Consider the following 72,089-nt stretch of genomic DNA (forward strand, 5'->3'; position numbering starts at 1 on the left):
AACATTGGTGTATACACAATTGACATATTTAGTTCACTTGTACCCTTGTAAAGTGGTATGCCATATACCCAAGGCCTGTAACCTAAATGCTACTAGGTGGCCAGCAGTACTGATTGCTCCACCCACACAAGTAGCCTTTCAAACGTGTCTCAAGCCTGCCATTGCAGGGCATGTGTGTGCATTTTTCTCTGTTTCGACTTGGTATTTAAAACCACTTGCCAAGCCATAAACTCACCTTTTATTACACATAAGTCATGCCTAAGGTAGGTCATAGGTAGTCCTAAGGGTAGGGTGCTGTGTAATTAAAAGGTAGGACATGAACTTTTCAGTTTTACATGTCCTGGTAGTGACAAACAGCTAAATTAGTTTCTCACTACTGTGAGGCCTACTCCTCTCATAAGGTAACATTGGGAATTCCTTAATACACTCTTAAGCTATAATTCCTGATTAGAGTGGAGTAGCTGCATCATGTTTCATATCTTTAGAATGATAATGATAAATCATCTTTACTGGTAAAGTTGGATTTACCATCACTCTTCTAGAAATTCCACTTTTAGAATGCAGACATTTTTCTGCTCTTACAGTTCTGTGTGCCTTTCAGTATGTCCTCAAAACACGGCATGGGTGGGTGGAAGCGACACTTTGTGCCTTTCCTCAAGACAGCCACAAAAACATGAAGCGTAGGTGTGACCGAAGACTCATCTACATTCTGTTTGCACTTCCTGAACAGGATGAGTGGAGGGAGCGGACTCTTACACTTCAATAGGCAGTGTCCTGTTTCTCACACAAACGGCTGATTACACCCTACTATTAGTCTGGAGCCAGGGCTGGGAAGAAAGGGGGCTCTGTGCACTTCAAGTGTTATTGGCACTATCTCACACTTACGCACTTCTTGTTATGCCAGATTGCAGTCTTCATGTCACTTTAACAACCATGGGTTTTTATTTTTCTTCTAGAGCACCATTTCATGGGTATGGACTACTGTATTACTTTAGTCATATTTACAGTTCTCATTTCTTTTTTTTGACAATGCTTCTTTGATTTGTTTTATAGTTAATTTCTTTATCATCAGGCTCCGTTGTGTAGCACATGTAAATGACCCTAGTGCAAACTTCTTTGTTGCATATTCAAGGTATTTACAAAGACAACACGTGTATATGTGTAACTTTTTCACACGTGCTTTCAGTGCACGGCCCACACAGTGAACGCTCATTACAGATTCAATGTGCAAGAGGTCTAACACCGGAATGTGTGGTTGCAGTGTTACCATGTGCACGTGCCATTGTTCATGGAGGGGTGTATTTAAAGCCGCTCTCAACTGAGACCTGTGCTTAGCCTCCATAATATGACGGAGTCACTTACCTGTCTCTGCTCATCGGCTTTCTGACTTCGCATTGATCTTCGTTTCTCCACAAGCTCGCACATCTCCTTGAATCCAGCTGTCACATCTTCTGGGAGTTTCTGAATCCAGGGTTTTCTGGTCGCCTCTGATTGCTGTACCAACGACCCTGTAAAGGAAGCGCAGGACAATTAACACGCACCCGCCTAAATCTGATTGGCAAACGCTCATGCAGCAGTGGCATTATAAGGAAAAAACAAAACAGTTTCTGGTGCTAAAGAACACTTTGAGTTATACGTTTTACTGAGTAATGTAGGAACAGAACAACCGCTACTCCTTCCCAAACTAACTTATAGTATTATAAAAAAGAGTAGTATTTCTTGTTATAGCTGCATATGTACAATTGACTACTGAAAGTAGCAGCATATCGGAAATTACTTTGTAAACTGCTATAGGAGACATGGGTATATTGCGCAGTGACATTATACCCGTGCATGATATTTTTTGTTTATATTTTGATTTAATCTTTAAAAATGTATAACTCCGGTTCTACCTATTGGATGTTTGTCATTTTGGTCTTGTTATACTCTGAAAAGTATTCTCTATTTTTCTAAACCTGTGTGGAGGGTTTTGTGGTAATCTCATTGTGTTGCTGTGGGTGTGTGTTGCACTAATACTTTACACATTGCCTCTTTAGATAAGCCTGACTGTTCTGTGCCAAGCTACCAGTGAGTCAGCACAGGTTATATTTTAGTGTATATCAAGCTTACCCTGACTAGAGTGGTGCTTCCTGCTTGTACACAGCCCTGTCAAGTACCATCCATTAGGCGTTAGACAAACGTATTTCAGGGGGTGGTCTGCATCATTGCACTAAATTTACGAAGGCACCCATTTATAATGCCTCCTGAAGCTGTCAATACGGAACGCTTCTAATGCCACTGAGTAAAGTAGTGCCCGCTACAGCCGCAAAGTCAGGTGACTGGCCGACTCTGACCTAGCTGGTTGCTGGCTCAGCTGCGCTCACTGGCTCCATTCACAGCGCCTGCATATTCATGTGAATGATGGTGTCAAGGACTGCAACAATGTCCCATGATTTACCCATTGAGAATGCTGAGACAGGCCCAATAGGCGGGCCCGTCCACCCATGGCGCAAACAGATGGGCAGTTATAACATTATGAAGTTAAGCTGGAGCCCGCCGCTGCTTACACCATTATCTACAGTGCTGGAAGTATTTTGGTGCCACTGCCTCCAACCTCTCATTAGATTTCAGTCGACTCAGTCCAGATTGCGCCCAGTGGAGACAGTTTGGTGCCTTGCAGCCTCTCACGAGAGTCTGGACGGACTGCGGCTGCCGGGAGAGAGTTTGGTGTCACGCCAGCTTCATGACGCTGGCCAATACTGTGGCTTGCTCTCTCTGCCAAACTACTCACATCATATTTATCCTTATATATTTAATTATTTCACTGACCAGAAGCAGGCTGTGCAGTGGTGCATGCCAAGGCAAGGGCTGGAAAATGCTGCAGATGCATCTGACCGCTGAGTTGACAGACAGTGAGTGGAGTTGGTAAATTTGATTTGAATTATTTATTAGCTAGTGCTAACATTCTTGAAAATATTATTACAGCCTGACTGCGCCTCACCTCACTGCTCTCCTCAGGCTGCCTGGTGCCGCAATGGCTTAGGCAGTGCTCTTCGAGTCAGCTGAGTACATTTCAGACTGCAGAAATCTACACTGAGACCTCTCAGCCTGTTTGGTCGACCGATCCCATGTGGATCCCACACAGAAAGCCTGCAGATTATGTGTCAATTGATCATGCATTTGATATATTGCCATGGGGGAGCGGGTAGGCCCGGTCGGCCCAGGCTGGCAAAGGTAGAATCTCAATAATTGTTTCTGCTACCCAGCAACAGGTGTCTGACCTAGGCTGAGGCTGGCAGAGTGTTCAATTTCTTGCCTGTGCCCCAACCCGGGCCCCCAAGAAATTGTTGGTGCCCTTGCAGCTTCAACACTTATCCGACCTTGACATGTGCTCTGGGGCCAAAAGGTCTGCAGCTGAGAGGTCCTCTCACTGTTGTCCATCTGACATGACTGAGACATACTTCAATGTCTCATCGCTACAGCAGCTGAGTGTCTGCAGCCGGCTGAGCCAGTGAGAGTGTGACACAGTGACCATTCCAGACTTAGGTACAGTTGGGTCCCACAGTGCCCTCCCATCTCTGGTGCTCTGCAGCTGTTTTAAGATCTTCTTAGAGTTTCTCGTTGCTTAAGTGGGTGTAGCGTCTGATATTTATCAATCAGGTTTTGTAAAGCACAACCTGCGAGAGTCTCAAGGCACAGAGGGGGGTGGCTCCACTGAGTGCTGGGTTCATCCGAAGAGCCAGGTCTTTAGGTCCTTCCTGAATAGGGTCAGTGTGGGGCTTGCCAGAGGTGGAGGGGGAGGTTGTTGTAGTCCTTGGCTGCGAGGGAGGAGAAGGACCCTCCTCCTGTCCTGGACGTATAGATGCATGAGACAGAGGCCAGAGTGAGGGTAGATACTCTGAGGTGTCTTTTGGGTGCATAAAAGGAGAAGCAGTTGTTCAGGTATGTAGGTCCGATGTTGTGAGGGGCCTTGTAGTGTGGGTGAGGAGCTTGAAGGTTATTCTTCTTTCAACTGGGAGCCAGTTGTGGTCAAAGAGGTGTTGGGTGATGTGACTGCGTCAGGGTATGTCAAAGATTAGTCTGGCTGCCGCATTCTGGATGGTCTAGGGTTTGCGAAGGAGTTTCTTGTTGACTCCGACATAGAGGATGTTGCCATAGTCCAGTCGGTTGCTGATGAGAGCATGTGTGACAGTTTTTCTGTATTCGGAGGAAATCCATCGGAACGTCTTTCGTAGCATGCAGAGGGTTTTGAAGAAGGTTGAGGAGAAGGCGTTGATGTGGTGGTTCATTGTGAGCGATGAGTCTAGTGTGATGACAAGGTTTCAGGAGTGGTACATCAGGGTGGGGGTTCTGCAAGGGCAGGAGGCCACCAGGATTCGTCCCATGCGGAGAGGGTGGAGCAGAAAATGAGGACTTCTGTTTTACCTGAGTTGAGTTTCAGGCAGCTGTACTTCATCCAGGTGGTGAAGGCTTTCATCCCTCCTTGGAAATTGTGTTTTGTGGTGATGGGTTTGTTGGTGAGGTAGATGATGAGCTGGGTGTTGTCGGCATAAGAGAAGATGTTGAGCCTGTGGTTCCTGATGATTCCGCGGCCACCATTAAGTAATGTTCGGGGGAGGGCAAGTCAGATGAGAGGTGGGATGTATACCCTGGGGGGGCGGGCCACAGGTGCAGCAGTGGCAGAGTAGAAAAAGCACTGCAAAAATTAGGAGGAATGCGAGGAGAAAAGAGAAAGTAAAAAAGAGCAAGAAAAGAAGAAAGAGGGCACAGAGGAATAGAGGCAAGGGGGCACAGATAAACTAAGTTTGAGAGGTAGCGGCAGAACAGCAGAAGAGCAGAGGGCTCTTCCACTAGACCACCAGAGATGAGGCACCGGCAGGAGCTTGCAGGTAGGAGGAGGGCCTCGAACACCCTGCAAGAGAGGGCTAAGGGGGCAATCCTCAGTGGTAGAGCTGTGCGGGGAGAGCAGTCACACTGACCAGGTCAGTGGTCTGGCTCTTCTTGCCAAGCAGCGGCCACCATTAAGTAGGGATTGGGGAAGAGCGGATCAGCTGGGAGGCAGGAAGGACACACTGGGGGGTGGTGCCGTGGGGCCCAACCGCGCTGGGGGAGAAATAAACGCTGGAAAATGAGGAGGAGCTCAGGAAGAAAAGAGAAAATAAAAAAGACAGAGCTAGAAGAGAAGAAAGAGGGCACAGACAAAAAGAGGCAATAGGGCACAGAAAAACTAAACAAGAGAGGTAGAGGCAGAACTGCAGAAGAGCGGAGTGCTTGTCCACTGGACCACCAGGGATGAGGTACAGGCAGGTGCCTGCGGTTGGAGGAGGCCTCGAACATCCTGCAAGAGAGAGTTCAGGGCTCAGGAGGCAACCTTCAGTGGTGGAGCTGCGCGGTGGGAGAGCAGTCACACTGACCAGGTGTTTCCCTCATCTTCATTGCTTGATTTTGCTTGGGAGAAAATGTCACTCATACTTACACTGAAATTATGAAAATGTTACACATAAGCAGTTTGAAACCCTGGCAGCTATGTGCACCGAGTGCATACACTGACAGCTAGAAACTCCATGTCTAACACTATGTAAAGACACTTTTGGGATAAAAAGCATCATAGGAGCAAAGAAAGCAAGACTGGGTTATCACATTTAGAAGCAAAACCAAATTTAAGTGGCAAGTACCATTGAGTTGAACATAAGCACACATCACATATAGGAGCAGATATAGATTAAGATGCAAAATCACACATTGGTCCAAATTCACTTTTAAAGGAAACATCAACAGGAGTGTAGCGACACTTTGATGTCCATAAACACATTTAGGTGCCAAAATAACACTTAGGTGCACAACCACAAGCAGGTGGAGCTTAGTTGTGGTACCACATGTAGGTACAAAAGGGAAAAAAGCTTGAGATACTAGAAAAATGCCGATGACAAGCCCCTTTTGAGCCTATAGAAGTTTGAAATAAGCACAACCCTCCAAGAATGCAAACTTGAATCAAACACATGTGTTACTAAAAAAAAAAATCCAACCTTTCCTGAAAATAAGCCCAAAATAAGCCAGGGTCTTGCCAAAAAAAGCCTAGAAACCTAGAATATGCAAAACATCAATTAAAAAAATGAAAACCAACATTTTGTGACATGTTGCTTTGCAAATTTCTCACATTCCCTTGCACGGAAAGAGTTGCTAATGAAATTCTTAACAAATAGTACCATTGCCTGATTGCTACACAAAAGAGTACCATGGCTAGCTGAGTCTTATCTATGTTTGCTCATCAGAGGAGGGACTCAAGAGCCACAATGTAAAAAGAAAACAGGTGATAAAGATTGCCCTTGTGAACTTGTGAAGAGCACAGGAAAAGGAAAACATTCATGGTCACTGAAACACAAATATGCAACTCATTTTCTATAAGGAAGAAATTCTTACTTGAATTATGAGCTGGAAAAATAGGTAAATGCATTCTTTTGCACACAAAAATGATTGTGGTGCAAAGCACAACCTATCAAATATTATAGTGCATTTACCTACCTATTAGATTACATTTTAAGTCAGAAGTCTAATATTGGGATTATTAAATCATGGACAGTTATTTTAAGATGATGAGTTAAGATGAGGTGACAAATTGAATTCAAGGTGTGAAGGTGTAGTTTACAGATTTGGCCATATTTTTGCTAAGAGGGATTATTTTGAGAGTTGATTTGAAAATGAAGCCTTATATTTTGTGTTGAGACAGAATATCGAGTTGGAAATGTCGACTTACACAAATATCGAGTTGGAAATATTGTGATTCAGAAATATCAACAGCAAGAATATTGTGGTCAACAATATCAAATTTAAGGTAAAAAATATAGGGGCATATTACCAAGCAATAGCGATAATTATCGCTATTGCTTGGTTAGAGACAAAAATTTACCGCTGAGCTGCGGCGATTTTTATCGCAGATAAACCTTGGTATTACCAAGGTTTATCGCAAATGCGATAAAAATCGGCCGCAATGCATGAATATCGCTGAAAAGTCAGCGATATTCATGCATTACCGAGCTAATGCTTTTAGCCATGTTATCCACCTCCCATTGGATAATATGGCTAAGAACTGTTCAGGGCAGGTGTTAGCTTTTGGAGATATTCGCGCTTAGCGCGAATATCTCCAAAAGTTGGTAATAGGAGATAGCGATGTTAGCGACTGTTTCCAGTCGATAACATCTTGGCACGCCCACTTTGCATGTCATTAGTGATAAATATCACTGACATGCAAAGTGGGGGCCAAGATGGTCGCTATCTCCTACTAGCACCAGTTAGCGACAGCTAGGTAATAGGGAGATAATTTTATCTCCGCTTTCTTGGCTTTTAAAGCCAAAAAAGCGGAGATAAACCCCCTTGATAATATGCCCCATAATTTTTAAAAACATAGAAGTCATTAATATTGTTTGAAAAAATTATAGATGTAGAAAAAATATCGATTTTTTAATTAGTGTTATATATTTTAATGCATTTTAAATGTATGTGATATATGTTTTTTGTATAAGTATTGTTTATGATTTTTAATATATGTGTTACATTTTTAGTAGTTTTTTTAAAAACATTTTTATTGGCATTTATTTATTAGCGCATACAACACTTTTTCAATGCAGGTGTTATTGTCTTACAAGCAAGATTGCATAATCGTGCTCTACATTGACATTAGGGCGTATAGTCCTAGGGTGTAAAGGCCCCCCACGCGATCTCTTGGCAGGCAACCAATCCAAAAGGTCTGTGTCCAATTATCACTAATAAGCCGGCAGGGTGGTCGCTGCGCCTTGTTGAGGTTGTGGGGTGTGTTTATTCCTCCCTTGCACGTTGTTGCAGGGGTTATGGGATGTCAGCCATGTGTTAACCTTGAATAAACTGGGGATATACAAAACTGGGGGTGCACTGTGTTGCATATATTGGTGTCACGTTGGAATTCACCTGAGAGCTGTACTATTGTGGGGTATCCTGCTGGGATTGCGCAGGTGCTGGGGGAAGAGGGGATGGGATCCCTGATCACCATCCGTATAAAGGCATGGGGATGGGTCAGTCGTGGCCGGACGTTGTGATCTGTCAGGCCTCTGGGCCCCTGGCTGGGTAGTCTCGCAGGCAATGGGGGCCCCCGGGGAAGCTGTCAACCATGGTCCCACCACTGTTGTTGTTTCTTGCGCAAAGGAATGGAGTAGCATGGCCCAGGGCATGGAAATTGGATGTTTGCGGATTCCCTCGGTTTCCTCCACCCGGAGCAGGCCTTCTTCCGCCGTACCCCACTTTTTGACTGCACCCACCCATGCCGCCAGGGGAGGGCCCTCCGGGGCTTTCCAGTGCATAGTGATGCATCGCTTGGCCAGGAGGAGTACCAGGGAGGCGACTCGTCACTCTACTTTCATGTGTTTGTGTCGCCTATGGATACCCAGGGCACTGGCCGCCGAAGTATAAAGATCCCGTAGCCCTGTGACCTCTCGAAGGGCGGTGTGAATTGTGTGCCAGTAATTATGAAGCGATGGACAATCCCATAACATGTGTAAGAAGGAGGCATTGGGCTCCCGGCATCTAGGGCAGGCAAAGGAGCTGTCCGGGAAGTACTTCTGAAGTTTTTCAGGAGTGAGGTAAGCCCTATGCAGAATGTGTAGTTGTATGTTTTTGAAGCGGTAGTTGTGGGATACTTTTTTAGTATACTCGAGTGCTCTAGTCCATTCCCTGTCATGTAGTGGCCTGCGAAAGTCGGTTTCCCATTGTTCTCTGAAAGGGGCCAGTGTGGGCTGCTTGAGGGTACGTATGGCTTTATAGATCTAGGTGACTATGTGTCACCCAGGACCCATCTGCAGGATCGCATGGATTACCGGATGTGTGGGGGGTTCCGTGTCAATCGTGTGCCATTGTTTGCGGCAGTCTTCTAGGAGCTGTCTGTGCAATAGAAACTGTCCCCTGGGAAGTTTGAAGTCGTTTACAAGTGCCTCAAATGTCTGTAATTGCCCATTAAAATACAGCGTCCCTACATCCATCAAGGCATAATCTGTCCATATGTGTAGCGTATTCTCTGTGTAGTATTCCCGTCTTTAGGGAACCCCACTAGCAGCAGAAGCGGGGAGTACGGAAGTGCAACCCAATGCATCCTATGAATGCGCTCGACAGGCGCACGCAGTCATCACTTGGAGTGGCTTTGCCGGCGATGGCGCAGCCCCTGGTAATAGCATGCGATGGATAGTAGGGGTCTGAATGTGCCCGGACGTAGTGATCAGCTACCTCTACTCCCGGCCCGCCATCCAACGGGACACCCATTGCAACTGGGCAGCCAAGAAGTACGCCTCAAAGAATGGGGCCGCTAGCCCTCCCTGGTCAAGGGGCAGTTGCAATTTTGCAAGGGCAATTCGGCGGCGACCGGAGCTCCAGATGAAGATCCTCAGCAGGGCATCAAATTCACGAAAAAAGGAACGTGGGGGAACCACCGGGAGATTGAAAAAAAAGTAGAGCAGTCGCGGAACAAGGATAATTTTTGCAACCGCTAGTTTCCCTGTGACTTCCAGCGGGAAATCTTTCCAAAAGTGGACGGAGGACCGAATGCCAGCCATCAGTTTGCGGTAGTTGCCCTCGTATATGTCCCGCGGTGTATGATAGAGCCGGAATCCGGGGTATCTGACCGCTTGGGGGCTCCATAAGATGTCCACATTACCCGGTCGTAACTGACATTGGGGCAGGGCCTGCACTAAGGGATAGACAGTGGATTTGGACCAGTTGACTTTGAGTCCCACCACTTCCTCGAAGCTTTGTAAAATGCGTAGTATAGGGGTTAGGTCTGCTGTGATATCCCGGACATAAATGAGCACATCATCAGCGTATAGTGACACTGCATGGATGGAGTTGGCGATCGGGATACCCCACTCCTCGCCCGCAGCACGGAGATGGATTGCTAAAGGCTCCATTGCCATGGCGAAGAGTAGGGGGGAGAGCCGGCAACCCTGCCTGGTGCCCCGGCGGACTGGAAAGGGGGCATATATAAGGGGGCCCAGTCTTGCTCTAGAGCTGGGCGCAGAGTAAACGAGCTTGGTGTAGGCTAGTAGATGGGGTTCTATGCCCATGCGCTGCAGAACCTGAAATAAATAAGCCCACGAAAGGGTGTCGAAAGCTTTCTCGAGGATCAACACCAGACACGCTGCCCGGGGGAATCGGTCACGTATCTGGTCCTGCACGTGAAACAGCCACCTGATGTTGTATGATGTATTTCTGCCCGGAACGAATCCATTCTGATCTGGGTAGATCAGCTGTGGAAGGATCAAGGCATACCTGTCCGCCAGGATCTTCCCATACATTTTTTAGTCCGTGGGCAGTAGGGCAATAGGCTGATAGGAGCCCAGCCGATGGGGGTCCCTATCTGGCTTAAGAAGCGACACTATGACTGATTCGCACATGGATTGGAGTAAAGCACCCCCGTCTAGGGCCGCCTGGAATTGCAACTCCAGCTGTGGGACCAATTGGGACGCGAATGCGTGGTAAAATTCTAGCGGAAGGCTGTCCAATCCAGGGGCCTTGCGGGTAGCTAACGCCTTCATAGCGTGTCTGATTTCCGTCGCCTTGATGGATCCGTCGAGGTCCCGGCGGGCGTCACAGTCTATATGGGGCAACTGGAATCGGTCTAGAAATTAGAAGAGAGTTTCCTCAGGTGCTTGGGTGGCACTGGCATATAATAGTGTGTAGTGCTCTTATAAGGCTTCCAGGATCAGGTCCTGTGAGTATAAAAGAGTTTCTTGGGCATCACGGATAACCGTGATAGGCGGAAGGGTCGATTCTTGCTTAACGAGCCATGCTAATAAAGTGCCCACCCTGTCTCCCTCTTTGTGGGCACGGGCCACATGCGGCGCGAAATTATATCGGCGCATGCTTGCCAGCGCCTCCTCATAGGCGGTTTTGGCGCTAGCAATCCGAGCCGGCGTGGGGTTATCTGGGTTGGCCACCTTGGTAAGATCTGCCAGCGCTTGTTCTGCCCTGTTTTACATTTTTAGTAGTTATGAATTTTATTTTAATTCAATTTTGCATTTTTTAGTTCTGTAGCGTGTGTGGGTTTATAGGGGAATAGGGTGGAAAGTAATTTAATTATTATAAATTAATGATTATTTTTAATTCATTTAATTTAGATTTTAAAATGTTAATTGTGGGAAGTAATGTATATGTAATTAATTATTAATGGGTTGTTAATTAATATTAATTAATTAAGTGATTGTTAATTATGGTAATTGTGTACATTTTTGTAGGTGTCGGTTGTGAGGTTTATAGGGGTAATGGTTGGGAAGTAATTTTTTTGATTAATGAATAATTAGTTCTTAATTTATAATAATTAATTGATTGACAATTAATTATGGAAATTGTGTTATTAAAATTAGGTGTGGGTTGTAGGGTTTATAGGGTTAAAGGGGGGAAGTAATTATGTTTAAATAATTATTAATTAGTTGTCAATTTATATTAACTAATTAGGTGATCATTAATGATGATAACTGTGTGGTTTGTTTAGGTGTGGGTTGTGGGATTTAGGGGCTAAAGGGTGGGAAGTAATTTATGTTCATTTAATTAACAATTAGTTGTTAATTGATATTAATTAATTCATTACAAATTAAATATGGAATTTGTGTAATTAATTTTAGTTGTGCATTGGGGGTTTATATGGGTAAAGGGTGGGAAGTCATTTTTGTTTATTTAATTAAAAATTAATTAATTTATATTTAATTAGGGTATTTGTTTATATTTCTTTGTATGTGGGTTTTTATTGTTATAGGGGTACTGTTAGAACTGGGGGTCTCTAATTGGCAGAGGTAGGTACCACTGTCCAAATAGGGACCCTTGCTTCTAGTCAGGGTAAGGAGGAAACACTCTTCAGATAACCCTGCTCACCCCCTGGGTAGCTTGGCATGAGCAGTCAGGCTTATCAAAGGCACTGTGCAAAGTATGTGTACCAACACTCACAGTAACACAGTGAAAACACCACAAATGGATTCACAACAGTTTAGAAAAATAGAAGTATTTAATCTAAACTAAACAAGACCCAAATGACAAAAATCCAACATACACAGTTCAAGATATGGTTTTTAAAGAGTTCTTAGTGGTTGCGTCAAAATAATCCACAGCTGTGTTAGACTAGTTCACAGTTGAGTCACGTTTAGCCAACAGTACCTTTAGATGCAACAAAGTTCCAAAACAGAAGCTGGTGCAGTGGAAAACAAGCAATACGTCACTCCTGAGACCCTGGGGAGGCGATGCGACAACCACGCTGGAGGCAGTGGGCGTATTGCGATGAATCCAGTTGTATGGGGAGGGAGGGCTTACCTTGTATGGATTCCGGTGCGTAGGTTCCGTAGGGAGCGTCTCGCAAAGGCACGATGCGACGATCTTCGGGATGGCGACGATCTCGGGTGCGGCGGCGATGCACGGCACAGCGTCGATCTTCTCCTCTCTCGGCCCCTCGATGCGATGGTTCTGCGACGATATTCGCAGCGACGTGATGCGGTCCACAAGCAAATGGTGCGGCGATCTCACCCAGCGATGACAGGCTCTGCGACGATATTCGCAGCGATGGTACTTTTTCCGCACCGGAGCAATGCGTTCCGCAAGCGAAGGATGCATCGGTTCTTGCAGCGGCAACAGGCGCTGCGACGATCTCGATCTTCGCGGCGGCGGGAATTTCCTCGTACTGACGGGGATGCGCTCCGCAAGGGAGGGATGCGTGAAAATTTGCAGATAGTCTTCATTTCTTATTCTCCAGCTTTCCAAACAGCAGGCCACAATTTCCAGATGCCCCTGAGTCAGATTCATTACAAAAAGGGGGTGGTGATGGACAGAGTATCTGAGTTAATCAGAACACTCCTACCCAGTCAACAGATCAGGGCTTGATCCATCACCGTTTTTTAGCTCACTGCACCATCCCAGTTGAGAACCTGGCTATATGCAAATTAGTCTGTCCCTGGCCCAGTGCATCATGGGAACAGGGCAGACCAAACTACCAATCCAATTCTTCACTGGAAAGGAAACAAGCTTCCGGGGACCAGTTTCTGGCATTACAGCCGTCTTCAGCCCGGCTTGCTTGAATCCTGATGGTGCAATGAGCAAGGGACTCATGTCTGAGCATACCCTTCCACACTCATGGTGGCCAAAATAATTACAAAAAGGGGGTGGTGATGGACAGAGTATCTGAGTTAATCAGAACACTCCTACCCAGTCAACAGATCAGGGCTTGATCCATCACCGTTTTTTAGCTCACTGCACCATCCCAGTTCAGAACCTGGCTATATGCAAATTAGTCTGTCCCTGGCCCAGTGCATCATGGGAACAGGGCAGACCAAACTACCAAGCCAATTCTTCACTGGAAAGGAAACAAGCTTCCGGGGACCGGTTTCTGGCATTACAGCCGTCTTCAGCCCGGCTTGCTTGAATCCTGATGGTGCAATGAGCAAGGGACTCATGTCTGAGCATACCCTTCCACACTCATGGTGGCCAAAATAATTACAAAAAGGGGGTGGTGATGGACAGAGTATCTGAGTTAATCAGAACACTTCTACCCAGTCAACAGATCAGGGCTTGATCCATCACCGTTTTTTAGCTCACTGCACCATCCCAGTTCAGAACCTGGCTACATGCAAATTAGTCTGTCCCTGGCCAGTGCATCATGGGAACAGGGCTGACCAAACTACCAAGCCAATTCTTCACTGGAAAGGAAACAAGCTTCCGGGGACCGGTTTCTGGCATTACTGCCGTCTTCGGCCCGGCTTGCTTGAATCCTGATGGTGCCAAGAGCAAGGGACTCATGTCTGAGCATACCCTTCCACACTCATGGTGGCCAAAATAATTACAAAAAGGGGGTGGTGATGGACAGAGTATCTGAGTTAATCAGAACACTCCTACCCAGTCAACAGATCAGGGCTTGATCCATCACCGTTTTTTAGCGCACTGCACCATCCCAGTTCAGAACCTGGCTATATGCAAATTATTCTGTCCCTGGCCCAGTGCATCATGGGAACAGGGCAGACCAAACTACCAAGCCAATTCTTCACTGGAAAGGAAACAAGCTTCCAGGGACCGGTTTCTGGCATTACAGCCGTCTTCGGCCCGGCTTGCTTGAATCCTGATGGTGCAATGAGCAAGGGACTCATGTCTGAGCATACCCTTCCACACTCATGGTGGCCAAAATAATTACAAAAAGGGGGTGGTGATGGACAGAGTATCTGAGCTAATCAGAACACTCCTACCCAGTCAACAGATCAGGGCTTGATCCATCACCCTTCCACACTCATGGTGGGCAAAATAATTACAAAAAGGGGGTGGTGATGGAGTGTTCTGCTTAATTCAGATACTCTGTCCATCACCACCCCCTTTTGAATCGTTTTGGCCACTACAAGTGTGGAAGGGTATGCTCAGATGTGAGTCCCTTGCTCACTGCACCATCAGGATTCAAGCAAGCCGGGCCGAAGATGGCTGTAATGCCAGAAACCGGTCCCCGGAAGCTTGTTTCCTTTCCAGTAAAGAATTGGCTTGGCAGTTTGGTCTGCCCTGTTCCCATGATGCACTGGGCCAGGGTCAGACTAATTTGCATGTAGCCAGGTTCTGAACTGGGATGGTGCAGTGAGCTAAAAAACGGTGATGGATCAAGCCCTGATCTTTTGACTGGGTAGGAGTGTTCTGCTTAATTCAGATACTCTGTCCATCACCACCCCCTTTTGAATCGTTTTGGCCACTACAAGTGTGGAAGGGTATGCTCAGATGTGAGTCCCTTGCTCACTGCACCATCAGGATTCAAGCAAGCCGGGCCGAAGACGGCTGTAATGCCAGAAACCGGTCCCCGGAAGCTTGTTTCCTTTCCAGTAAAGAATTGGCTTGGTAGTTTGGTCTGCCCTGTTCCCATGATGCACTGGGCTAGGGTCAGACTAATTTGCATGTAGCCAGCTTCTGAACTGGGATGGTGCAGTGAGCTAAAAAACGGTGATGGATCAAGCCCTGATCTTTTGACTGGGTAGGAGTGTTCTGCTTAATTCAGATACTCTGTCCATCACCACCCCCTTTTGAATCGTTTTGGCCACTACAAGTGTGGAAGGGTATGCTCAGATATGAGTCCCTTGCTCACTGCACCATCAGGATTCAAGCAAGCCGGGCCGAAGACGGCTGTAATGCCAGAAACCGGTCCCCGGAAGCTTGTTTCCTTTCCAGTAAAGAATTGGCTTGGTAGTTTGGTCTGCCCTGTTCCCATGATGCACTGGGCCAGGGTCAGACTAATTTGCATGTAGCCAGGTTCTGAACTGGGATGGTGCAGTGAGCTAATAAAAGGTGATGGATCAAGCCCTGATCTTTTGACTGGGTAGGAGTGTTCTGCTTAATTCAGATACTCTGTCCATCAACCCCCCCTTTTGAATTGTTTTGGCCACTACAAGTGTGGAAGGGTATGCTCAGATGTGAGTCCCTTGCTCACTGCACCATCAGGATTCAAGCAAGCCGGGCCGAAGACGGCTGTAATGCCAGAAACCGGTCCCCGGAAACTTGTTTCCTTTCCAGTAAAGAATTGGCTTGGCAGTTTGGTCTGCCCTGTTCCCATGATGCACTGGGCCAGGGTCAGACCAATTTGCATGTAGCCAGGTTCTGAACTGGGATGGTGCAGTGAGCTAAAAAACGGTGATGGATCAAGCCCTGATCTTTTGACTGGGTAGGAGTGTTCTGCTTAATTCAGATACTCTGTCCATCACCACCCCCTTTTGAATCGTTTTGGCCACTACAAGTGTGGAAGGGTATGCTCAGATGTGAGTCCCTTGCTCACTGCACCATCAGGATTCAAGCAAGCCGGGTCGAAGACGGCTGTAATGCCAGAAACCGGTCCCCGGAAGCTTGTTTCCTTTCCATTAAAGAATTGGCTTGGTAGTTTGGTCTGCCCTGTTCCCATGATGCACTGGGCCAGGGTCAGACTAATTTGCATGTAGCCAGGTTCTGAACTAGGATGGTGCAGTGAGCTAAAAAAACGGTGATGGATCAAGCCCTGATCTTTTGACTGGGTAGGAGTGTTCTGCTTAATTCAGATACTCTGTCCATCACCACCCCCTTTTGAATCGTTTTGGCCACTACAAGTGTGGAAGGGTATGCTCAGATGTGAGTCCCTTGCTCACTGCACCATCAGGATTCAAGCAAGCCGGGCCGAAGACGGCTGTAATGCCAGAAACCGGTCCCCGGAAGCTTGTTTCCTTTCCAGTAAAGAATTGGCTTGGTAGTTTGGTCTGCCCTGTTTCCATGATGCACTGGGCCAGGGTCAGACTAATTTGCATGTAGCCAGGTTCTGAACTGGGATGGTGCAGTGAGCTAAAAAACGGTGATGGATCAAGCCCTGATCTTTTGACTGGGTAGGAGTGTTCTGCTTAATTCAGATACTCTGTCCATCACCACCCCCTTTTGAATCGTTTTGGCCACTACAAGTGTGGGAGGGTATGCTCAGATGTGAGTCCTTTGCTCACTGCACCATCAGGATTCAAGCAAGCCGGGCCGAAGACGGCTGTAATGCCAGAAACCGGACCCCGGAAGCTTGTTTCCTTTCCAGTAAAGAATTGGCTTGGTAGTTTGGTCTGCCCTGTTCCCATGATGCACTGGGCCAGGGTCAGACTAATTTGCATGTAGCCAGGTTCTGAACTGGTATGGTGCAGTGAGCTAAAAAACGGTGATGGATCAAGCCCTGATCTTTTGACTGGGTAGGAGTGTTCTGCTTAATTCAGATACTCTGTCCATCACCACCCCCTTTTGAATCGTTTTGGCCACTACAAGTGTGGAAGGGTATGCTCAGATGTGAGTCCCTTGCTCACTGCACCATCAGGATTCAAGCAAGCCGGGCCGAAGATGGCTGTAATGCCAGAAACCGGTCCCCGGAAGCTTGTTTCCTTTCCAGTAAAGAATTGGCTTGGCAGTTTGGTCTGCCCTGTTCCCATGATGCACTGGGCCAGGGTCAGACTAATTTGCATGTAGCCAGGTTCTGAACTGGGATGGTGCAGTGAGCTAAAAAACGGTGATGGATCAAGCCCTGATCTTTTGACTGGGTAGGAGTGTTCTGCTTAATTCAGATACTCTGTCCATCACCACCCCCTTTTGAATCGTTTTGGCCACTACAAGTGTGGAAGGGTATGCTCAGATGTGAGTCCCTTGCTCACTGCACCATCAGGATTCAAGCAAGCCGGGCCGAAGACGGCTGTAATGCCAGAAACCGGTCCCCGGAAGCTTGTTTCCTTTCCATTAAAGAATTGGCTTGGTAGTTTGGTCTGCCCTGTTCCCATGATGCACTGGGCCAGGGTCAGACTAATTTGCATGTAGCCAGGTTCTGAACTGGGATGGTGCAGTGAGCTAAAAAAGGTGATGGATCAAGCCCTGATCTTTTGACTGGGTAGGAGTGTTCTGCTTAATTCAGATACTCTGTCCATCACCACCCCCTTTTGAATCGTTTTGGCCACTACAAGTGTGGAAGGGTATGCTCAGATGTAAGTCCCTTGCTCACTGCACCATCAGGATTCAAGCAAGCCGGGCCGAAGACGGCTGTAATGCCAGAAACCGGTCCCCGGAAGCTTGTTTCCTTTCCAGTAAAGAATTGGCTTGGTAGTTTGGTCTGCCCTGTTCCCATGATGCCCTGGGCCAGGGTCAGACTAATTTGCATGTAGCCAGGTTCTGAACTGGGATGGTGCAGCGAGCTAAAAAACGGTGATGGATCAAGCCCTGATCTTTTGACTGGGTAGGAGTGTTCTGCTTAATTCAGATACTCTGTCCATCACCACCCCCTTTTGAATCGTTTTGGCCACTACAAGTGTGGAAGGGTATGCTCAGATGTGAGTCCCTTGCTCACTGCACCATCAGGATTCAAGCAAGCCGGGCCGAAGACGGCTGTAATGCCAGAAACCGGTCCCCCGAAAGCTTGTTTCCTTTCCAGTAAAGAATTGGCTTGGTAGTTTGGTCTGCCCTGTTCCCATGATGACTGGGCCAGGGTCAGACTAATTTGCATGTAGCCAGGTTCTGAACTGGGATGGTGCAGTGAGCTAAAAAACGGTGATGGATCAAGCCCTGATCTTTTGACTGGGTAGGAGTATTCTGCTTAATTCAGATACTCTGTCCATCACCACCCCCTTTTGAATCGTTTTGGCCACTACAAGTGTGGAAGGGTATGCTCAGATGTGAGTCCCTTGCTCACTGCACCATCAGGATTCAAGCAAGCCGGGCCGAAGACGGCTGTAATGCCAGAAACCGGTCCCCGGAAGCTTGTTTCCTTTCCAGTAAAAAATTGGCTTGGTAGTTTGGTCTGCCCTGTTCCCATGATGCACTGGGCCAGGGTCAGACTAATTTGTAAGTAGCCAGGTTCTGAACTGGGATGGTGCAGTGAGCTAAAAAACGGTGATGGATCAAGCCCTGATCTTTTGACTGGGTAGGAGTGTTCTGCTTAATTCAGATACTCTGTCCATCCCCACCCCCTTTTGAATCGTTGTGGCCACTACAAGTGTGGAAGGGTATGCTCAGATGTGAGTCCATTGCTCACTGCACCATCAGGATTCAAGCAAGCCGGGCCGAAGACGGCTGTAATGCCAGAAACCGGTCCCCGGAAGCTTGTTTCCTTTCCAGTAAAGAATTGGCTTGGTAGTTTGGTCTGCCCTGTTCCCATGATGCACTGGGCCAGGGTCAGACTAATTTGCATGTAGCCAGGTTCTGAACTGGGATGGTGCAGTGAGCTAAAAAACGGTGATGGATCAAGCCCTGATCTTTTGACTGGGTAGGAGTGTTCTGCTTAATTCAGATACTCTGTCCATCACCACCCCCTTTTGAATCGTTTTGGCCACTACAAGTGTGGAAGGGTATGCTCAGATGTGAGTCCCTTGCTCACTGCACCATCAGGATTCAAGCAAGCCGGGCCGAAGACGGCTGTAATGCCAGAAACCGGTCCCCGGAAGCTTGTTTCCTTTCCAGTAAAGAATTGGCTTGGTAGTTTGGTCTGCCCTGTTTCCATGATGCACTGGGCCAGGGTCAGACTAATTTGCATGTAGCCAGGTTCTGAACTGGGATGGTGCAGTGAGCTAAAAAACGGTGATGGATCAAGCCCTGATCTTTTGACTGGGTAGGAGTGTTCTGCTTAATTCAGATACTTTGTCCATCACCACCCCCTTTTGAATCGTTTTGGCCACTACAAGTGTGGAAGGGTATGCTCAAATGTGAGTCCCTTGCTCACTGCACCATCAGGATTCAAGCAAGCCGGGCCGAAGACGGCTGTAATGCCAGAAACCGGTCCCCGGAAGCTTGTTTCCTTTCCAGTAAAGAATTGGCTTGGTAGTTTGGTCTGCCCTGTTCCCATGATGCACTGGGCCAGGGCCAGACTAATTTGCATGTAGCCAGGTTCTGAACTGGGATGGTGCAGTGAGCTAAAAAACGGTGATGGATCAAGCCCTGATCTTTTGACTGGGTAGGAGTGTTCTGCTTAATTCAGATACTCTGTCCATCACCACCCCCTTTTGAATCGTTTTGGCCACTACAAGTGTGGAAGGGTATGCTCAGATGTGAGTCCCTTGCTCACTGCACCATCAGGATTCAAGCAAGCCGGGCCGAAGATGGCTGTAATGCCAGAAACCGGTCCCCGGAAGCTTGTTTCCTTTCCAGTAAAGAATTGGCTTGGTAGTTTGGTCTGCCCTGTTCCCATGATGCACTGGGCCAGGGTCAGACTAATTTGCATGTAGCCAGGTTCTGAACTGGGATGGTGCAGTGAGCTAAAAAACGGTGATGGATCAAGCCCTGATCTTTTGACTGGGTAGGAGTGTTCTGCTTAATTCAGATACTCTGTCCATCACCACCCCCTTTTGAATCGTTTTGGCCACTACAAGTGTGGAAGGGTATGCTCAGATGTGAGTCCCTTGCTCACTGCACCATCAGAATTCAAGCAAGCCGGGCCGAAGACGGCTGTAATGCCAGAAACCGGTCCCCGGAAGCTTGTTTCCTTTCCAGTAAAGAATTGGCTTGGTAGTTTGGTCTGCCCTGTTCCCATGATGCACTGGGCCAGGGTCAGACTAATTTGCATGTAGCCAGGTTCTGAACTGGGATGGTGCAGTGAGCTATAAAACGGTGATGGATCAAGCCCTGATCTTTTGGCTGGGTAGGAGTGTTCTGCTTAATTCAGATACTCTGTCCATCACCACCCCCTTTTGAATCGTTTTGGCCACTACAAGTGTGGAAGGGTATGCTCAGATGTGAGTCCCTTGCTCACTGCACCATCAGGATTCAAGCAACCCGGGCCGAAGACGGCTGTAATGCCAGAAACCGGTCCCCGGAAGCTTGTTTCCTTTCCAGTAAAGAATTGGCTTGGTAGTTTGGTCTGCCCTGTTCCCATGATGCACTGGGCCAGGGTCAGACTAATTTGCATGTAGCCAGGTTCTGAACTGGGATGGTGTAGTGAGCTAAAAAACAGTGATGGATCAAGCCCTGATCTTTTGACTGGGTAGGAGTGTTCTGCTTAATTCAGATACTCTGTCCATCACCACCCCCTTTTGAATCGTTTTGGCCACTACAAGTGTGGAAGGGTATGCTCAGATGTGAGTCCCTTGCTCACTGCACCATCAGAATTCAAGCAAGCCGGGCCGAAGACGGCTGTAATGCCAGAAACCGGTCCCCGGAAGCTTGTTTCCTTTCCAGTAAAGAATTTGCTTGGTAGTTTGGTCTGCCCTGTTCCCATGATGCACTGGGCCAGGGTCAGACTAATTTGCATGTAGCCAGGTTCTGAACTGGGATGGTGCAGTGAGCTAAAAAACGGTGATGGATCAAGCCCTGATCTTTTGGCTGGGTAGGAGTGTTCTGCTTAATTCAGATACTCTGTCCATCACCACCCCCTTTTGAATCGTTTTGGCCACTACAAGTGTGGAAGGGTATGCTCAGATGTGAGTCCCTTGCTCACTGCACCATCAGGATTCAAGCAAGCCGGGCCGAAGACGGCTGTAATGCCAGAAACCGGTCCCCGGAAGCTTGTTTCCTTTCCAGTAAAGAATTGGCTTGGTAGTTTGGTCTGCCCTGTTCCCATGATGCACTCGGCCAGGGTCAGACTAATTTGCATGTAGCCAGGTTCTGAACTGGGATGGTGTAGTGAGCTAAAAAACAGTGATGGATCAAGCCCTGATCTTTTGACTGGGTAGGAGTGTTCTACTTAATTCAGATACTCTGTCCATCACCACCCCCTTTTGAATCGTTTTGGCCACTACAAGTGTGGAAGGGTATGCTCAGATGTGAGTCCCTTGCTCACTGCACCATCAGGATTCAAGCAAGCCGGGCCGAAGATGGCTGTAATGCCAGAAACCGGTCCCCGGAAGCTTGTTTCCTTTCCAGTAAAGAATTGGCTTGGTAGTTTGGTCTGCCCTGTTCCCATGATGCACTGGGCCAGGGTCAGACTAATTTGCATGCAGCCAGGTTCTGAACTGGGATGGTGCAGTGAGCTAAAAAAACGGTGATGGATCAAGCCCTGATCTTTTGACTGGGTAGGAGTGTTCTGCTTAATTCAGATACTCTGTCCATCACCACCCCCTTTTGAATCGCCTCAGTCAGATTCAGCACTCAGGAAGGGCAGAACTCTCTCAGCAGAGTTCAGGGAAAGCTCGGGGTGAAGTCCTTTTGTTACTGGGATTTCTTAACAGGATGCCAGCTCACAACAGGCCCTTGGAGATCTCTTCAAGCAAGGGGACAAAGCAACAACAAAGTCCTTCCCCTCTCCTTGGCAGCAAAGCAACTGCAGGTCAGTCCAGCAAAGCAACAGCAGGACAGTCTTCCTTCTTCAGTCTTCCAGCTTTCTCCTTGGCAGAGGTTCCTTCTTGATTCCAGGGTGATCTAATTTTCTGTAGTCAGGGGTCCTGTACTTATACCCCTAAAAGTCTTTGTTCGCTTTGTGAAGGAGGGCTCTGAGCCCGGTCTGAACCAGTTCTGGGTGTTCCTTGAGCACTTTGTTTTCCTGGTCTCTCCTTTCCTTTCAGAGAGAGGGGCAGGGTCGCCAGCAGCCCGGCAGGAGGTGGAGCCAACATTGTGGAAGGCAGGCACAGCCCTATTCAGGCCCAGGTGCTATCCCCTCCCACCATTCTAGATGCAGATGGAGCTATTCAGCCCATGAATGGCCCAATCAGCCTCTGGGAGCCACCCAGCCCCTGTCACTCACAAATCAGACAGCCAATTCCCAAACAGGGCATGGCACACAGAAAGGTCAGACAAGAGAACATCAACTTTCTAAAAGTGCTGTTCTCAAACACAGGATTTAAAAACAACCTTTCCTAAAAGATGTGTTATTAAATTCTGAGTTCAGGGATACGAGACTTTTATATCCTACCTTGCTCCTATGGGAAGATATGCTGGTAGCCGCTGTAGCCAGCATTCCCCATGATAGCCTATGGGCAAGGTAGCCTTACAATAGTGAAAAACGAAAAATGGCTGTCATTCACTACCAGAGCACTAGTACATTCTCTACCTTCCACATACACTGCACCCTGTCCAAGGGGGTACCTTGGGCCTTCCATAGGGGTGACCAATGTGCACAGAATGGGAAGGGTTAGGCCTGGTCAGTGGGGACACTGACCAGGAGGACATGGCAGTTTACAGATTGCGCACAGGCAGGTGGCAGGCCCCAGACACCATTTTAGGGCTACTCATGTGGGTGGCACAATCAGTGCTGAAGGTGCACTAGTAGCATTTGTTATCACCAGCCCTGGCACACTCAGTGCACTTTACTAGGGACTTCTTGGTGACACAAATATGCCAATCATGGATAACCAATTACCAAATTAATTTACACAGGGAGCACTTGCACTTTGACACTGATCAGCAGTGGCAAAGTGCCCAAAGCATCTATACCAGCAAAAACGAAATCCAGCACAGCGTCAAAAATACAGGAGGCAGAGGCAAAAAGACAGGGGAAACCACGCCAAAGAGGCCAGGTCTAACAGATACAGTGTGGGAAGTAAATTAATTTTACTTACTTTATAATTAGTTGTTAAATACTAGTAGCTTCTTAATTGAAAATAAGTTTTAATTGTGTAATTTATTTTTTCAATTTTTTTAATTTTAACTGTGGGTTGTGGGGATAATAGGGGTAAAGTGTGGGAAGTTGAATAATTTTTCTGAGTCTTTTTGTATTAATAACATTTCTTTAATTAGTAATTAATTATGTTGAGGAAGTATTTTTTTTTTTATTTAGATGTGTGTTGTGAATTGTGTGGTGTTATAGGGTAGGAAATCCAAAAAGTAAGTATATGTAATAATTAATGTTTTTGTTTCTAAATATTTTTTAATTAAAAATATGAATTTGTTTGAAAATTGTTTTTTATTTTATTTAATATAAATTATGCAGGTATTTGTTATATGTATTTATCATTATAATTTTTTTAACAATTATTTATGCTAATATATATTTGAATTTTTAACATATGTATATATTCTTAAATTTATTTTGTTTATTAGTTTTTCTTTATTGTTAAAATTTTGTTTGTTTTTAATTTTGAAATTACTGGAGTGAGAATATTAATTGTTACTCCTCCGAAATCCAACACTTTCCCTAATGTTGCATTCACTGAGGTGGGAATAGTAATTTTTAGCCCTCCGCTATCCAACACTTTCCCTACTGTTGCACTCACTGGAGTGGAAAATTTAAGTTTGACGATTTGTAAATAGTTTAATGTTTTAATTTATAATTGAATGTCTTTTTTTAATCGATTTTATGTTATTGGTACATATATACATATGTATTGTCCGACAAAGGCCGAAGCTTCTCAAGATGCACTCGATATTGCATCTGCCATCTGTCATCAAGGTTCCGTCTGCCCCAGCCATCCAAGTTCGTCGTATTGCCTGACGTTTTTCTGTGGCCAACGTACCACTTCATCACAGGCATTTCTCCTATACGCATTGGAGCACTCTTTATACTGCAAGCTGATTAGTTGCACAATATATATATACTAGCAGCCCGTCCCGACCTTGTCCGGGAGCAATCAGGCTTCCCCGACCCCCGCCTGCCCTGACATTGGCCAGCAGCCCGGGCCCCCGTCCGCCCCGTCCCCCGGCTGCCCCGACCCCCGCCTGCCCTGACATTGTCCTCCGGAGGCTTACCTCACACAATTATGCCAGAGGCCCAGTGTTGCAGTGGTGGCCAGCAGCAGCGCCTGAGGCACTGGGGAGCTTTCTGGGTAAGTGGGGCTCTGGCGCTCTGTTTGCAGGGAGGCGAGGATGAGCAGAGGTTGCAGGGATAAGAGTAGGAGTTCACAGAGTATGGAGCGGCTGGTGGGATTCCGGAGCTTGAGCACAATTATGCCAGAGGGTCCCCCGCGTGTCCCGACCCCCGCCTGCCCCGACATTGTCCCCCGGAGCCTTTTTGTTGTAACTCCCCGTCCCCCGCGTGCCCCGACCCCCGCCTGCCCCGACATTGTCCCCCGGAGCCCTACCTCAGCCGCCACTCCTCAGTTCCGTGCTCCTCGCCGCTCCGCCGGTCTGCTGCTGTTCACCGCCTGTGTGCCGCTCTTCAGTGCTCCTCCCCCACGCCATGTTCGCCGCTCCTCCTCGCGTTCCTGGACGCCGCTCCTCCTCGCGCTCCTGTACAACGTCAGCGCGCAGGTCGCGGCCGGTGCTACTTAGAGGGGACTACTTTTTTTAAAATGTAACGTATTTTTAAAATTTATAAAATTTATATAGCCTATGTCCATCTGCACACCCTGAGGATTCCAACGATGTATCGGGTGTATGGATTGGCGCTGTGGTTCCCGAGTTTACCCGCCTCAAAGTTCTTCCTTTATAATAGTAGTATATATATATATATATATATATATATATATATATATCTATATATATATATATATATAGATATATATATATATATATATATATATATATATATATATATATATAGATATATATGAGGTATGTAAAGTTCCAAACGGGTCCGTAGGCGCAGCAGTACATCCACACGAACAGACAGGAACCAGCAAGACCCAAAGTGGTGCAATATTATTTTATTAGGTTTTTAAGCCCAGCACCAGTCCGCCATGACGCGTTTCGGCTAGAGATAGCCTTGATCACATGACAACGTCACGAGGGCTGACCACCCATTTAAAGTGCAATAGTGTCATCACATGTCATAGAAGCAGAAAAATACATGTTCCAACCAGAAACTAATGAACCATATTGTACGTCAATCACTATATACACACAAGAAATGGCAATAATTTATCAATATTCACTAAAACCTTTAAAATAGCATACAAAAGTTAAAAGCTATAAATATTATCATTTAAACATTGCCATTAAAAGAGCATTTCATCAGAATATAACACCCCCATCTGTAAATTGGGGTATTGATGATGCAATTGATATGTGATTTTAAGGGAATTACCAAAATGGGATATGCATTAATGTTAGACCTGGCATCATTGGCATGAGTCTCTCCTCCATTTTTTTCTGTTTGCCTCCTCTGTTTACGATGTTTTTGCTGGTAAATGCTTTGGGCACTGTGCCACTGCTGATCAGTGCCACAGTGCAAGTGCTCCCTTTGTGAAATTGCTGTATTGATTGAATTCCATGTTTGGCTTATTTGGTTTACTGTCAGTCCCTAGTAGAGTGCACCAGGAGTGCCAGGGCGTGTAAATACAAATGCTGCTAGTGGGCCTGCAGCACGTGTTGTGCCACCCACAAGAGCGGCCTAGTAAAAGTATGTCTGAAGGTCTACCATTGCTAGACCACGTGCAGTCTGGTACTGTCACGCAGACTGCGCAAGTACACCTACTTGCCAGTCCCTAAACCTTCCCTTAACTTCATGTTAGTCACCCCTATGGTAGGCCCACAGGCAGGGTGCATTGTAAGCATAAGGTAGGACAAGCCTGACAAGGTTGGCATGTCCTAATAGTGAATTACAGCCATATTCGTTTTTCACTATTGTAAGGTTACCTGCTCTCCATCAGTTAGAATGGGCTGCCAGGATTATTAATGCTATAATCCTAGCGGGCTCGGGGAGCCTGGTGCAATGTCAAGTTTGGTATCCCTGAACTCAGGGTTTAATAACGCATCCGTTTGTGTGGATGGTTTTGGGACTCTGTGTTTGAAAATAGCACTTTTAGAAAGTAGCTATTTTCTTGTCTAACTGTCTACCGGTCTCTGCTGGTTCTGGTGTGCGTGTGACAGGAGCTGGGTGGCTCCAGAGGTCTGAATGAGTCAGTGTGGGATGAGTGGGGCATTTGCATTGAGAGTAGGGGAAGAGTAGCTCCTGATAGCCTGCCCTGCCTGATACAATGCTGGCTCCACCCCCCTGCCAGGCGACTGATGACTCTGTGCCTGCCTGGGACTTTCCTGGCCCACCTGCTGCCGGGCAACTGATGGCCCTGCCCCTGCCAGTGACAATGCTGGCTCCGCTCCCGCTGGGCGGCTGAAGACTCTGCCCTGCACAGTGAATAGGCCAGGTGCTTCGGCCTGGCAACACCCACAGCCAACCCAGGATGGGGGAAATTCCCCTGCATGGACAAAGGGATCAAAGCCAAAAAGGGGTATAAGAGAAGGACCCCTGAACCAAGAATTTAGATCACTTCTGACAAGGAAACCTGAACCAAGGACAAGAAGCCTGCTGATCTAAGGACTGCCTACCCCTTCTGCCAGAGTGCTGTTTGTTGGGGGAATCCTGCATTGCTTCTTTATTTTTGCCAAGGAACCAGGAGAGAGGAACTGTGTGTGTACTCTCAATCTTTGCTAAGAAAATCTCCAAGGGCTGGAAGAGTGCCAGTCTCCTGTTGAAGTCACAGGGCTAAAGGACTTCATCTGCTTAAAGTGCTGTTTGCTGGAACTTGTGAATCCAGCACCTCTGAAAGAATCCAGCAATCTCGACGCCGACGGACGCCGCCAAATCCAGCTCGACATCGTGAGTAACGGCTCCAGTGTCCCGCTTCCTCGACGCCGGCCGCCGGGCCCGATCGACGCCAGCAACAACGCCAGTGAGTAGTGAGTTCGGCTCCAGCTCCAAGTGACCTTGTGTCTGCACCGCTGCTGATCGCATCGACTTCGAGCCCTCTCGACGCCGTGAGCGCTGCTCACTCTTGCAACATCGACATCGACGACGCCGTATCCTGCTTCACCTCGTGAGCGCTGCTCCTGCCTGACTTCGGTCGACGCCGCTGCAGATCGCCCCGACTCCGAGGCCCGATCGACAGCGAAGACGCGACGCCGGACATCTCGACGCCGCTGATCATCGAGTGCTTCACTTTTCCAAGGTACTGTGTTGTGGGGGTCTGTGCGACTCCGGGCTCGACGTAGCGCTCCTCGCGGTCGACGCCGAACCTTTGGATTAACTTTGCCTCGACGTCGTGTGACTCCCGTGTGGGTTACATTGTTGCCAAGAACTGTGTTTTAAAGAAGAAGAGTTGCTTTTGATACTAAAGACTTTGTGCTAAGAAGAAACTACGCTTGAACTATGATTTTTCCTTCCAAGAGTATTTATTAAGATTGTGGTATATTTTTGTCGTTATTTGGTCTTGTGCTAAGCCTTATATAAAAATCCTTATTTTTATAATACTACTGTGTCGTGTCCATTTGTAGTGTATTCACTTTATTACTTCACTTTATTACTGTATGTGGTCATAAATGCTTAACGCACTGCCTCTGAGATAAGCCTGTCTGCTTTGCCAAGCTACCAAGGGGGTGAGCAGGGGTTATCTAAGTGTGTGATCCCCTTGCCCTGACTAGAAAAGGTGTGTCCCTATTTGTCAGAAGTGTATACCTCTGCCAACTAGAGACAGCCGCTTCTAACAATTAATATTTGGGGTAAACAGTACAATTGATTTATGTGCAAATATGCGTAACAAGTGCAAAACATGTTAGATGACATAAAAAGTGCTACCGTGAAAAGTGCAAAATTGTTAAATCAATAAAGTGAAAATTATGAAATGTTACATTTAAGATCAGGAGGGGTCCAGGTTACATGTTAGAATTTCATCTTACTGGCCATAACAGAAACAATCACAGTATGATGTTTAAAGTGCAATGTGCAATTCTAAAGAACAATCGTTACTATAGATAGGTGTGGCAGTCCTCCCCTGTGTTCAGGCCCTGTGGTGTCTTAGTATCTAATAAAATGATATAGCGTGTCTCTAATTTACGCAACAGGGACTCTCTATCACCTCCCCTCCTCTGGGGAGGAACACAGTCTATCACATAGTATGAAAGCAGGGAGGCATCTTTCCCATGACATTTTTCAAAGTGCCTGGCAACTGGATATGAAGGATCAACGTTACTAATCGCTCGCAAGTGCTGTAGAATACGCTTGTGGACCTGTGGTCTCGTGCTGCCCACATATCTGAGCCCACAAGGGCACTCTAAAACATAAACTGCAAATTCAGTTTTGCAGTTCAGTTTTTGGAAACGGAGAAAGTGGCGTGTTCACTTCAGATTTGCTGATGCCATTCTTGCAAGCTTTACATGTAAAACATTTCAGGAAACCCTTGCTTTCATTTAACCAGGATCCTGTTACCACCTCAGGGCTGCTAGATACCAGGCTGTCTTGCATTGACCTAGCTTTACGGTAAGTTATGCTAGGGCATTTAGGAATGTTAAGGCCAAGAACAGGATCATCGGATAGTAGTGACCAATTATCCTTAATTATCTTGTGGATACTGTTATGTTGGTTACTGTAACCAATGATCAACCTGGTCTCCTCTCGAGACCCATTAACGGGTGGTTTCACCTGTTTCACTCCTGAGCCCAGGAGTGTTGTTCTATCCAATCTATTCGCTTTCAGAATTGCACTGTCTATAACTTCAGATTTGTAACCCCTTTGAAGGAATCGGGCTTTACACTGGAATTGTGCCAGCCGGCATTCTTCCTCACTGCTGCATATTCTCCTGATACGAAGCATCTCACCATAGGGGATGCTACGTATCAGGTGTGCTGGATGATGGCTTCCAGCATGCAACAGTGTATTGCCCGCTGTGGGCTTGCGGTACAACTTGGTGTGGAGACTGCCTTCCCGGACATATATTTCCACGTCAAGGAACACAATGGATTCAGCACTGATATTACTTGTAAATTTGATGTTAAGATTGTTGACATTCAATGTGTTAATAAAGTCTCTCACTTCCATCTCAGTGCCATCCCATATGAAAAACAAATCATCAATAAACCTTGACCAGAATTTTACTTTGGTGTTCATAGTGGCACAATGTTCTAGCATGAGGACCTGCTCCTCCCAGTACCCCATGTGTAAACAGGCGTAACTGGGAGAAAAGCAGGCCCCCATTGCCACTCCCCTGGTCTGAAGGAATAGTTGTTTGGCAAACATGAAGACGTTGTTCTCTAAGCAGATTGAAATCATATCTAACAACATTTTCGAGTGTTCCTGGAAGCAATTCAGTCTTTTTCCAAGAAAATGTTGCACTGCTTTAAGACCATCTTGATGGCATATACTGGTGTACAATGAAGTGACATCCATGGACACCAGAATATAGTTGGAATTCCATCTGAAATCAATAAGTCTTCTAAGTAAATCACTGGTGTCTAGGATAAATGATGGCAGTCCTTTCACAAACTCTTGCAGGAAGAAATCAATATATTTACTCATATTCTCCAACAAGCTGTTACAAGCAGAGATAATGGGCCTGCCTGGTGGCTGTTCATAGCTCTTGTGCACTTTAGGGATGAAGTAAATAACGGGAGTAACTGGGTAATCTTTTTTCAAAAACTTAAATTCATCCATAGTGAGCAGGCCTTTGCTCCTCCAGGCTGAAAGTTTAGAATATATTTCGTTTCTAGCCAAGAGGGCATCTTGTAAGGTGATACGTTTGTAACAGTCCCTATCATTGAGCTGTTTTAGGGCTTCTTCTAAGTACATTTTACGTGGCCATAAGACCACGTTGCCACCTTTGTCCGATTGTCTTATCACCAAGTGTTTGTTTGCACTGAGTTTTTTGATTAATTTGTGATATTCACTGTCCCTGTAGTTGTAACGTTTGATTTTGTTGGCATTTTTAATCTGTAGTTCCTTCAATTGCACAGTTACTCTATCATGAAATAAGTCCACATTGTCCTTAATCATGAGTGGGCAAAATTTTGATTTGGGTTTGAAGGGGGTCGGGCATGAGGCAGTGACAGGTTCTCGTCCGAGTACTACTTGATTGTCAGATTGTGAGGGGAATTCCACCTCCTGGAGCTCGAAAAGTTCTTGTGTTAAGGGTGCTCCCAGATTAGCCGCTACATTGGTTGCATTGGTTGTGTTTAGGGAGGATGCAACAGGCTGAGTGCTACTGGATACATGCAAGTTCAATGTTGTGCGTGAGTCATGATATTTTCGCAATTTCAATTTGCGCACAAACTTAAACACATCAATCTTGGTGGTGGCGTAGTCAAAATCGCCACGAGGACTATAAGTTAATCCTAACGCCAAAATGGATGTCTCCTTTGGGGTCAGAACAATGTCAGTTAGATTGATGACTGCATGAGCATTCTCGTTGGCATGGGTGATGACATTTACTCCTGTGGTGGTGCTGGATGTGCTTTGTTCCACTGCCATCTGGTGCGTTGTTTCCTTTGCGTTCCTCTTACGTTTGCGGCGTTTGTTACTTTTCCGCCTCTCTGCACGTTTCCTGTTGGCTTGCTGCCTGCGGTTGACTGAGTTCCTGAGCGCAGGGTTAGTTTGCGATCCTGCTGGACCAACTCCAACTCCTGCGCTGGAGTAAATTTTCGAAACCCCGACCGTTGTTGTCGCCTTGCTTCAGTATCCGACTCACTTTCGGGTTGCGAGCTGTCCCCTGAGAACGAGGACAGTTCAATCTGCTGTGGGATTGCTGTAGTATCTGTAGTATTAACGGCAGCAGTAGTATTGGTAATCCTACTCTGTTTAATACTGTCATATTTCTTGGCAAATGTGAAGATCTGGCCATTTTCGTAGTCCAGTCTGTCGCGTTGGAATTTGTACGCCTTTCTCCTTTTGATAACATCCTCCTCTCGTTTTAGGCGTGTATTCATTTCTGTTCTGTATTTATCAAGTTCAGGAGAAGGAGGCAGTTTGTCAATTTCAGCCTCAAGTACAGTGATTTCTTCCAAAAGGTTAATTCTATCGCTCTCAGCAAACTGGACAAGTATGGCCATTAAGCGTTTAGAATTGTCTAAGTTGCAGAGCGCCCAGGCAGATAACATCAGTGGGTCAGGCTGTTCATAGGAGGGCGCTAACATGATGCGCAGTCCGCGCGGCACCCGCCCTACATCCAAATAGCCAGTTAATGAGGTAAACTCCCACCATTTAGCCTGTTCTCGCTTACTACACTTTTCCAGGCGCTTAAACAGTTCCTTGGCTCCGTTTTTATTTATATTTACTGGCACAGTAGTTGTTATGGTATTCGACCCGGACGCCCCAGCCGGGGAGTCCGTAAACATGCCCCTGGACGCCTCCACACGCCCCCTTAACGTGTCTGCTGACATGGCGCGTAACAGTGGGCAAATGTAAAAAAACGCACACAGCAATCGATACTCCTACCAGGTGATATGCCTCGGAGCCGAATCTGCCACTCCACACAGGGTATCTCGCAGTAAGTCCGCACAGCGTTGCAGGTACACACTCGGTGAGCCCCGGGATTCCGATCAGCCGCCGCCGACCCGAAGCCTCGAACTACTTCCGGTTTTCCACTGACCCGCCTGCAGACAATTCCGCTTTCCCTGGGGCGTTGGCGGCGTCTCCTACACGGAGCTTTCAATTAAGTCCCGAAGAACAGTGCCTCTTGCCGCAGCTTGCCCAGACGTGGAGGGGTCTCGCAAAATTATAAAATATATTAAAATTAATAGTTTATTTATTGTTTTAAAGGAAATATATATGAAGTATTATGCATGTGTATTATATTTTTTAAAAGGTACATTAAATCTACTTTCTTTTTTATATTATTTTTATTATTTAACATATTTTACATATTTGGGGGCAGATTTATGTTTCCTGGCGCATCCCTGCATATCAGCAGGGATGAGCCAGGAAAGATTCGTCACGCAAGTTCACCCTTGCACCACCACAGATGCGCCGCAATTACAATGCGGTGCATCATGGCGCAAGGTTATACAGATGCGTGTCGCATCTGCCGGTGTAAGGTTGGCGCAGTGCTGGAGTTGCTTTGTGGGCGCGACGCAACTCCAGCGCTGTTCCAACCCTGCCTATGTCCAACATGGTGCATCAGGCCTTACGCCTTCTTCAAGCAGGCACAAGGTTTTGACGCAGCGGGGTCCTGAAAGTGAGTGAAATCTTGAAGATTTCAGTCAGCCACTTTTGTGAGGCATTCCTGCCCCCGCTCCGGAACGCCCACATGAAACCTGACGCAGGTTTCATGTGGCGCAGGGTTTTACAACGGGACGCATCTCCCTAGATGCGTCACGTTGCAAATAACTCGCAGCATGGCGCTGGCTTTACGCCGCAGTTCCGTCACAGAAGTGACGCAAAGGCGGCGCAAAAGTGGCATACGGGGCTTGTAAATCTGCCCCTTAATATTTATTCTTTTATTTTATACATATATATATATATATATATATATATATATATATATATATATATATATATATATATATATATGTATTCAAACTATTCACTCGGAATTGAGGCCGCTCACCACTCGCAGGTCGGTTTTCAAAACCTTTATTAAAGAAACATGCAGCTTGCAAGTCCTGTGTTGTTGTCCTTTGGCCTTACGCGTTTCGAAGCCTTGTCGCTTCTCATCAGAGGCCGCATCACATGAGTCCAAATCATTGCGGTTACATCTCCCCGTGCTTTATTCTAATTGTAATTGGCCCCAGCTGTGCCTCAATGTCAATTGCAGTGTTCGCTGGGAGATGTAGTCCTTTTGCATATTTGCTACCCTCCAATGGGTCCGATTCATGTGTGCTAATTCAGGATCAATTTTCGCCCTCCAGTTTGCTCCAGGGTTGCAAACGACATGTTCAATTCTGTTGCCTGCCGTGCCATTGCAAAGGAGCTCGCTCTCTCCTCTGCGGTCCTTTTACTCTCTAGGCAGTGCGATCCCTCCACGGCCGGAGCCGCCGTGTTAACATTCAAACTATTCACTCGGAATTGAGGCCGCTCACCACTCGCAGGTCGGTTTTCAAAACCTTTATTAAAGAAACATGCAGCTTGCAAGTCCTGTGTTGTTGTCCTTTGGCCTTACGCGTTTCGAAGCCTTGTCGCTTCTCATCAGAGGCCGCATCACATGAGTCCAAATCATTGCGGTTACATCTCCCCGTGCTTTATTCTAATTGTAATTGGCCCCAGCTGTGCCTCAATGTCAATTGCAGTGTTCGCTGGGAGATGTAGTCCTTTTGCATATTTGCTACCCTCCAATGGGTCCGATTCATGTGTGCTAATTCAGGATCAATTTTCGCCCTCCAGTTTGCTCCAGGGTTGCAAACGACATGTTCAATTCTGTTGCCTGCCGTGCCATTGCAAAGGAGCTCGCTCTCTCCTCTGCGGTCCTTTTACCCTCTAGGCAGTGCGATCCCTCCACGGCCGGAGCCGCCGTGTTAACATTCAAACTATTCACTCGGAATTGAGGCCGCTCACCACTCGCAGGTCGGTTTTCAAAACCTTTATTAAAGAAAAATGCAGCTTGCAAGTCCTGTGTTGTTGTCCTTTGGCCTTACGCGTTTCGAAGCCTTGTCGCTTCTCATCAGAGGCCGCATCACATGAGTCCAAATCATTGCGGTTACATCTCCCCGTGCTTTATTCTAATTGTAATTGGCCCCAGCTGTGCCTCAATGTCAATTGCAGTGTTCGCTGGGAGATGTAGTCCTTTTGCATATTTGCTACCCTCCAATGGGTCCGATTCATGTGTGCTAATTCAGGATCAATTTTCGCCCTCCAGTTTGCTCCAGGGTTGCAAACGACATGTTCAATTCTGTTGCCTGCCGTGCCATTGCAAAGGAGCTCGCTCTCTCCTCTGCGGTCCTTTTACCCTCTAGGCAGTGCGATCCCTCCACGGCCGGAGCCGCCGTGTTAACATTCAAACTATTCACTCGGAATTGAGGCCGCTCACCACTCGCAGGTCGGTTTTCAAAACCTTTATTAAAGAAACATGCAGCTTGCAAGTCCTGTGTTGTTGTCCTTTGGCCTTACGCGTTTCGAAGCCTTGTCGCTTCTCATCAGAGGCCGCATCACATAAGTCCAAATCATTGCGGTTACATCTCCCCGTGCTTTATTCTAATTGTAATTGGCCCCAGCTGTGCCTCAATGTCAATTGCAGTGTTCGCTGGGAGATGTAGTCCTTTTGCATATTTGCTACCCTCCAATGGGTCCGATTCATGTGTGCTAATTCAGGATCAATTTTCGCCCTCCAGTTTGCTCCAGGGTTGCAAACGACATGTTCAATTCTGTTGCCTGCCGTGCCATTGCAAAGGAGCTCGCTCTCTCCTCTGCGGTCCTTTTACCCTCTAGGCAGTGCGATCCCTCCACGGCCGGAGCCGCCGTGTTAACATTCAAACTATTCACTCGGAATTGAGGCCGCTCACCACTCGCAGGTCGGTTTTCAAAACCTTTATTAAAGAAACATGCAGCTTGCAAGTCCTGTGTTGTTGTCCTTTGGCCTTACGCGTTTCGAAGCCTTGTCGCTTCTCATCAGAGGCCACATCACATGAGTCCAAATCATTGCGGTTACATCTCCCCGTGCTTTATTCTAATTGTAATTGGCCCCAGCTGTGCCTCAATGTCAATTGCAGTGTTCGCTGGGAGATGTAGTCCTTTTGCATATTTGCTACCCTCCAATGGGTTCGATTCATGTGTGCTAATTCAGGATCAATTTTCGCCCTCCAGTTTGCTCCAGGGTTGCAAACGACATGTTCAATTCTGTTGCCTGCCGTGCCATTGCAAAGGAGCTCGCTCTCTCCTCTGCGGTCCTTTTACTCTCTAGGCAGTGCGATCCCTCCACGGCCGGAGCCGCCGTGTTAACATTCAAACTATTCACTCGGAATTGAGGCCGCTCACCACTCGCAGGTCGGTTTTCAAAACCTTTATTAAAGAAACATGCAGCTTGCAAGTCCTGTGTTGTTGTCCTTTGGCCTCACGCGTTTCGAAGCCTTGTCGCTTCTCATCAGAGGCCGCATCACATGAGTCCAAATCATTGCGGTTACATCTCCCCGTGCTTTATTCTAATTGTAATTGGCCCCAGCTGTGCCTCAATGTCAATTGCAGTGTTCGCTGGGAGATGTAGTCCTTTTGCATATTTGCTACCCTCCAATGGGTCCGATTCATGTGTGCTAATTCAGGATTCAGAGGAGAGAGCGAGCTCCTTTGCAATGGCACGGCAGGCAACAGAATTGAACATGTCGTTTGCAACCCTGGAGCAAACTGGAGGGCGAAAATTGATCCTGAATTAGCACACATGAATCGGACCCATTGGAGGGTAGCAAATATGCAAAAGGACTACATCTCCCAGCGAACACTGCAATTGACATTGAGGCACAGCTGGGGCCAATTACAATTAGAATAAAGCACGGGGAGATGTAACCGCAATGATTTGGACTCATGTGATGCGGCCTCTGATGAGAAGCGACAAGGCTTCGAAACGCGTAAGGTCAAAGGACAACAACACAGGACTTGCAAGCTGCATGTTTCTTTAATAAAGGTTTTGAAAACCGACCTGCGAGTGGTGAGCGGCCTCAATTCCGAGTGAATAGTTTGAATATATATATGTATATTACCTACTGGCGGTCGCCAGTAGGTATATATAGTTAGGATTTTTTCTCTATGGGATTTTTGAAAATTCTATGTCTAATAACTTTGGCGTTTGTGGACGGAATTGGCTGAAATTTTCAGGAAAATGGCACATTTTGTTTCTGAGCAGCCCCTGAAAATTTTGGGGGGGTTCGTCAAGGGGGGGCCGAGAAAAAAGGGGGGTCCCAAAACGCGTTTTTCCCATGTTAATTTCCATAGGGCGGTTGGCCTCACTTTTAGCCCGAACGGCTGAATGGATTTGCACGAAACTTGGCAAAATTGTAGGGACTGGTAGCCCGATGTGCCTTTTGTAGGTCTCAATATATGTGCTCCAGTGGATTTTGAGAAATTAACGTTTAAAAAAAGATATATATCTGTAACAGCGGACCGGGCAGCGCTCCAGGACGCGTACTTTTCGCGCAACGGAGCTTTGTGAAGCGAAGCTGATTGGTTCTCCGGCGTCTGTCAACATTCCAAACAGTCCGTAGCGGCCGCCATCTTGTCTCTCGGTAGGATCGAGAGACAAGAGGAGGCCAAAGCGAAGGGGCAAATGACCATAAGGGGGCATAGTACATTGTCGCTGACCCCCTAGGTTTGATGTGGAGGTTTTAAAAGGGCCCCGCGGGGCAAAAAAAAATAAAATAATAATAATCGAACGGCTGAATGGATTTGCACGAAACTTGGCAAAATTGTAGGGACTGGTAGCCCGATGTGCCTTTGCTAGGTCTCAATATATGTGCTCCAGTGGATTTTGAGAAATTAACGTTCAAAAAAAGATATATATCTGTAACAGCGCTCCGCTTCGCGTACTTTTCGCGTTACGGAGGTTTGCGAAGCTGATTGGTTTTTCGGCGTCTGTAAACATTCCAAACAGTCCGTAGCGGCCGCCATCTTGTCTCTCGGTAGGATCGAGAGACAAGAGGAGGCCAAAGCGAAGGGGCAAATGACCATAAGGGGGCATAGTAGATCGGCCCTGACCCCCTAGGTTTGATGTGGAGGCTTTGAAAGGGTCTCGCAGGGCAAAAAAAAAAAATACAGTTTTTTTAGTTTTTTTGCGTGGAGTGCGCCCGGTTCGCGAACCGGGAAGCGTTCTGGGGAGCGTACTTTCTTGAAAATTAGTGAAAAAAGTTAGAGTAAAATAATAATTGTGAGTGATCAGATGTAGGGTAGCTCTGAGAAGAGCTTTTGGGTTTATGGTACATTTAGGTACTTATAAGTAGGTACCAATGCACAGTCTTAAATTCAGAGTGAAAACTCTGTTGCCCTCATCTGAGAAGTGAACTCCATCTCCTCTGTAGATATCTTGCATGTAGTAACGCAAGTTATTGTTGTACAGGGAGCCCATTCCATGGTCTCTCATGTAAGCTGAAACAGATTTGTTTACATGCTTCCTCGATTTCTCAATTTGTGGACAAAATTGGTTCAACCACCTCCATTTCTGTCTTTGGCATATATTTGAATATACCAAGGCAGTCTGAGGAAAAAGTGCCATCAATTGGTCAAAGGTGTCCTTTAAAAGCATTTCCAGACCTACCCCAGTCAAAGTGCCCAAATCATTACCTCCACAGTGCACAATTAACAGGTCAGGTTTTGGCAAATGCATAAAGGTTTTCACCAATGGTATCAATTGGTGACATTTTAATCCTCTGTGGCCAAACCACTTAATTTCCACATCTTGTAAATTGAGGTTAGGTAAATTCCTGTTTTCAGCGTACCTTTGAGCCCAATAGATGTAACTATGTCCAACAATCCAGACAGAAAACATGGTGAGAGAAAGTTCTGCTGCAGTCAGATGAAGTGTGGCAATGAAATGGCAGTTGAAAAAATGAGAGTGTAAAATGAAAAAAACTGAGGAGTTTCTGTGTTAATGAAGCAGTAAGAGTGATTGGTGGATTTTGATTGCTGAAAACAGAAAGTTAGTGTGCATGGATGAGTTCGTTGAAAGATGTATTTTGAGTGGCGAAGAAAAAATCATTAAATGAAAGAATGCTCTGGATATGCAGGTGCACTGAGAGTTCAGAGTTCAATTGCAACATTGTTGTGTGAGAGGTCTTGCAAGAGGTGGTTGCTATGCAGAAAAAGCAGAGAGGGGGCAGAGGGGGGAAGGGTTTTGCTTTGAAAAAAAGTGAGGGAAGAGTTTTGATTGGGTGACATGAGAGATATGTGTGAGGAATTACAGCATTTCTGTGCTTTTGATAGCTGCAGACTCTGGAGTGCATACCTTTTGCTCTGCTGAAGACAAATTGGTGTGTTTCTGAGACTGTTTTGAAACTCAAAGTATTTGCTAAGGTGAGAAAAGATTTCTTTAATTTAGATAGAAAATAGTGTGCTTTAAGGAGAAAATTATGAAGAAAGTTGTGTTTTTCAAATGTTGCTTTGTCTCAAGTGTTTCACAAATAGATTTTGTTTCTTTGAGAAATTGTAATTGGAGAAAATGTGAAGTATTAGTACTGACAGGGCTTTTATGTGCATAGGAGCTGTGGAGTGTTTTCAAATTATGACTGGTAAATCGTTTTTGAGAAAAAGCAATGGTTTTAATATTGATGAGAAGGACATAATGGTGTCTGCTTCTTTATAAGGTAATTGAGAGTCTCTGATGTTATTTTTCCCATTTCAATGTAAGAAGTTTGTCTGTGGAGCAAATTGCTTGTAAATATGCTCCCACCTGTGCATGGCAAATTTAGATTTTGAATGTTTCCGTTACATAGGCATGTTAAAGGTGACTGAAACATGCTGCAAAGGCAATCAAAAAATGCTTTTATGTGTCTTAAGGACATTTTAAGTCATTTCCCCATGTGCAGTGTTTTCAAATTATGAGTTGAAAATCGTTTTTGAGGTAAAGGAATGTTTTCAAAATTTATGTGCGCCATATGACCCCAAATTTCTTTTTCAGGGGGGCAGCAGGGTGTTCTTGAGACACCCCTGCACCGTCGGAAAAATTCGTAATTTGCGATGAGGTAATTGCTAATCGCAAATTGCACCTTCATTCCTATGGGCCTCCTGCTGCATGGAAATGAATGGGTAATTTGTAATTAGCAAATAGGTCATCGCAAACTAGGAATGGTAAAGAATCGCTATTTATTCCTTAAAGTTCGCTATTTAGGAAATGCAAAAAACTTTGATGATACATATGGCGGTTCATCTCTAACAAGATAAGAAGCATAGGGATGATTTATGATGACTGGCGCATCACCAGGGATGTGTTAGTCATTCTGTGCCGCTGTTCCGTCACCTATGGTGTGCTGCATTTACAATGCGGCGCATCATGGGGCAAAAACAGCACAGATGCGTGACGTATTTGTGCCGTAAAGTTGGCGCATTGCTGGAGTTGTATCGCAAGTGTGATGAAGCTCCAGTAAGGCTGAGGAGTGGCCCTGTCGCAGGGTTTCTGTTCTGACACAGAACTGTGGACAGAGGATTGGAACCTCTGCGAATTAGGGTGTCCCAAAACTCACCTTAGTAATCAAAACCCCTTAGCAAGCTAGGTACAGTGTCACATTGGATATAACAAACTCTCAATGTTTAGACAATCCAGAATATGAACTTATAGTACCTCAGGATACGTGGAACTCATGAACAGTCGGTCGTTATATATTTCTTAGAAACCAGAACATGGAGTTAAGAAGAACACATGTGTATTTGAAATGTTTATTTACTAATGCCGTCTTCTCAGGCGTAGTATCTTAGATTATACAAGTACACATATTATCAGTAGCAAAATTACCAGCATAGTCAATAGTACATAAAAAGCGAATGGTGACAGTATGTTAACATGCTGTAAATGAATAAGAGTTAGCAACACTTATAAGCAGCCGCGGGCCGTGGAGGGAGTTACGGTGGGGCAAGGAGGCGGGGAGGGGGAGGGGCAGGGTGGAGAGGGTCCACCCTGCCCCTCCCCCTCCCCGCCTCCCTGCCCCACCGTAACTCCCTCCACGGCCCGCGGCTGCTTATATCTCACCCCCCCTAATACACATAATATATTATTTGCTAAGAAGGTCTCTTTGTGTTGGTTTAGGGCGTGCCGATACTTTAGTGTCTTAGATTTGAAGGAATCACATCAGCATACACCAGCTCTCTCTTCATGTGAACCGCATCAAGTGTTGTGTATGTGTGTTCGGCAAAGCAATATAAAACCCGCCTCATGCTCAGAATTGGGAGAAGCTGCACTTATGTTATGAGTATGAAGTCGTGGAGATCAGACCTCATAACAATTCTGTATCGTGTTGTTCTTGAAACTTCAGCACTCGCTGTACAGATATAGTTTAAGAAGTAAAGCAGATAGTAGAGCAATAACATATTATTCTCATGTAAATCACGATGAACTATTAGGTTGAAAGCTAAAGCAAAAACTAAGTGTCGTGTGCAGAAGTTGCAAAAAAGGAAAAAATGGCGTTTAAACCGGTAATGAGTCCATGCTAACTTAACACGGTGTAAAGATATCCAGGACCTAGATGACACCTCCCCATGATCCGGAAACGAACTGAATAAGATAATAGAAGTGCCATCTCATGAGAGCAGATTGCAACTTTATATGTGGACGGTCCGCAAGGTAAAACATTAAAAACTAGGAAAATTTAATGCTAAAGAAAAATAAAACAGCCAAGTACTTTATCGAGTCTTAAGCCAATAGGCAAGCTAAATAATAAAAACTTGACAAATAAGTTAATGAATTGTCAATGAAATGCTAGTACTCGGCATATCAAACATGAAAAAGGTCTATGACATAACTGTGTATGCAAAATAAGCTGCAACAGCCTCCAATAGGAAGTCACCGTCTTCATCCGAAAAGAGTTCAGCCATCCAATTTAAAAGCGGAAAAGAACATAAGTGCTCTCCCAGCACCGGATCCTCTATCAACATCAGAGGACAGCTCGGTGGGTTTTCAAGAAAGCTCTGTTCCAAGAAACACTGTGTTGCAGCCAGTAAATTCCAGGGACCAATTAGTCCATGCATCAATGCCACAGCCATAATCCTTTCGCCAGGACAAACCAACTCGTGAGTAATGATAGGAGTCATCAGCTGATTAAAGTCGACGTCAGGAGAAACCGGTCCGCAGAGACACAAATCAATGGCCCAATCGAAATCACAGGTCAGGCAGTGAAATACAGGCTTGACACAGGTGAAGTAGGAGAATCGAAAAGATAATCCATATGCCGTGCTTAATATCGCCAACGGCATTGTGCCATAATATTCTAGCATGCGATTGCGGAACAGTGTCAGCAGCTGCAGGGCGGGAGCTTGCACAGGAGGGACATCCATATTTAAAAATGTAAAAAAGCACAAGAGCGTCCGCTGGTAATGCAAGTAAAAATGGGAATCCACGAAGCAGAGTGGAAAAAATAGAATGAAAGAAAGCAGGGATGACTCCAAAGATTTTCTCAAATGAAGTCACGAGACCACTGGTAACAACTTTAAAAAAGTGCGCCAGGCCCTTTGTGGAGGACGCGTTAGAGATAGTCCGAACCATCTTGCTGAAATGGAAAGGCGAATCTGTATTTAAAAGGGTCTGTACCTCTGTACGGGTGTTCGCTGTGTGAAGCACGAAAGTTTCACGGGCCGAACTCAAGGCCACCTCTCTCTGAGACAAAAGAGCTCTTATTCTTGCCATGCCGTTGAAATGTGCTCCCAAGGTTGGTATTTGTGGCCAGATTGAAAACTCCCTATGTTCATGTGTGGGAGGAAATAGAACATTTCTGCAGCAAATAACCCGTTCATTTACTGTTACGATAAAATGAATACTTTTAATTAACCCAGAACAATCTTCATTATTGAGCATCAAATAACTACCATTTTCCAAGAACTTGAACGTGGGGATGATAGCAGGAACTGGTGTGCCTTGCAACACGCAAGCCATATTTGGTCGGTGTTTGTTGCATGAACCGTGTAACTGTATGTGCCTACACATTAGTGAATGATCTGGCGTCTCAGTGCATTCCTCTCCATTCAGATAAAGTTCTTGATCATCTTTGAAAATCTGTATGTGTATGGAAGCGACCAGACCTCATGAAGAAAACCACTACCTAAAGGTTAATAACGACCTATTGGTATATATTTCATACAATTTGAAAACTTATATAAAGCAAAAGGCAGCGTTATTAAACCGTGGATAAGGCACGTTGCCAAAGCAGTCAACCTTTTGGATTTATACTGGAAATGTTAAAGGAAGAATTACGGAGTAGGGCCTGTAAATCTTTAATGGACAACGAGTAAAATTACTCCAACCATCATATTCCTCTAACTCCGGGATAGTAGGGGTGTTTAATTTTTTAGAAGTAGCCAATCCAAAGCATTTGGTCTGGGAAATTGTTTCATTCACAAACAACATATGATTTGGGATGAGACATGCACGGTGGAAAGCCTCAGTGCCTTGTACCTGCCAGGTTCGTGAACCCCAAACTGATGTAGATCCTGGATATTTTTACTCTGTGTTACGTTAGCATGGTCTCATTACTGGTTTAAACGCCATTTTTCCTTTTTTGTAACTTCTGCACACGACACTTAGTTGTTGCTTTAGCTTTCAGCCTACCTGCGTCAAGATCTATGCCTGCTTCAAGCAGGCGCAGGGTTTTGATGTAGCTTTGTCCTATCTGATTGTAAATGCGGCACACCGTGGGTGGCAGAGCAGCGGTGCACGTTAACTGGTGCATCCCTGGGGATGTGCTAGTTAATATAAATCTGCCCCTTTACATTTAATTATGTGCAGGGGACACAGAGTAGGTGAGGTTTATCCAAGGTTAAGAAGAGATGAGTCCTGTTCAGTGAAAAATTGGAGATAGGCTTCAGTATATTATATACTTAAGTAGTGTGTTAAGTTTTTGATGACTGTTATTAATTTACTGTTGGGTAATAGTGGTTAATAACATTTTTTATTATATTTTACCACAGATTGAACTGCAGATTATTTCAAGATTTTAGGATGCCTAGCAAAGAAAGAGTAAGAAAGGCTGCAAAACGTCAAAGACAGCAGGACCATGGAATAATGCAGCAGTCCTCTAACAAAAAGATTTGTCAAGTCACCAAGAAAGCACCGGGTAAGAGTCCAAAAACAGTCATAAGAAATATGTGTAGTAAAAAAAATATTACTACAGAAAATGTTTCAGTCCAGAAAAGGAGAAAGAATTCAAATGGTAAGGAAAGGCCAATGAGAAATGTTACTGCTAGAGTAAGAGATAACTCTATGCATGAAAGTAGAAGGAAACAACAGTTTAGGGATATTCGTAAACGAATGTTCCGCAACAGGATAATTGGGAATTTGTTAAAAAATATTAAGAAAGGTCAGCAGAAAGTGGTTTTTTATAAGAGAAAAAAAATAGTTGAGAAAGTTATTGATCAGGCATTTGAAATTAAACGTAAGTTATTTATTTTGACAATCAATAGAATTAGGAAGCTAAACAAGGTAATTTATGATTTCAAAAGAAATAGTAGATGGAAGAGAATAGTTAATCGTAGTAATTTTTGTGAAGTTTTTTCTGGAGAATGGATGCATAGTTCAAGCTCTGAGGCATTTTTTAATGAGGAGAGTTATTTCCAGGATAATGATTTGGTGCATGCAGTTGACACCAGTGGTCGAGCTTATGAAGTGAAAGATGGTTGTCCAGTTGAAAAAGAAAAAGTTGTGAGAACAGAGATAGAAGAGGTGTTAGGTAATGAGGTTTTAGGGAGACGTCCTAAGGGTCCTGTGTACACCTGGAAGTGTAGTAGTATTTGCAGTGTACGACAGGATTCCATCAATTTGCTTTGTGATTTTATACGGTCATTTAATAAGAAAAGTTTGAAGCAGAAAATGAAGTTGTTGCAAGAATTAGATCCTTGCAGAGTGAGAGAAGTGATAGGTTTGCATGGTCATTCACTGGCTTGTCTTTCCAGGAGAGTATGCCAGAGTGTTTTTATCATTTCAGGATGCTAGCAGTGCATCATAATAAAGTGAGGAAATTAGTTAGAATGTTGTATTATGCTAAGAGTCCAGCAATTATGCTTAAACAATTATGTGCTGCTCTTTTGCATGGTTCTGAAATAGATGTGAAGAATATATGTGAAGAAATTGAGGAGTTTTGTTACTTTGGAAGTAAAGAGGAGAATGTTGAAATTGACCAAGAAGAAGAGAGTAATGTGGAAGATAGTGTACAGGTTTCCAGTACAGATAATTTCCAGAGGGAAATTGCGACGTTTGAGGTGAAATCAAGTGAGAGGCCAAATTTCACTTGTGTGTGTTGTCGACGCACTTATTATAAGAATCAGACTAAGTTAGTGGATTTATATGGAAAAAGTGAAAGGGAAAATAATACTGAATGGAAGGATTTTACAACATACTTGATGGTAGAAAATTGTTTTGATTTGGGATTGGATCAACGTGTGTGTACTTATTGTTGTAACAAATTAAATCAAAACCAGATGCCTGCTAGAGCAGTTCATAATAATCTGGAATTGGTTGAGATTCCTTCTGAATTGAAGGATTTAAATACTTATGAATCTATTTTGATTCAAAGTATCCATCCCTTTCAGGCTATTGTAAGAATGGAGCCAAAGACAGGGAAATTGCCTCCATCAGATTTACAGAGAGGATTAAAGGGAAGAGTTGTTTATTTGCCTCTAGATTTGAAGAAAAACATTAACACAATTGGAGTAGAAAAAGTGGAAGAGGAACCTCTTGTTATCTTAGTTAATGGGGTTCCGACAAAGAATAAGAAAATATGGCAAGATTTAGTAGATGTTAGGAAAGTGAAAAGGGCAACATTGTATTTGAAAAAAAATAATAAATACTATAAAAATGTATATGTTGCAGAAGAGGAAGTAAGTGAGGAAGAGGATAGCGATTTGTGTGCTGGTCAAATTGAGAAAGTAGAACCCTGTACTAGTGAAGAAATATATGAACATTATAGTGTTCATCCTTTGCATTCCAAGGAAGTCATGGGGAATGCTATTGAGTTGTTTCAAATGAAACAAGCGAAAGGGAGTCCCATTAGTGTTTGGGAGGAAAGTTTGGAAGCTCGGTGTTTCCCACAGCTTTTTCCAACAGGTCAGGGAGGAAGATATGATGAGCGACCTCATCAAATTCCTGCTTCTGAATACCGGACTTTGCGATTGTATGCAGGAGATCCTAGGTTTCGACAATGCATTCCTTATTTGTTTCATCTCCTGTTTGAAAGCGATCTGTCTGGACTGTCATATGCAGTGAACCACATCTTGAAAAGTGGTATACACATGCAAAACATCTCGGCAAGTGACTTTATGGATAAAGTCAATGTCCAAGACAGTATTTTGGATTCTCACCTGATTAATCTCATGGCGTGTCAGCGTGGTACTAATGAGTACTGGTACCGTCGTCATGGTGATTTAAAATGTATGCTGAGGAACTTAGGAACTCCCACATGGTTCCTCACTTTGAGCTGTGCTGAGTATGGCTGGGAAGACTTACTTGAATTTCTACGAGAGGCAAATGCTAACGTAGAAAACATCGAATTCAAGACACCCGGAGAACTGTGCTCTTTGGATCCAGTCAATGTATGTAGGTACTTCAATCATAGATTTGAAGGTATGATGTCTTTCATCATGAATAAGAAGAATCCACCTCTTGGAGAGGTGTTGGATTTCTTCTGGAGGAAGGAGTACCAAGCAAGAGGTGCTCCTCATATACATATGTTGCTGTGGATCAAGGATGCACCTAAATTTGGAACGGATGCAGAAGACTCAGTGATGAGTTTCATAGAACAGTATTCTACGTGTGCTGTTCCAAACGCAAAGGAGAAAAAAAGCCTAAGAGAAAAAGTTCTACGTTTCCAAAGCCATCGATGTGGAAAGTACTGTCGTCGTAAATTCCGGAACAAAGACAAGTTCTACACCAAATGTCGTTTCGGCTTTCCACGACCGGTGATTTCTAAAGGAAGAGTGAACAGTTTGATGTCTTCGCTGCGACATAATGTGATGAAGAAATCACCTAAAAACACATACAATTTGAAGAGGAACGAAGAGTCTAAGTACATCAACAACTACAACCTGGTGATTTTGTCCATGTGGAATGCTAACATGGATATACAGTTTGTGGCTGATAACTGTATGGCTGTGGCTCGGTATGTGACATCTTACATCACCAAAAAAGAGAAGACAGAATTGAAGGATATGTGGGAGGACATTTCCCATGAAAAGAGCCTCAGCAAGAAGTTGTACAGTTTCAGTCTGAAGATGTTGTCGCATCGAGAAATCGGAGCTTACGAATGTTCTGATCGGTTGTCTTCAGCAAGTCTCTATGCCAAGTCCAGGAGTATCGTTTGGGCGAGTGTTGGTCTTGCTGCAACGCGTAATCGAGTTCTGAAACCTGTGCGGGAAATTGAGTATTTGGCAGAAAAGGAGCCAAACAGTACCGACATTTTGAAGAGCAACATGTTGGATTCATATTATCCAAATCGAAGCAGTCATCTCGAGAATGTTTGTCTGTATGAGGTTCTGCAAAATTACATATTCAAGAGGAACATCAAAGAAGATACTGAGAAAGGAGTGTATGCTGTAATAGGAAGTGAGGGATGTCTGGTCAAGCAAAGAAAATGCCACTTGATAAACCATCGAAAATTGAGTGGCGAATCTCCTGAGTTTTTCTATTTAGCACTTTTGCAACTTTTTAAGCCTTGGCGTGCAGAAGTGGAACTGCTTGGAGATTTCCTTTGTTACGAAGACTCATTCAATGCTGCCAAGGAGACCATAGAATGTCCTGCTTTTCCTAAATATGTAGAAATGTTGAATGTGGAAATTGAGCAGGAAGCAACGATTGCAGCCGAGATTGCCAGAGACAGTTCTCAGGACAGTCAGAGTTCTGCTTCATTGAGTCAGGATCCACTAGGAGGACCTCTTATCAAAAATGAAGCTGCCACTGCTATGAATGAAGTGGAAAGAGCCATGGCACATGCTCAGGAGGATGCGGTTAACTTAGAAGAGTTGGAAAGACAACTCAACGTTGAGCAGAGGAAAATATATGACGAACTTACCATGCAAATTGATCATGGATTACGTCATGACAAGAAAGAGTGCTCATGTACGTCGTTGAAGCCTGTCCGACTGTATGTGAGTGGAGAAGCGGGAACTGGAAAAAGTTTCCTTATTAAAGCAATTTCGTGTTATTTGCAGGAAAGGACAGAGTCATCGCTGTCTTGTGTTGTCACCGCTCCAACTGGACTGGCAGCACATAACATTAAAGGGATTACTTTACATCGTTTACTGATGCTGCCAGTGGAGCATGACAACAAATTAGAATATCACAAGCTATCTGGAGATGCTTGTTTTGAAGTTTCAAGAGTCTTGAGGAAAATGAAACTTCTTATCATTGATGAAGTAAGCATGGTTTCCAATGTCATGCTTGCCTTTGTGCATTTGAGAATGCAAGAAGTTCTCAAAACAGAGTATGATGTGTTATTTGGTGGCAAACACATCATTGTTTTCGGAGATCTTCTGCAGCTGACACCAGTGAAAGGGCAACCTGTGTTCAAAATGCTCACGCATGAAGATACCAGGAAGTGCTTAGGGAGCATTGGCAACGTCAATATATGGTTAAACTTCAATTATGCTGAACTGCATGAAAATATGCGTCAGGCAAAGGATGAAGTTTACAAGACTATTCTACAAGATGTTAGAATTGGGAAAGTGACCGAGCATGGGAAAGAAGCTTTACATGCACGATTACTGACAAATTTATATCCAGACGAAGATGTTGTGCCTGAGAATATTTTTCAGAAAGTTACTGAGAAAAAATCTGGAATATGTTTGATGCCAACTCTTGCAGAATGTGCCAAATTCAACAACAAAATGTTGCATTTAGAAAAGCAAGAGATTGTGAAACTGGAAGCTATTGACAGAGTAGAGCATATGGGATCAACAATTATTTTGTCTGAGAATCTGAAAACAAAATTGGATTCATTAGAGAAGAGTATATCTAAAACTGCGGGTTTTGAAAAGACTCTGAATGTGTGCTTGAACTGCCGTATAATTTTAAGAAGGAATTTACATGTTGAAAGAGGTCTGGTAAATGGATCAATGGGTAATGTTGTTGATTTTGTGAAATACAGAAATAGAGATGGAATTGAATTTTTAAAAATTAAATTTGATGGCATTGAGGAAGTACAGCTAATTGCTCGTTGTTCTGCTAGATTTTTGCTTGTAAAAGACTTATATGTTCGTCGTAAGCAGTTTCCTGTTTGCTTGGCATATGCGGTGACAATCCATAAATCGCAAGGTTTAAGTGTAGACTGTGCATTGGTGAATATTGGCAGTTCTGTGTTCAAGGAGGGTATGGCATATGTGGCATTGTCACGAGTTAGGACTTTATCGGGATTGTACTTGATTGAGTGTGATGTCACAAACATTTGTGCGGATCTAGATTGTGCTAAGGAATACAATAGGTTGAGAAGAGAGTATGCGCCACATTTGCCTCAGTATCCTTTGTTTGAGAAACGTGTGGTAGGCCGGAAACGAAGAAATGTGACCAATACTGGGGAGGTTGTAGCAAAAAGACGAAAAGTCGATGAACCTGAAATTATAAGCAGAAACAGAAAGGATTCTGTTGAAGAAGATGTTGGTTTTCAATTTGAAAACAGTTCTGGTGTCAACTGCTATGCTAATGTAGTGGTTAATGTTTTGTTTTCTCTAGAAAATGTAAAAGAAGAGATTGTGGTCAATTCTGATCAAAGATTTTGCAGTTTGTTAAATTCTATGTTAGAGAAATGTAGCACTGATAGAACAAACATAGAAAGTGTGTCTGAAATTCGAAATCTGTTAGACAGATGTTCAGGCCAAACACAATTCTCTCAAAATAGTCAGCAAGATTGTCAGGAGTTTTTAATGTATATGCTTGATGTATTGCATGCTGAAGGTGTAGATGTAGATCACCTGTTTGGGCTTTCTTATCAATGGCAGCATGACTGCGAGAACTGTAGGGTATCAAGTACTACTAGTGTAGACTCAGAAAGATTTATATATTTAACTTTGCCAGACAGTAAATCAGTCTCTTTTAATAAGCTAGTAAAAGCAGCTGATCACAATATGGAGTGTAGGCAATGTAAATCTGAAATGATGTCCACATTATTTATACGAACATATGGCCAGTATGTCATTTTAATGTTCCAACGATGTAGGCCTGATGGAACAAAATTGACAACTTTAATTAAAAATTTTGTGGCTTCACAGTTGTCAATATCAGGAAGGACTTTTGTAACTGTAGCAATTATATATCATGATGGTCCTTCAATAACATCAGGACATTATACAGCTTATTTAAAGTGTAGAAATGGCTGGTCATTCTGCAATGATTCTGTTTTAATTTTCAAAAAAAAATTGCCATATGACCTTAAAAACTCTTACCTGGTGTTTTTAAAACCAAAATTTTAGGGAAAGAATCTCGGGATGTGCTCTGAGGAATTTCAAGAAGTTCTCATGGCTCCTACACTATTTGGCCTTGAGGATAAGTGTAGTACAGAGACATAACTTTTTACCATAACACTGGACGTTATTGAGAAATACGTGCACTTTGAATGAGTTCAGAAAAACTATTTCTTTTTAAAAGCTAATTGAAGCAGCCAATCAAAACATGGAGTAGAGGGAATGTAAGTCTGCAATGCTGTCTACTGTTTTACATTGCTTTGTGATTAAAAGTGATGTAGAGAATTAAATAATTGTACTAGTCATAAAGGTAGTGTAAGTCTGCTTCATAGTAAGCAGTATCAGTGTGATAGGAAATGTAGAACATGATTGAGCAAGAAGGGGAAGATATTACTAGTCCAGGATTGTGTAAATGATCTTCAACATTTTAATTCTGAAAGTTGCGGAAATGCGAAAAGACGGGATTGGCTTACAAGAAATCCAAGAGTTATAAATGGCTTTGACAAGATTTGGCCTTGTGGAAACTTGTGGTAGAGAGCAAGAAGTCATTTATTGTATGTAACATGTTTTTGAAAACGATGGAGGTTTTCTTTCAGAAAGTGGCGGGTTGAAAGTAATAACAACACAACAGAGTGTAAGCTGTTCATAGGACATCCTTGGCCGTCATGGAAAGTAAGTTAACTTTAAGGAGTTCTGAATTCTGATTTGTTATGTTGTATGGGTTTTTTAAACACAATCATTTTGATTGTGTTTTTTTTTCCCCGCTGTTATATGATGAATACCTTCAAGTCACTGTTTTTAGTGAAATTTGATACATTCTGAGAACAGCAAAAATAAACCATTTAACATGTATAATTAATTCTGTTCTGTTTGCATTTATGATGTACATGTAGAACTGTGTAGGAGGCATGGAGAAGGTGAGGCTTCTGTAAGTGTCAAAGTTGTTGCATACAGTGAACACATTCACACATCGGTCCACTCTTCCTTGGATGTGGTGGAGGTGGTGGGGAAGCACCAGCTGAAGCTACTAAAGAAGCCATTGCTCACTGGTAACAAAGGGTCTTTCTCTCACAATGATGAAAGTCAGAGTGAGGAAAGAAAGAGGGATTTTCATCATTTGGGAAAAACAATAGTTCCCAGCCAATGAAAAGTGTTCATTTTAGATTATATGACCTAGTCTTACATCATTAGGAAACCAAAAGTGAAATGAACCAATGAAAAGTGTTATTACCAAGTCACATGACCTGCTGTGTTTATGTTACACGCTTTGCAGGGCCTTCCGGTTTGCTTCCAGAAACCTTTGCTTTGCGACTCGGTAAGCGTACCAGTTCGCTAACGTAGTACGTCATATGACGTATCACGCGACAACGCGAAACGTCATGCGGACGGGAGGCGTCACGATGTTGTTTTCTAACGCGGCAGTTGCGGTAAAGAAACGTTTACTGGCTCGCGGTCTATTTCGCGGCATCAAGGTCAGCTAACGGGAAGCTTCCCGATTCGCGAAGTGGGAACGAAGAAAATTTTTTTTTTTTTTTAAAGTTATTAATAAACATATAAAATATATTTTGGGATTTAAAGAAGAATACATTTTACAGCTACAGATATTTGCTATTAAAAAACTATTGAAATTCACTGAAAAAACCATAGGTTATAGATTATATATAGTTAGGAATTAGCATTTACAAAACCTTGAAAATTCACTGAAAAAACCATAGGTTATAGACCATATATAGTTAGGAATTAGCATTTAAAAAACCTTATTTTACTCACACAAAACCATTGAAATTCCATATATAGTTAGTTGCACTAACTATATATCGCGCACCCGCAATCCACTGCTGATGATGTCACATATTACATCATTCATGACATGGTCAGTGACATCACTGATGACATCACTGATGACATCTCAAATGACATCACTGATGACAACATCCAGTGATTATGTGTTTCTGTAAAGTTTAAATATGTTTTACATATTGAAGAATGAGTGGATGTATAAGTGTCTGAATGAAGGTTTTAGTAGGTGCGTGATTGACTGTATGAGTGAGTGATTAAATGCGTCTTACTAAATGCACGGGTTAGTGACTAAACTGTCTGAAAGTGTGCATCAGTATGTCTGTTGTTGTGCAAGCTGCTGCATGTGTTGATCAGTAGCTATATAAGTAGCTATATGGGTTATTGATTGGTTGCACAAGTATTTGTATGGGAGACTGAGTGTGTGTATGGCTGGCTGGGAGGTGTGTGACTCTGTGCAGATCAATGTGTACTTGTATCAGTGATTCTATAAGAGAGTAAGTATGTGTTAGTATATGTTTGAAAATGTAAGGTACTCTATGTTTAACTGTGTAGATTAGAAAATGGAAGTGTGATTGATTCTTTACAGGACTGACTAGGTGTGTGAGTAACTCCATGGATGAGTGGCAGAGTGTGAGTGTCTGTATAGGTGTATGAGTGCATATGATAGTGTTGTAAAGATGAGTGATTGTATGTATGAATGATTGTATGGGTGAATGAGTGAATGTGTGTGTAGACGTAGGAATCAGTGAGTGCGTATGTAGTAACTAGTATTGGTGTGTCAATGGTTTCAAAAATTATACTCTGTATTTAACACTGGGTTGTAACAGAGGTTATATTAAAGTGTGAGGAGATGCATTGTATTGTCACATTAATGATATCATCATTGATGTGACCATTGATGTCAAATGAGATATCATCAGTGATGTCATTTGAGATGTCATCAGTGATGTCATCAGTGATGTCACTGACCATGTCATGAATGATGTAATATGTGACATCATCAGCAGTGGATTGCGGGTGCGCGATATATAGTTAGTGCAACTAACTATATATGGAATTTCAATGGTTTTGTGTGAGTAAAATAAGGTTTTTTAAATGCTAATTCCTAACTATATATGGTCTATAACCTATGGTTTTTTCAGTGAATATATATATATATATATATATATTTATACATATATATATATATATATATATATATTAATCATTCGATATTTTGTACAACTATATTTTTTACATCAATATTTTTTTCCGATATTTTTGTACTTACCTGTTTAACCCCTTCGCTGCTAGGCCTTTTCCCCTCCTGTGCTAAGCCTTTTTTTGGCGATTTGGGGTAGAGCGCGCTTAGGTCCGTGTAACTTTTTGACCACATAAGGTATCCACGCCAAATTTGCGTCCTTTTCTTCCAACATCATGTGGATTCTAAAGGTGCCCAGGGTTTGTGGATTCCCTTGGAGGGGTCCCAGAAATTAACCAAAATATCGTGAAATGTTTGTTTTTTTCAGAAAAATGGGAAAAACGGGCTGCAAATGAAAGCCTCTGGGTTTTTCCCTGCAAATGTTATCAAAAAAGGGTTTGTGGGGATGAAATCTCCATTGTCTCAGCTTTTAGGGAATGACAGTCTTTTGTCAGAGAACCAACATTTTTCACACAGTTTTGGCATTTTTCTGGGACATATACTATTTTTGCTATTTTTAGAGCTTTCCACCTCCTTCCAGTTAATGGTGGAAATGAGTTTGAAAGCAATAATGGATCCTGAAAAGCTATACATTTTCGAGAAGTAGACACGATTCCGAATTCAGAAAGGGGTCATTTGTCTAAATCCATGAAGGTTTCTTTATAGAAACTAACAGTTAAATATTGGAATAATTGAAAATTTGTTGAAAAAAACAGCCTTTTGTCTCTACGTTTTCCCCTATAAGTTTTTGTAATTTTGACAGCTCTTGGAAAGCAATATACCGATACATCGGTTAGACCTTCCTGGTTGTGAGGATATATAGGACTTGTAGTTTCACCAAGAACCCGACGAACCCAGATCCAAAAACTGAGCAGCAACTTGCAATGGTATTTTTTTATTTACTGGGTATAGAGCACTTTTTCTTGGAAAATGTATACATGGAAAAATCTGTATGAAAGACACCTATGTATTTCTGAATTGGGTACAAATTATAGAGTTTAGAAACAGTATATAATTGCACATTTTCAAAATTGGGAATACTCATACTAGCATGTGAATTATTGGTCATTTTTGAAAAAGATTTTTTTTTTACACAATGTCTTTCATTGGGAAGGGAGAAATGCATGAAAACTCAATTGGTAATAACAGTTGATTTACAAATCTGAATTACCCTAAGTCTCTTGATAAAAACGGTACCTCACTTGTGTGGCTCGGCCTTGTGCCTGCGACAGAAAACGGCGCAAAATGCAACGTGGTCACACCTCAATTTTGCAGTTACAAATTGACCCTTTTATGGCAAAGTGCCTAGCTGTAGTTTTTGCACCCTAGCTCTGCCGGCACCTAGGGAAACCTAGCAAACCTATACATTTTTTGAAAACTAGACACCCAGGGGAACTCAGGAGGGGTGACTCGACTGCCTACCACCAGGTTCTGTTACCCAGAATCCCTTTCAAAGCTAAGAAATTGACAAAAAAAACGCATTTTCCTCACATTTCTGTCGTGGAAAGTTCTGGAATCTGCGTGGATCAACAAATTTCCACCCACCCAGCGTTTCCACTGGGTCTCCCGAACAAAATGCTACCTCACTTGCCTGGGTCTGCCTAGGGCCTGCGACAGGAAACAGCGCAAAACGCAACGTGGTCGCACCTCAATTTCGCAGTGAAATCGTGCCCTTTTTGGGGAAAGAGACTACCTTTTGTTTTTGAACCCTAGCTCTGCCGGCACCTAGGGAAACCTAGCAAACCTATACATTTTTGAAAACTAGACACCCAGGGAAATTCAGGATGGGGTTACTCGACTGCCTACCACCAGGTTATGTTACCCAGAATCCCTTGCAAAGCTAAGAAATTGACAAAAAAAAACCATTTTCATCACATTTTTGTGGTGAAAAGTTCTGGAATCCTCGTGGATCAACAAATGTCGATCCACCCAGCGTTCCCCCAGGTCTCCCGAAAAAAATGGTACCTCAGTTGCCTGGGTCTGCCTAGTGCCTGCGACAGGAAACAGCGCAAAGCGCAACGTGGTCGCACCTCAATTTCGCAGTGAAATCGTGCCCTTTTTGGGCATAGAGATTACCTTTTGTTTTTGAACCCTAGCTCTGCCGGCACCTAGGGAAACCTAGCAAACCTATACATTTCTGAAAACTAGACACCCAGGGGAATTAAGGATGGGGTGACTCGACTGCCTACCACCAGGTTCTGTTACCCAGAATCCCTTGCAAAGTTAAGAAATTGACAAAAAAATGCATTTTCCTCACATTTCTGTGGTGGAAAGTTCTGGAATCTGCGTGGATCAACAAATTTCCACCCACCCAGCGTTCCTGCGGGTCTCCCGAAAAAATCAGTACCTCACTTGCCTGGGTCTGCCTAGTGCCAGCGACAGGAAACAGTGCAAAACGCAACGTGGTCGCACCTCAATTTTGCAGTGAAATCGTGCCCTTTTTGGGCAAAGAGACTACCTTTTGTTTTTGAACCCTAGCTCTGCCGGCACCTAGGGAAACATAGCAAACCTATACATTTTTGAAAACTAGACACCCAGAGGAATTCAGGATGGGGTGAATCGACTGCCTACCACCAGGTTCTGTTACCCAGAATCCCTTGCAAAGCTAAGAAATTGACAAAAAAACGCATTTTCCTCACATTTCTGTCGTGGAAAGTTCTGGAATCTGCGTGGATCAACAATTTTCCACCCACCCAGCATTCCCCCCGGTCTCCCGAAAAAAATGATACCTCACTTGCCTGGGTCTGCCTAGTGCCTGTGACAGGAAACAGCGCAAAACGCAACGTAGTTGCACCTCAATTTCCCAGTGAAATCGTGCCCTTTTTGGACAAAGAGACTACCTTTTGTTTTTGAACCCTAACTCTGCCGGCACCTAGGGAAACCTAGCAAACCTATACATTTCTGAAAACTAGACACCCAGGGGAATTCAGGATGGGGTGACTCGACTGCCTACCACCAGGTTCTGTTACCCAGAATCCCTTGCAAAGCTAAGAAATTGACAAAAAAAACACATTTTCCTCATATTTTTGTGGTGGAAAGTTCTGGAATCTGCGTGGATCAATAAATGTCCACCCACCCAGCGTTCCCCCGGGTCTCCCGAAAAAAATGGTACCTCACTTGCCTGGGTCTGCCTAGTGCCTGCGACAGGAAACAGCGCAAAGCGCAACGTGGTCGCACCTCAATTTCGCAGTGAAATCGTGCCCTTTTTGGGCATAGAGATTACCTTTTGTTTTTGAACCCTAGCTCTGCCGGCACCTAGGGAAACCTAGAAAACCTATACATTTCTGAAAACTAGACACCCAGGGAAATTAAGGATGGGGTGACTCGACTGCCTACCACCAGGTTCTGTTACCCAGAATCCCTTGCAAAGCTAAGAAATTGACAAAAAAATGCATTTTGCTCACATTTCTGTGGTGGAAAGTTCTGGAATCTGCGTGGATCAACAAATTTCCACCCACCCAGCGTTCCTGCGGGTCTCCCGAAAAAATCAGTACCTCACTTGCCTGGGTCTGCCTAGTGCCTGCGACAGGAAACAGCGCAAAACGCAACGTGGTCGCACCTCAATTTTGCAGTGAAATCGTGCCCTTTTTGGGCAAAGAGACTACCTTTTGTTTTTGAACCCTAGCTCTGCCGGCACCTAGGGAAACATAGCAAACCTATACATATTTGAAAACTAGACACTCAGGGGAATTCAGGATGGGGTGAATCAACTGCCTACCACCAGGTTCTGTTACCCAGAATCCCTTGCAAAGCTAAGAAATTGACAAAAAAATGCATTTTCCTCACATTTCTGTCGTGGAAAGTTCTGGAATCTGCGTGGATTAACAATTTCCACCCACCCAGCATTCCCCCCGGTCTCCCGAAAAAAATGATGCCTCACTTGCCTGGGTCTGCCTAGTGCCTGTGACAGGAAACAGCACAAAACGCAACGTAGTCGCACCTCAATTTCCCAGTGAAATCGTGCCCTTTTTGGACAAAGAGACCACCTTTTGTTTTTGAACCCTAACTCTGCCGGCACCTGGGGAAACCTAGCAAACCTATACATTTTTGAAAACTAGACACCCAGGGAAATTAAGGATGGGGTGACTCGACTGCCTACCACCAGGTTCTGTTACCCAGAATCCCTTGCAAAGCTAAGAAATTGACAAAAAAATGCATTTTGCTCACATTTCTGTGGTGGAAAGTTCTGGAATCTGCGTGGATCAACAAATTTCCACCCACCCAGCGTTCCTGCGGGTCTCCCGAAAAAATCAGTACCTCACTTGCCTGGGTCTGCCTAGTGCCTGCGACAGGAAACAGCGCAAAACGCAACGTGGTCGCACCTCAATTTTGCAGTGAAATCGTGCCCTTTTTGGGCAAAGAGACTACCTTTTGTTTTTGAACCCTAGCTCTGCCGGCACCTAGGGAAACATAGCAAACCTATACATATTTGAAAACTAGACACTCAGGGGAATTCAGGATGGGGTGAATCAACTGCCTACCACCAGGTTCTGTTACCCAGAATCCCTTGCAAAGCTAAGAAATTGACAAAAAAAATGCATTTTCCTCACATTTCTGTCGTGGAAAGTTCTGGAATCTGCGTGGATTAACAATTTCCACCCACCCAGCATTCCCCCCGGTCTCCCGAAAAAAATGATACCTCACTTGCCTGGGTCTGCCTAGTGCCTGTGACAGGAAACAGCACAAAACGCAACGTAGTCGCACCTCAATTTCCCAGTGAAATCGTGCCCTTTTTGGACAAAGAGACCACCTTTTGTTTTTTAACCCTAACTCTGCCGGCACCTGGGGAAACCTAGCAAACCTATACATTTTTGAAAACTAGACACCCAGGGGAATTCAGGATGGGGTGACTCGACTGCCTATCACCAGGTTCTGTTACCCAGAATCCCTTGCAAAGCTAAGAAATTGACAAAAAAACACATTTTCCTCACATTTCTGTGGTGGAAAGTTCTGAAATCTGCGTGGATCAACAAATTTCCACCCACCCAGTGTTCCCCTGGGTCTCCCAAAAAAATGGTACCTCACTTGCCTGGGTCTGCCTAGTGCCTGCGACAGGAAACAGCGCAAAACGCAACGTGGTCGCACCTCAATTTTGCAGTGAAATCGTGCCCTTTTTGGGCAAAGAGACTACCTTTTGTTTTTGAACCCTAACTCTGCCGGCACCTGGGGAAACCTAGCAAACCTATACATTTTTGAAAACTAGACACCCAGGGGAATTCAGGATGGGGTGACTCGACTGCCTATCACCAGGTTCTGTTACCCAGAATCCCTTGCAAATCTAAGAAATTTACAAAAATACACATTTTCCTCACATTTCTGTGGTGGAAAGTTCTGGAATCTGCGTGGATCAACAAATTTCCACCCACGCAGTGTTCCCCCGGGTCTCCCAAAAAAAATGGTACCTCACTTGCCTGGGTCTGCCTAGTGCCTGCAACAGGAAACAGCGCAAAATGCAACGTGGTCGCACCTCAATTTCCCAGTGAAATCGTGCCCTTTATGGGCAAAGAGACTACCTTTTGTTTTTGAACCCTAGCTCTGCCGGCACCTAGGGAAACCTAGCAAACCTATTCATTTTTTAAAACTAGACACCCAGGGGAATTAAGGATGGGGTGACTCGACTGCCTACCACCAGGTTCTGTTACCCAGAATCCCTTGCAAAGCTAAAAAAATTTACAAAAAAAACGCATTTTCCTCACATTTCTGTCGTGGAAAGTTCTGGAATCTGCGTGGATCAACAATTTCCACCCACCCAGCATTCCCCCCGGTCTCCCGAAAAAAATGATACCTCACTTGCCTGGGTCTGCCTAGTGCCTGTGACAGGAAACAGCACAAAACGCAACGTAGTCGCACCTCAATTTCCCAGTGAAATCGTGCCCTTTTTGGACAAAGAGACCACCTTTTGTTTTTCAACACTAACTCTGCCGGCACCTGGGGAAACCTAGCAAACCTATACATTTTTGAAAACTAGACACCCAGGGGAATTCAGGATGGGGTGACTCGACTGCCTACCACCAGGTTCTGTTACCCAGAATCCCTTGCAAATCTAAGAAATTGACAAAAAAACGCATTTTCCTCACATTTCTGTGGTGGAAAGTTCTGAAATCTGCGTGGATCAACAAATTTCAACCCACCCAGTGTTCCCCTGGGCCTCCCAAAAAAAATGGTACCTCACTTGCCTGGGTCTGCCTAGTGCCTGCGACAGGAAACAGCGCAAAACGCAACATGGTCGCACCTCAATTTTGCAGTGAAATCGTGCCCTTTTTGGGCAAAGAGACTACCTTTTGTTTTTGAACCCTAGCTCTTCCTGCACGTAGGGAAACCTAATAAACCTATACATTTTTGAAAACTAGACACCCAGGTGAATTCAGGATGGGGTGACTCGACTGCCTATCACCAGGTTCTGTTACCCAGAATCCCTTGCAAAGCTAAGAAATTGACAAAAAAACACATTTTCCTCAAATTTCTGTGGTGGAAAGTTCTGGAATCTGCGTGGATCAACAAATTTCCACCCACGCAGTGTTCCCCCGGGTCTCCCAAAAAAAATGGTACCTCACTTGCCTGGGTCTGCCTAGTGCCTGCAACAGGAAACAGCGCAAAATGCAACGTGGTCGCACCTCAATTTCCCAGTGAAATCGTGCCCTTTTTGGGCAAAGAGACTACCTTTTGTTTTTGAACCCTAGCTCTGCCGGCACCTAGGGAAACCTAGCAAACCTATTCATTTTTGAAACTAGACACCCAGGGGAATTCAGGATGGCGTGACTCGACTGCCTACCACCAGGTTCTGTTACCCAGAATCCCGTGCACAGCTAAAAAAATTGACAAAAAAAACGCATTTTCCTCACATTTCTGTGGTGGAAAGTTCTGGAATCTGCGTGGATCAACAAATTTCCACCCACCCAGCGTTCCCCCGGGTCTCCCGAAAAAAATGGTACCTCACTTGCCTGGGTCTGCCTAGTGCCTGCGACAGGAAACAGCGCAAAACGCAACGTGGTCGCACCTCAATTTCGCAGTGAAATCGTGCTCTTTTTGGGCATAGAGATTACCTTTTGTTTTTGAACCCTAGCTCTGCCGGCACCTAGGGAAACCTAGCAAACCTATACATTGCTGAAAACTAGACACCCAGGGGAATTAAGGATGGGGTGACTCGACTGCCTACCACCAGGTTCTGTTACCCAGAATCCCTTGCAAAGCTAAGAAATTGACAAAAAAATGCATTTTCCTCACATTTCTGTGGTGGAAAGTTCTGGAATCTGCGTGGATCAACAAATTTCCACCCACCCAGCGTTCCTGCGGGTCTCCCGAAAAAATCGGTACCTCACTTGCCTGGGTCTGCCTAGTGCCAGCGACAGGAAACAGTGCAAAACGCAACGTGGTCGCACCTCAATTTTGCAGTGAAATCGTGCCCTTTTTGGGCAAAGAGACTACCTTTTGTTTTTGAACCCTAGCTCTGCCGGCACCTAGGGAAACATAGCAAACCTATACATTTTTGAAAACTAGACACCCAGAGGAATTCAGGATGGGGTGAATCGACAGCCTACCACCAGGTTCTGTTACCCAGAATCCCTTGCAAAGCTAAGAAATTGACAAAAAAAACGCATTTTCCTCACATTTCTGTCGTGGAAAGTTCTGGGATCTGCGTGGATCAACAATTTTCCACCCACCCAGCATTCCCCCCGGTCTCCCGAAAAAAATGATACCTCACTTGCCTGGGTCTGCCTAGTGCCTGTGACAGGAAACAGCGCAAAACGCAACGTAGTCGCACCTCAATTTCCCAGTGAAATCGTGCCCTTTTTGGACAAAGAGACTACCTTTTGTTTTTGAACCCTAACTCTGCCGGCACCTAGGGAAACCTAGCAAACCTATACATTTCTGAAAACTAGACACCCAGGGGAATTCAGGATGGGGTGACTCGACTGCCTACCACCAGGTTCTGTTACCCAGAATCCCTTGCAAAGCTAAGAAATTGACAAAAAAAACACATTTTCCTCACATTTTTGTGGTGGAAAGTTCTGGAATCTGCGTGGATCAATAAATGTCCACCCACCCAGCGTTCCCCCGGGTCTCCCGAAAAAAATGGTACCTCACTTGCCTGGGTCTGCCTAGTGCCTGCGACAGGAAACAGCGCAAAGCGCAACGTGGTCGCACCTCAATTTCGCAGTGAAATCGTGCCCTTTTTGGGCATAGAGATTACCTTTTGTTTTTGAACCCTAGCTCTGCCGGCACCTAGGGAAACCTAGAAAACCTATACATTTCTGAAAACTAGACACCCAGGGAAATTAAGGATGGGGTGACTCGACTGCCTACCACCAGGTTCTGTTACCCAGAATCCCTTGCAAAGCTAAGAAATTGACAAAAAAATGCATTTTGCTCACATTTCTGTGGTGGAAAGTTCTGGAATCTGCGTGGATCAACAAATTTCCACCCACCCAGCGTTCCTGCGGGTCTCCTGAAAAAATCAGTACCTCACTTGCCTGGGTCTGCCTAGTGCCTGTGACAGGAAACAGCGCAAAACGCAACGTAGTCGCACCTCAATTTCCCAGTGAAATCGTGCCCTTTTTGGACAAAGAGACTACCTTTTGTTTTTGAACCCTAACTCTGCCGGCACCTAGGGAAACCTAGCAAACCTATACATTTCTGAAAACTAGACACCCAGGGGAATTCAGGATGGGGTGACTCGACTGCCTACCACCAGGTTCTGTTACCCAGAATCCCTTGCAAAGCTAAGAAATTGACAAAAAAAACACATTTTCCTCACATTTTTGTGGTGGAAAGTTCTGGAATCTGCGTGGATCAATAAATGTCCACCCACCCAGCGTTCCCCCGGGTCTCCCGAAAAAAATGGTACCTCACTTGCCTGGGTCTGCCTAGTGCCTGCGACAGGAAACAGCGCAAAGCGCAACGTGGTCGCACCTCAATTTCGCAGTGAAATCGTGCCCTTTTTGGGCATAGAGATTACCTTTTGTTTTTGAACCCTAGCTCTGCCGGCACCTAGGGAAACCTAGAAAACCTATACATTTCTGAAAACTAGACACCCAGGGAAATTAAGGATGGGGTGACTCGACTGCCTACCACCAGGTTCTGTTACCCAGAATCCCTTGCAAAGCTAAGAAATTGACAAAAAAATGCATTTTGCTCACATTTCTGTGGTGGAAAGTTCTGGAATCTGCGTGGATCAACAAATTTCCACCCACCCAGCGTTCCTGCGGGTCTCCTGAAAAAATCAGTACCTCACTTGCCTGGGTCTGCCTAGTGCCTGCGACAGGAAACAGCGCAAAACGCAACGTGGTCGCACCTCAATTTTGCAGTGAAATCGTGCCCTTTTTGGGCAAAGAGACTACCTTTTGTTTTTGAACCCTAGCTCTGCAGGCACCTAGGGAAACATAGCAAACCTATACATATTTGAAAACTAGACACCCAGGGGAATTCAGGATGGGGTGACTCGACTGCCTATCACCAGGTTCTGTTACCCAGAATCCCTTGCAAAGCTAAGAAATTGACAAAAATACACATTTTCCTCACATTTCTGTGGTGGAAAGTTCTGAAATCTGCGTGGATCAACAAATTTCCACCCACCCAGTGTTCCCCTGGGTCTCCCAAAAAAAATGGTACCTCACTTGCCTGGGTCTGCCTAGTGCCTGCGACAGGAAACAGCGCAAAACGCAACGTGGTCGCACTTCAATTTTGCAGTGAAATCGTGCCCTTTTTGGGCAAAGAGACTACCTTTTGTTTTTGAACCCTAGCTCTGCCTGCACGTAGGGAAACCTAACAAACCTATACATTTTTGAAAACTAGACACCCAGGTGAATTCAGGATGGGGTGACTCGACTGCCTATCACCAGGTTCTGTTACCCAGAATCCCTTGCAAAGCTAAGAAATTGACAAAAAAACACATTTTCCTCAAATTTCTGTGGTGGAAAGTTCTGGAATCTGCGTGGATCAACAAATTTCCACCCACGCAGTGTTCCCCCGGGTCTCCCAAAAAAAATGGTACCTCACTTGCCTGGGTCTGCCTAGTGCCTGCAACAGGAAACAGCGCAAAATGCAACGTGGCCGCACCTCAATTTCCCAGTGAAATCGTGTCCTTTATGGGCAAAGAGACTACCTTTTGTTTTTGAACCCTAGCTCTGCCGGCACCTAGGGAAACCTAGCAAACCTATTCATTTTTTAAAACTAGACACCCAGGGGAATTAAGGATGGGGTGACTCGACTGCCTACCACCAGGTTCTGTTACCCAGAATCCCTTGCAAAGCTAAAAAAATTGACAAAAAAAATGCATTTTCCTCACATTTCTGTCGTGGAAAGTTCTGGAATCTGCGTGGATCAACAATTTCCACCCACCCAGCATTCCCCCCGGTCTCCCGAAAAAAATGATACCTCACTTGCCTGGGTCTGCCTAGTGCCTGTGACAGGAAACAGCACAAAACGCAACGTAGTCGCACCTCAATTTCCCAGTGAAATCGTGCCCTTTTTGGACAAAGAGACCACCTTTTGTTTTTGAACCCTAACTCTGCCGGCACCTGGGGAAACCTAGCAAACCTATACATTTTTGAAAACTAGACACCCAGGGGAATTCAGGATGGGGTGACTCGACTGCCTGCCACCAGGTTCTGTTACCCAGAATCCCTTGCAAATCTAAGAAATCGACAAAAAAACGCATTTTCCTCACATTTCTGTGGTGGAAAGTTCTGAAATCTGCGTGGATCAACAAATTTCAACCCACCCAGTGTTCCCCTGGGTCTCCCAAAAAAAATGGTACCTCACTTGCCTGGGTCTGCCTAGTGCCTGCGACAGGAAACAGCGCAAAACGCAACATGGTCGCACCTCAATTTTGCAGTGAAATCGTGCCCTTTTTGGGCAAAGAGACTACCTTTTGTTTTTGAACCCTAGCTCTGCCTGCACGTTGGGAAACCTAACAAACCTATACATTTTTGAAAACTAGACACCCAGGTGAATTCAGGATGGGGTGACTCGACTGCCTATCACCAGGTTCTGTTACCCAGAATCCCTTGCAAAGCTAAGAAATTGACAAAAAAACACATTTTCCTCAAATTTCTGTGGTGGAAAGTTCTGGAATCTGCGTGGATCAACAAATTTCCACCCACGCAGTGTTCCCCCGGGACTCCCAAAAAAAATGGTACCTCACTTGCCTGGGTCTGCCTAGTGCCTGCAACAGGAAACAGCGCAAAATGCAACGTGGTCGCACCTCAATTTCCCAGTGAAATCGTGCCCTTTTTGGGCAAAGAGACCACCTTTTGTTTTTGAACCCTAACTCTGCCGGCACCTGGGGAAACCTAGCAAACCTATACATTTTTGAAAACTAGACACCCAAGGGAATTCAGGATGGGGTGACTCGACTGCCTACCACCAGGTTCTGTTACCCAGAATCCCTTGCAAATCTAAGAAATTGACAAAAAAACGCATTTCCCTCACATTTCTGTGGTGGAAAGTTCTGGAATCTGCGTGGATCAACAATTTCCACCCACCCAGCATTCCCCCCGGTCTCCCGAAAAAAATGATACCTCACTTGCCTGGGTCTGCCTAGTGCCTGTGACAGGAAACAGCACAAAACGCAACGTAGTCGCACCTCAATTTCCCAGTGAAATCGTGCCCTTTTTGGACAAAGAGACCACCTTTTGTTTTTGAACCCTAACTCTGCCGGCACCTGGGGAAACCTAGCAAACCTATACATTTTTGAAAACTAGACACCCAGGGGAATTCAGGATGGGGTGACTCGACTGCCTGCCACCAGGTTCTGTTACCCAGAATCCCTTGCAAATCTAAGAAATCGACAAAAAAACGCATTTTCCTCACATTTCTGTGGTGGAAAGTTCTGAAATCTGCGTGGATCAACAAATTTCAACCCACCCAGTGTTCCCCTGGGTCTCCCAAAAAAAATGGTACCTCACTTGCCTGGGTCTGCCTAGTGCCTGCGACAGGAAACAGCGCAAAACGCAACATGGTCGCACCTCAATTTTGCAGTGAAATCGTGCCCTTTTTGGGCAAAGAGACTACCTTTTGTTTTTGAACCCTAGCTCTGCCTGCACGTTGGGAAACCTAACAAACCTATACATTTTTGAAAACTAGACACCCAGGTGAATTCAGGATGGGGTGACTCTACTGCCTATCACCAGGTTCTGTTACCCAGAATCCCTTGCAAAGCTAAGAAATTGACAAAAAAACACATTTTCCTCAAATTTCTGTGGTGGAAAGTTCTGGAATCTGCGTGGATCAACAAATTTCCACCCACGCAGTGTTCCCCCGGGTCTCCCAAAAAAATGGTACCTCACTTGCCTGGGTCTGCCTAGTGCCTGCAACAGGAAACAGCGCAAAATGCAACGTGGTCGCACCTCAATTTCCCAGTGAAATCGTGCCCTTTTTGGGCAAAGAGACTACCTTTTGTTTTTGAACCCTAGCTCTGCCGGCACCTAGGGAAACCTAGCAAACCTATTCATTTTTGAAAACTAGACACCCAGGGGAATTCAGGATGGGGTGACTCGACTGCCTACCACCAGGTTCTGTTACCCAGAATCCCGTGCAAAGCTAAAAAAATTGACCAAAAAAACGCATTTTCCTCACATTTCTGTGGTGGAAAGTTCTGGAATCTGCGTGGATCAACAAATTTCCACCCACGCAGCGTTCCCCCGGGTCTCCCGAAAAAAATGGTACCTCACTTGCCTGGGTCTGCCTAGTGCCTGCGACAGGAAACAGCGCAAAACGCAACGTGGTCGCACCTCAATTTCGCAGTGAAATCGTGCTCTTTTTGGGCAAAGAGACTACCTTTTGTTTTTGAACTCTAGCTCTGCCGGCACCTAGGGAAACCTAGAAAATCTATGCATTTTTTAAAACTAGACACCCAGGGGAATTCGGTATGGCGTGACTCGACTGCCTACCACCAGGTTCTGTTACCCAGAATTCTTTGCAAATCTAAGAAATTGACAAAAAAACGCATTTTCCTCACATTTCTGTGGTGGAAAGTTCTGGAATCTGCGTGGATCAACAAATTTCTACCCACCCAGTGTTACCCCGGGTCTCCCGAAAAAATGGTACCTCACTTGCCTGGGTCTGCCTAGTGCCTGCGACAGGAAACAGCGCAAAACGCAACGTGGTCACACCTCAATTTCCCAGTGAAATCGTGCACTTTTTTGACAAAGAGACTACCTTTTGTTTTTGAACCCTAGCTCTGCCGGCACCTAGGGAAACCTTGCAAACCTATACATTTTTGAAAACTAGACACCCAGGGGAATTCAGGATGGGGTGATTCGACTGCCTGCCACCAGGTTCTGTTACCCAGAATCCCTTGCAAAGCTAAGAAATTGACAAAAAACACATTTTCCTCACATTTCTGTGGTGGAAAGTTCTGGAATCTGCTTGGATCAACAAATTTCCACCCACCCAGCGTTCCCCCGGGTCTCCGGAAAAAAATGGTACCTCACTTGCCTGGGTCTGCCTAGGGCCTGTTACAGGAAACAGCGCAAAACGCAACGTGGTCGCACCTCAATTTCCCAGTGAAATCGTGCCCTTTTTGGACAAAGAGACTACCTTTTGTATTTTAACCCTAGCTCTGCCGGCACCTAGGGAAACCTAGCAAACCTATACATTTTTGAAAACTAGACACCCAGGGAAATTCAGGATGGGGTGACTCGACTGCCTACCACCAGGTTTTGTTACCCAGAATCCCTTGCAAAGCTAAGCAATTGACAAAAAAAATGCATTTTCCTCACATTTCTGTGGTGGAAAATTCTGGAATCTCCGTAGATCAACAAATTTTCACTCACCCAGCGGTTCCCCGGGTCTCCCGAAAAAAATGGCACCTCACTTGCCTGGGTCTGCCTAGTGCCTGCGACAGGAAACAGAGCAAAACGCAACGTGGTCGCACCTCAATTTCCCAGTGAAATTGTGCCCTTTTGGGGCAAAGAGACTTCCTTTTGTTTTTGAACCCTAGCTCTGCCGGCACCTAGGGAAACCTAGCAAACCTATACATTTTTGAAAACTAGACACCCAGGGAAATTCAGGATAGGGTGACTCGACTGCCTACCACCAGGTTCTGTTACCCAGAATCCCTTGCAAACCTAAGAAATTGACAAGAAAAAACGCATTTTCCTCACATTTCTGTGGTGGAAAGTTCTGGAACCTGCGTGGATCAACAAATTTCCACCCACCCAGTGTTTCCCAAGGTCTCCCGATAAAAATGGTACCTCACATGCGTGGGTAGGCATAGTGGCTGTAACAGGAAAAGGTCCAAATCGTACGGTGGAGAATTTAAAATACCCTATAGCAAAACTACCTTGATTTTTGGGGGTGGGCACCTGAGTTTTTGGCCCGGGGCTCGGCGGCCATCTTTGGAAACTACCAAACCCAAACAGTTCTGAAAACTAGACACCCGAGGGAGTCCAGGGAGGTATGGCATGCGTGGGTCCCCCAATGTTTTCCTACCCAGAATTCCTTGCAAACCTTAAAATTAGGTAAAAAAATCACTTTTCCAAACTTTTTTGCGTGGGATCTCCGTGCCGGCAAAAATGTCCTACCACCCAGCGTTCCCCTTGTTCTTCCGAGTAAAAAAGATACCTCACTTGTGTGGGTGCCCCAAAACAGAACAGGCTAAAAATGAATTTTTAAAAATTGTAGTATTTAGGTTTGACAAATCAAGCACCCCACCTTAGTCACGGGCCTTTGGCCCACCCACACAAGTGAGGTATCATTTTACTCGGGAGATCAAGGGGAATGCTGGGTGTTTGGACATTTGTGCCGGCAGGGAGATCCCACGCAAAAATGTATGGAAAAGTGGGTTTTTTTAACCTAAATTTTATGTTTGCAGGGATTTCTGGGTAGGAAAACATTGGGGGACCCACGCAAGCCATACCTCCCTGGACTCCCCCGGGTGTCTAGTTTTCAGAACTGTTTGGGTTTGGTAGTTTCCAAAGATGCCCGCCAAGCCCCGGGCCAAAAGCTCAGGTGACCCCTCAAAAAATAGGATAGTTTTGCTAAAGGTAATTTTTAAGTCTCCACCGTACGAATTGGGCCTTTTCTTGTTGCAGCCACTATGCCTACCCACACAAGTGAGGTACCATTTTTATCGGGAGACCTGGGGGAACGCTGGGTGAGAGGTAATTTGTGTGAGCCCAGTGATGCCACGCTTTCCCACACAAAAAAGTGTATGAAAAAACTGATTTTGTTTCAGCTAAAATTGAGGTTTGCAAGGGATTCTGGGTAAGGGAACGTTGGAGGATCCACGCAAGCCATACCTCCTTGGAAGCCCCTGGGTGTCTACTTTTCAGAAATGTGTGGGTTTGGTAGGTTTCCCTAGATGGCCGTCTAGCACGGGGCCAAAAACCCAGGTAACCCCTCTTGCAAAAGCTGGTGGTTTTGACAATGGTGACAATGTCAAAACCACCAGCTTTTGCGAGAGGGGTTACCTGGGTTTTTGGCCCCGTGCTAGACGTGCATCTAGGGAAACCTACCAAACCCACACATTTCTGAAAACTAGACACCGGCTGATCTGCCCCCAGGGGGGGCAGACAAGTTTAAAAAAAATTATGGGCCACTAGGAAGCGACCCTTCCCCAAGGGGTCGCTTCCTTTATAATTATAATCAAATCCCTGGTATCTAGTGGGCTTTTCTGTTATGCGTAGTGGTATAGCAGTAGTCTGCAGGCACTTTGAATTGGAGTGGGTGGAGGCTTTTTTACCTTAACTTTTGGGGGTTTTCAGTCAATTTCTATATTTTTCAAGCTTAGTTCAAATCTTACTGCCTTACTGACGTATAACTCCACTTTAACCTACATATATCTATATGTGTGTGTGTGTGTGTATACATATAAACACACACACATATCTGTCTCAAGCAACATAGACATAGCTACAATAATTTTGCAGCATGGAATGTAAAACTTGATAGTCTGGTAGCATACCCCTTGTGGGCGATTGCCAATACCGGTACCATACTTTGAAAAATCATCGTTTTCATTTTCAATAATTTCGGCTGCCTCAAATATTTCCCATTGCTATTGTTTCTCCCTGTATGAATTCCCACAGTCTTGAAACATTCTATAGCACACATTCCACATTCATCATATACAAGTGTTGCATTGAATCGCCTGTCCATAGAAAACTCATAGTTTTTAATTCAAAAATAAAGCCAAGCGGAGAAATTCTCAGTTGTTCATTGTTGGAACTCTTTCAGCTGTTCCCTGCACGCTCCTGACTAATTTGAAACTAAAGGAACTCATTCACAAAAAGATGAAAAGAAGATTTGCAGCCGGCTGATGAATTTCCCATGTAATTATGCTTGGGTACAATTCTGTTTGTTTGCAATGCAGATAATCAATTGGCAAAATGAAGGCCCATTTTGTGGTTTGTTATGCACAAAATGTTTAATCCAGCGTTTGACTTGCTCATTTAAATCTTCATCGCTGAATGTGGCTATTCACGCATGTAGAAATGGGTATGTTGCTTCCTGTTTCTATGAAATGCAAAACAATATGCTTGGGGGAATGGTGTCTGGTTCAAAGAGTCCAGAGATTTGTTATAAAATGAATCATTTTCTTTGTATTGCATAGCTTCCCTGACGTGTTGTTGTATTACAAACAGTGATCAAGTTAAAGGGAACGTACATCATCAAATCTAAAGCACAACAGAAATGAGGACATACGTTCCATAAAAGAAAAAATAACATTGAGTTGCCTAGCACACATTGTTGCTGATTCTGTGTAGGCGCAAAGTCAATGCAAAACCACTCAAGCTCTCATTAACAACTGGACGCTAAATCCAGTGCTAATGCCTGTAAAGGTAATCACGTGACCATGCACTATTATCACTAGATGTTGGTCCCTACATGAAAATATGGAGGGCATTTAACAACAACAAGTTACTACTAGTTAATTCTAAGCTTTACAAATTCTTTAAAAACAGCTTTTCTGTGAAGAGCCGTGATAACTTCATCACTAGTTAAAACTATAGTAATTGTAAAAATATGCAGCCACCTGATATTTTTTCGTCTTTAGGCCTTAGCACTCCTAGGCCTGCATTTTGGGTAGCCCGTCAATTCTTCTGGAGCAATTAACAGAATTCAGCTGGCTCATAATGATTACAGTTTGAAAAAAAGATATTGAAATGCTGAAAAATATGTAAGTATCAGTGTGGAACACAGATCCCTGCATGTTATTCCCCATTATGGGTCTGATTATGAGCCGCACAGTGCAGGGGTGTCAAAATCTCCGGCCCGAAATCATCAGTTGCATCCAGTATTTACAACCCTACACCATGAAATTAGGAGTCTGAGTTCCCAAAATGGGGAACAATAATGCAGACCATGCACATACTGCATGCACAACACAGCTCACAATGTTCTCCATTGTCCGCTTGCTTGACTACCTTTTTTTCCAGAGGCATTTACGAATGGGAATTAGGCATCATCTTTAAACAAATAATACATTTTAATTACATATATTATATTTAAATTAATAAAATATTTAATACAAATATTTATTTAATAGCATTTTAATACACTTGTGTATAAATAAAATTAAATTACAGTCATATTTAACATATATATAGTTTAAAATTCAATAATCTTTTACATTTTCCTTATACTTTACAATAGTGAGATCTTTGCCCTGGTGGTGAATCCCACTACCTACATGTTCAATTCAATTCAATATTTATTTGTATTCACTGAATTAAAATCTTACAAGGAGACAGCAATCATAAAATATCATAAAACCGGGAAAAGTGCAAATGACTTAAGGGCATAGATAGATCACTCACTCATGGTGACTAAAAAGGCGACAATAAATCAAAGTGCATCTGATAGTCGTGAGAATGCCAACAGTGATAGTTCACAAATGACCCTTTGGGGACAACTGTAAGAGCAGCAATAGGTCAGAAGTGCATGCATACTGCAGCCAATGATGGATGTCATTCCAGTATTGCAGAACAAGTTAGTTCACTAGCAGCTCCTCTGGAGTCCTGATGGGTAGAAGGTATAAGAGGATCGCTCACTCAGAGTAGCTATGGGAGCACCAATGATTTAAAATGCAATAGTGCAGCAGCTGTAGATAGACAGGACTCAGTCTCGTGATAACCAAGATGGTTAGTTCACTAGTGGCCCCTGTGAGATCCAAATAAAGTGAAGTGATAAAAAGATAGGAGTAACCATGTTCAGTAATAAATAGCAAAACAAATTCAATAAATTAGCGTTATGCCACTGTTGATTGAGTCCAACAGGATTGTCATTAGTGGCAGACAGTCCGTGGTCAGGATAGCATAAAGGTTGTAAGCCTTCTGCTTGCAGCCTGGCCTGGTGAGGTTTATACTTTGTTAGAGACTTCCCTAGGCACTCTGGACGTGCCAATCGACTTGGAAGTTGAAAGTGTGAAGTGATGTACTCCAGAGCAAGATGCCGACCTATATGTGAAAACATTCTAGAAATACCTCTAAATTCATAAATGTATATCCACCCCTGTTTCATTCATTTCAGACATGCAAGTCTACACTTTATAGTAAATTTACTCTCAGAAATTTGGTGAATAGCCAAAAGAAGTAAAATTGTTGATGCGTCTGTCCTACAAAGAAGGGTCAATAGGCGTGATCAGTGGGAGGGAATATAAAATCAGAAACTTCACTATGAAGCATTCGACCAAGGGCCCTCAAAGATCCTCTGCGTCTGCTGCTCTGGACAGACTACATTGGGTTCCATTTTCAAAGAGGATTTTTTAAAGCTCTCTCTGTTTAGTACTCAAAGCCTTGCTTTGGACCTGACCTATTTAGCTGCAAGACAAATTCTGTTATTTATAACCCTGCCAGATCACCACGTTCTGCTGACAGAAAGTTGCTGATCATACCAAATTTTAAACTCACTCGAATGAGAGGCGGAGACTTTTCAGTCCACTATGGAATAGACTGTCAATAGCCCTTCACTGTATTCCCAATTTACTACGGTTGCTTAAAGATCTAAATACTTGCCTTTACACTCTATAGGCACTCCATGAGCATGTTTGTTTAACTCTGAAGCACCAGGACACTCTCTAGGTAACAGTTCTGTTCTATAAAGTTAATAAGAATCGAAATAATAGGAATAAGAATTTCGTAAATATTATTAGGATTGAAGTACTAATATTACTAACAGAAATATTACCAATTATCAGCAAAATAATATGCTGCGACATATAAATTGCCCAAAGAAACAATATGCAAGTGAAAGTAATAGAGCAAAGGTAAATCATTAAACTGGGCAAAAGAGTTCTCTGCATGGCAAGACTAATGTGTACTAAATTGTTCTACTTGCCAATACATTTGAGGCTTCTTATAGGGTTTTGAACAATACCAACAATTTATGAACACAGAACTAACATTAATAATGAAACATTTAGGCGTACACTCAGATGCACTTCTATGTTGCGATTTGATGATTCAGCAAGTGGTGGAGGCGGAGTATTTGGCACAGACATATTCGGATCATAAGCCCTTGCTTTGCACTTTTATGTTGTCACCCGGCAGGGCTGGTGTTCCTACTTGATGATTCAATCTCACTCTCCTGGTGGACCTGACGTTCTGGGCCTCGCTTGAAGAAGTGATTCAGAATTACTGGCTGGAGTACTCAGGAATGTCGTCGCCACTTGCGGGTGAGTGGGAAGTCTGAATGGTGGTAGTGTGGGGGCATTGTATTTCCTCTAAGTTAGAGGAATGCCCCCAGCTGCATGGTGACATTAAGCGACTGGAGTGAGTCCTGAAGGGTTTGCCCCAAAACCGGGCACTACAGCAGAGGGTTGGGCGCAGTTGTTGGAGGAAAGGGAGAAACTGTTTAGCTCGGTGGAACAACTGAAGAGGTATGAGTATAGAGCGTACGTTGGCCGAACCCATGTGGTAAGGGATAATTCGAGGAGCATCGTGGCCTGGCTCCTCCAAGAGGAGACTAGGGGACAACCAATACTCAAGATTCAGGATTCTGTAGGCCGGACTGTGTTCTCACAGGTGGAGATTTTGGGTTTTTTTACTCAGTATTACCATGAATTGTATACTGCGGTTACAGAGGTTGCAGAGGAAGATTTAGTGCAGTATGTTGCAGACTTCACTCCCCCATTCTGCG

Source organism: Lissotriton helveticus, chromosome 4_1, assembly GCF_964261635.1.
Source record: "Lissotriton helveticus chromosome 4_1, aLisHel1.1, whole genome shotgun sequence".
NCBI lineage: Eukaryota > Metazoa > Chordata > Amphibia > Caudata > Salamandridae > Lissotriton > Lissotriton helveticus.